At 35.2% G+C, this 68,500-nt stretch overlaps 8 protein-coding genes and 2 pseudogenes across 16 annotated transcripts; 6 read left to right on the top strand and 4 right to left on the bottom strand.

The window, feature by feature from the left end:
• The first annotated feature begins 1,178 nt into the window (after nt 1-1,178).
• LOC111274196 (kinesin-like protein KIN-4A) lies at nt 1,179-12,466 on the top strand. Of its 4 annotated transcripts, none has more exons than XM_089758182.1 (27): nt 1,179-1,328; nt 2,414-2,548; nt 3,305-3,451; nt 3,532-3,681; nt 4,082-4,335; nt 5,011-5,195; nt 5,286-5,410; nt 6,000-6,036; nt 6,188-6,279; nt 6,408-6,509; nt 6,729-6,842; nt 6,968-7,061; nt 7,215-7,330; nt 7,526-7,621; nt 7,712-7,825; nt 7,924-8,040; nt 8,181-8,261; nt 8,437-8,508; nt 8,599-8,692; nt 8,890-8,921; nt 9,024-9,121; nt 9,213-9,311; nt 9,617-9,838; nt 9,990-10,152; nt 10,991-11,146; nt 11,232-11,541; nt 11,969-12,466. In XM_089758182.1, the coding sequence occupies exons 1-26, from the start codon at nt 1,290-1,292 to the stop codon at nt 11,448-11,450; spliced, it is 3,153 nt and encodes a 1,050-aa protein (XP_089614308.1). In that variant the 5' UTR covers nt 1,179-1,289; the 3' UTR covers nt 11,451-11,541; nt 11,969-12,466. The 4 variants fall into 4 exon arrangements, with proteins under 4 accessions (XP_089614308.1, XP_089614309.1, XP_089614306.1 ...); XM_089758183.1 differs by having other exon boundaries at nt 1,295-1,328; nt 7,218-7,330; XM_089758180.1 differs by lacking the exon at nt 1,179-1,328 and adding an exon at nt 1,817-2,201.
• A 523-nt stretch (nt 12,467-12,989) lies between these two features.
• LOC111274349 (uncharacterized) lies at nt 12,990-14,947 on the bottom strand. Of its 2 annotated transcripts, none has more exons than XM_022858982.2 (2): nt 14,721-14,947; nt 12,990-13,489 (listed from the first exon to the last, which is right to left on the bottom strand). In XM_022858982.2, the coding sequence occupies exons 1-2, from the start codon at nt 14,868-14,870 to the stop codon at nt 13,124-13,126; spliced, it is 516 nt and encodes a 171-aa protein (XP_022714717.1). In that variant the 5' UTR covers nt 14,871-14,947; the 3' UTR covers nt 12,990-13,123. The 2 variants fall into 2 exon arrangements, with proteins under 2 accessions (XP_022714717.1, XP_022714794.1); XM_022859059.2 differs by lacking the exon at nt 14,721-14,947 and adding an exon at nt 13,679-13,819.
• A 4,062-nt stretch (nt 14,948-19,009) lies between these two features.
• On the bottom strand, nt 19,010-21,030 carry LOC111301178 (putative WRKY transcription factor 7). Its single transcript, XM_022896660.2, has 3 exons — nt 20,094-21,030; nt 19,870-19,995; nt 19,010-19,550 (listed from the first exon to the last, which is right to left on the bottom strand). Exons 1-3 carry the CDS (start codon nt 20,882-20,884, stop codon nt 19,388-19,390), a joined length of 1,080 nt encoding a protein of 359 aa, XP_022752395.1. The 5' UTR covers nt 20,885-21,030; the 3' UTR covers nt 19,010-19,387.
• Nucleotides 21,031-26,003: 4,973 nt separating this feature from the next.
• On the top strand, nt 26,004-29,724 carry LOC111274469 (cysteine proteinase mucunain-like). The gene is made up of 6 exons (XM_022859250.2): nt 26,004-26,168; nt 26,387-26,863; nt 27,745-27,980; nt 28,090-28,230; nt 28,639-29,091; nt 29,318-29,724. Exons 1-6 carry the CDS (start codon nt 26,135-26,137, stop codon nt 29,411-29,413), a joined length of 1,437 nt encoding a protein of 478 aa, XP_022714985.2. The 5' UTR covers nt 26,004-26,134; the 3' UTR covers nt 29,414-29,724.
• A 1,943-nt stretch (nt 29,725-31,667) lies between these two features.
• On the bottom strand, nt 31,668-33,543 carry LOC111301185 (uncharacterized). The gene is made up of 7 exons (XM_022896673.2): nt 33,339-33,543; nt 33,154-33,207; nt 32,943-33,074; nt 32,760-32,868; nt 32,607-32,648; nt 32,447-32,503; nt 31,668-32,351 (listed from the first exon to the last, which is right to left on the bottom strand). The coding sequence occupies exons 1-7, from the start codon at nt 33,479-33,481 to the stop codon at nt 31,743-31,745; spliced, it is 1,146 nt and encodes a 381-aa protein (XP_022752408.2). The 5' UTR covers nt 33,482-33,543; the 3' UTR covers nt 31,668-31,742.
• A 4,145-nt stretch (nt 33,544-37,688) lies between these two features.
• Nucleotides 37,689-39,974, top strand: LOC111301192 (uncharacterized). Its single transcript, XM_022896700.2, has 7 exons — nt 37,689-38,301; nt 38,384-38,488; nt 38,601-38,727; nt 38,822-38,893; nt 38,983-39,028; nt 39,138-39,450; nt 39,654-39,974. The coding sequence occupies exons 1-7, from the start codon at nt 38,259-38,261 to the stop codon at nt 39,686-39,688; spliced, it is 741 nt and encodes a 246-aa protein (XP_022752435.1). The 5' UTR covers nt 37,689-38,258; the 3' UTR covers nt 39,689-39,974.
• Nucleotides 39,975-41,197: 1,223 nt separating this feature from the next.
• Nucleotides 41,198-45,852, top strand: LOC111274713 (mannose-P-dolichol utilization defect 1 protein homolog 2-like; annotated as a pseudogene). The gene is made up of 7 exons (XR_016340810.1): nt 41,198-41,409; nt 41,727-41,880; nt 42,645-42,717; nt 42,845-42,911; nt 43,978-44,038; nt 44,159-44,200; nt 45,349-45,852. The product of XR_016340810.1 is annotated as a mannose-P-dolichol utilization defect 1 protein homolog 2-like (transcript).
• A 1,981-nt stretch (nt 45,853-47,833) lies between these two features.
• On the bottom strand, nt 47,834-49,632 carry LOC111274581 (F-box protein At1g47056 pseudogene; annotated as a pseudogene). The gene has a single exon (XR_016340809.1). The product of XR_016340809.1 is annotated as an F-box protein At1g47056 pseudogene (transcript).
• Nucleotides 49,633-49,985: 353 nt separating this feature from the next.
• On the top strand, nt 49,986-53,748 carry LOC111299585 (protein DCL homolog, chloroplastic-like). Of its 3 annotated transcripts, none has more exons than XM_089758186.1 (4): nt 49,986-50,479; nt 51,966-52,080; nt 52,176-52,270; nt 53,352-53,492. In XM_089758186.1, exons 2-4 carry the CDS (start codon nt 51,970-51,972, stop codon nt 53,419-53,421), a joined length of 276 nt encoding a protein of 91 aa, XP_089614312.1. In that variant the 5' UTR covers nt 49,986-50,479; nt 51,966-51,969; the 3' UTR covers nt 53,422-53,492. The 3 variants fall into 3 exon arrangements, with proteins under 3 accessions (XP_089614312.1, XP_089614310.1, XP_089614311.1); XM_089758185.1 differs by having other exon boundaries at nt 50,340-50,479; nt 51,962-52,080; XM_089758184.1 differs by lacking the exon at nt 52,176-52,270 and having other exon boundaries at nt 51,962-52,080; nt 53,352-53,748.
• A 6,374-nt stretch (nt 53,749-60,122) lies between these two features.
• Nucleotides 60,123-61,797, top strand: LOC111301208 (cyclin-D3-3-like). Its single transcript, XM_022896713.2, has 4 exons — nt 60,123-60,736; nt 60,826-61,027; nt 61,194-61,324; nt 61,440-61,797. The coding sequence occupies exons 1-4, from the start codon at nt 60,257-60,259 to the stop codon at nt 61,716-61,718; spliced, it is 1,092 nt and encodes a 363-aa protein (XP_022752448.2). The 5' UTR covers nt 60,123-60,256; the 3' UTR covers nt 61,719-61,797.
• The last annotated feature ends 6,703 nt before the right edge of the window (nt 61,798-68,500 follow it).

Genomic DNA, 68,500 nt, shown 5'->3' on the forward strand with positions numbered 1-68,500 from the left:
TTAAAACTTTTTGAAAAACTATTTTCGGAATGTTTAAAATGCATCAAAACATTTTAATAAGAAATCTTACGAAATTAAATACAAGATCAAATGAAAAAGTAAAAAGAACAAATGATTTAAAGTTCTTAAAGGTAAAATTTTTTTTTTTAAATTTCACTCATTTGAAGTTAAAAAAAAAAGTATAAAATCAAATGTAAATCATTTAATTTTTTTATTTTTTTGTTTAATTTCATTTATAATTTTGTAAAATTTCATGTTAAAAAGTTTTGATACAATTTAAAATTTTTTGAAAATTTCAAAAGTTTTAAAGGTTTTCAAAATTTTATTTTTAAAAGTTTTTAAAAATTTAAAAAAATTCATTTTCGAAAACTTGTTTAAAAGAGAAAATTTAATTAAATATAAGTTATAAAAAAAATAAGAAACGAAAAGAAAAAGGTGAGATGCATTTAACAGTACTCTTTGACTTTCAATTTGAAGTTCCTTGCTATACTCATAATGCCAATGTCACTTCTGTAAATATATTCACTATGAATGTAAAGCAAATATGGAATTCAGAAGCCATGCAAAAATCATGTTTAAATCTAACATAAATTTAATTAATGGGGACAAATCATATCCAATAAATTTCTATACTATATGAAATAAAAATATTACAATTTGTTTTTTGGGTGTTTTGGGGGGACCCAAACTAAAATTGATCATTCTAAAAGCACAACTTTGAACATGCTGGGTCTTGATTTTATATCCCAAATGAGCTGGCTTATTTCATTTACCAACTCCTTCACCTGTCTTTAGAGTAAAAAAAAAAAATTTTTGATGGAACCCTTCTCCCTTCTCCCTTCAGCTTTCCATTTTCTTTTCACTAAAGGCATCACATAAATGATAAACTAGATACAAAGCATTGCCATTTATGAAATTCTGATATCATCCCATGAAATGAAACCTTTTTTATATAGTTTTCATTAAGAAAAGCATTGGTAAGTAGTAAGTCTAATCTACCTCAAGTGGAACACAACAAAAGCAAAATCCTTCCCAACCCCAAGTAGTTTTATTTGCAAAACAAAAACACCCAAAACAGAAGAATTTATTAACTGCCACAGATTCAGTGAAAGGTGGGACCAAAGAAGTCTGACAATCAACTCATTTAGGTACTAAAAAGGGCCATGTGAGTGTGGGAGACCACCGCATGCCTATTGTCTATATTGTGGTTTTTCTTTTTTTTTTTTCTCTCACCTTCCCTGCCTTATTTCCTTCTAAGAAAGAGACTCGCTTTTTGTTTCTTTTTGCTCATGGTCAGGTTTATTTCTTCACTTAATTTAATTATTGAGGTACGTTTAGTTTGATTTCATCTGTCTTTGCATTTATACAGTTATAAAGTGTTGGGGCCTATGCACATTATTTCTTTAGTAATTTTATAACATGATCTGTTAAAACCAAAACTAGACAAAAAGTTTGGTAAGAAAAAAGTATGTGAATTGTTAGCGTATAAATATGCATGATGCAAAGTGTTTTTTTGTTTTTTTTTTTTAAGAAATCGTATATGATTCGTAATCACGTGGCTTATGTGTTGTGCCATTCTTCTTTTATACCATATTCTGGGCACAATCATGAAATCTTCAACATCAGAATACGTGGTTCTAGGAGCACTTATCTATCGTCTTTTCTTTTTTTCTTTTTTCTTTAATCTGTTGGGGTTTTTTGGGTTATAGATAAAAAAAAAAAAAAAAAAAGTAAAACCCAGAAAAAGGGTGGAGCTGAGAAGGGTAGAACTGTAAAAATAAGGACAAAACTTGGAGAGGGGTCAAAGACAAACTCCATGAAAAAGAAAGTGAGAAACAGAGGAACACAGATGTTGCTGTAAGGAAAATGGTAAAAAAGGGGAAAGAGTGTTACGAAAGTTTGGTTCTTTCTTTTACATGACGATTCTGTAGTGAAGGCTAAGGAAAATGATTGGCGGCTGTTGTCACTGCAGTTAATTTACTGCTCTGCGTTCCTCTATGCCACCCCACAGCCTCTTATTCCTCAACTACCCTTCCCTCTTTTACATTCTCTCTCTCTCTCTCTCTCTCTCTCTCTCTCTCTCTCTCTCTTCTTCTTCTTCTTCTTCTTCTTCTTCTTCTTCTTTTTCTTACTCTTCCCAACACGAGCAGCAACTCATTGTCCGGAACGAACTGAGTTTTTTTTTTTTTTCCTGTCCTTTGGTTAGTTGTTGCATCACTTACATTGTACTAACATTTCTGTATTTTCAGACAATGAGAACAGTTTTTTATTAGAAAAAAGAAAATAAAGATTTGATCTTTTAACTCTTTAACATAAACAAACTTACAAAAAAAAAAATTCATTCTCTCTCTTTTTTGGGTTTTTCTCCTTTCTTTCTCTCTCTTTGTGCTTTTTTTTCCTTTTCTTTCTTTAGCTGCTTCCTATGGAAGCTGCTGCAGCTTCTGAGGATTGTTGTGTTAAGGTTGCGGTTCATGTAAGACCACTTATCGGTGATGAGAAGCTTCAAGGTTGTAAAGATTGTGTAACTGTCATCCCAGGAAAGCCTCAGGTACTGTCACTCTAGAGAATGCCGGTGTTCACTGTTAAGTGCTTGTTCAATGGATGATTAATTGGGAGTGCCTTGGTTTTCTGAGTATGGAGTTGTGGGTTAATTTTAAGTATATGAGGATCTGGATCTTTGGATGCTTGAATGGTTGATCAGTGAGAATTCACTGTCTGGTTTTGGTTCAGAATTTTTGTCATCACTTATTATTTCTATAATTAGGATGCCTGTGAATTGGATTCTTTTACGATGGAAGTTAAAAGTATGTTGACTTAAGTTGAATGCAGTTAGTTTCTATGATGGTTCTGTTGATTGTTATTTCCATTTTCAAGTTATAACTTTATGACCCTGTTATTGTATTAAGTTATAAATACTTTAAAGTATGGTTCTTTACATGAATTTTAGGTTGAATAGTTGATGAAATTGTTCTTAAACTTTTGTTTAGGCTAAGTAATCCATTTAAAGGAAGTAGAAACTTAAAAAAAAAAAAAAAACTTCCATTTTTTGGTTGGTAAGACCTGGGTATAATTGGGTTGTTTCCTGAATCGAATGCTCTCATATTGTTGATAGCCTGTTTCAATCAGATAAGAAATGTCGAATTCTTCTGCTAATTTCTTGGATTAAGGCCAGGCCCGAATTTTTTGTAAATTCTAATGTCTTTACACAGCGGAACATTTTTCTTTTCCTTCTTTTAAATAGTTTTGTGGATTTTTTTTTTTTTTTTGGTTATGAAGTTTCATGTTGGTTTTGACTATGCTGCAGGTACAAATTGGGATACATTCCTTTACATTTGATCATGTCTATGGGAGCACTGGTTCTCCCCCTTCTTCCATGTTTGAGGAATGCATTGTTCCCCTTGTTGATGGCTTATTCCAAGGATATAATGCTACCGTTCTTGCTTATGGTCAGGTACAGCTGATTCTCCCACAAGACACTGCTAAGTATTGCAGTTTCATTTTCTTGTGATTGAAGTTCCAAAAAATTTGCAGACTGGATCAGGTAAAACGTATACTATGGGCACAGGCTTCAAAGATGGTTGCCAAACAGGAATCATTCCTCAAGTAATGAATGCTTTGTTCAGCAAGATTGAAAGCCTAAAACATCAAATCGAATTTCAATTGCACGTTTCCTTCATTGAGGTTTGTTGAAGAACCAAGCATTTCTTTTTGTTCTAATTTCCAGTTATGCTATTAGCAATGTACTAGGTTGGTCACTCTGTTTGCAAACTTAATTTTGTGAATGCATCTCCTGTAGGTCCCGTTGTCCTACAAGCTTTTCCATTAGTCTGGTCTTTAACTTTCTTCTTTTTGGTTTTGGTTAAATTACTCTTTAGCATTAAATGCCAGAATCTCAAACACCATTTCAGAAAAATGTAAAATGCTTGCCAAATAATTCTAATTCCCTGATTGTATATCCTTTTTATCAATATATCTTCTGGTTTATTTTATCCTGAATTCTCTTTTGCATTAATATACATATCACATCTAGTTTGAGTGTCTCTTCATAATTTATACTTCTGATCTAATTTTGATGTGAAAGATTCTGAAAGAAGAAGTGCGAGATTTGCTGGACCCTACTTCTTTGAACAAATCAGATACTGCAAGCATGAATGTGGGGAAAGTAAATATCCCTGGAAAACCACCAATACAGATTCGTGAATCATCAAATGGTGTTATTACACTGGCAGGATCTACAGAAGTTAGTGTCATTACATTAAAAGAAATGGCTGCTTGCCTAGAACAGGGATCATTGAGTCGGGCAACAGGAAGTACAAACATGAACAACCAGTCAAGGTTAATTCATGTTCTTTTCTTGTTAAATTAATTTTCTTTAGTATTTACATGTTTTCAATTCTTCAAAACTGTGGAGCACATGTTATCTGTTGGTTCTTTGTTCTTTAAAAGGGGAAAACAGTTTCTCTCTATGATCATTATTTGTTAAACCTGAAAATAATTGATGCAATGCAGTGCTAAATGTAATGTCTTTAACTTAGTTTATGTGGAAAATTGGGCAATCTTTGGCCATAGATGAGCTTAGGATGGGAAATAGCAAAATATGGAAAAAGGTCATATATTTCAATGATGGAAATATTGCTCATGCTGGTAGAAGTTTTTCCACAAAAATTTTCAAATTTATATGTATTTTTAAACAAGGTTCATTCTAAATTTATTTTTTGAAGTTCTTTATTTGATGTTTCGAGTTAATATTCTTTCAAAAGAAAGAAAAAAACCTTAGAATGTTACAAGGCTTTGGGTTTCCAGAGCGTCTGTTGCTTTTGATATATCCCAATCATGTATACCAACCAATGCTTTCTTAGCTTTTCTTAGTTTTACCTTTTCTTGGTTTTAAATGATTTGCTCAATTAAAATTTTGATAATTTATTTGTGTACCAATCTTTCAGGTAAAATATGCTCCAATAATAATTTGCTATAATGACATTTTTTGCATTCTGTTATGTGGTTGTATAGTCGCTCACATGCAATCTTCACCATCACCTTAGAGCAAATGCGTAAACTCAATCCTATTTCTGGAGATGGAAGTCCTAATGATATTTTGAATGAAGAATATCTTTGTGCCAAGTTACATTTGGTAGATCTTGCTGGATCAGAGCGAGCAAAAAGAACAGGTTCTGATGGTATGCGTTTCAAAGAAGGTTAGTGGTACTGCTTATCCTTGTCTTTGTATCATGAAAGTATTCTTCTCCATCCAAAAATAATAATTACCATCTTCATCATCTAAACAGGAGTTCATATCAACAAGGGCCTACTTGCGCTTGGTAATGTCATCAGTGCACTTGGTGATGAAAAAAAGCGCAAAGAAGGTGTTCATGTCCCATATCGAGATAGTAAACTTACTCGGCTTTTGCAGGTATGAGTAGTTTAAGAGGTCTGCAACTCCCATGTTGCTAGGCCTTTTTTATCTTGTATTGTTGTACAGAAAAGTAGTAAGAATGTGAAGTTGAACTGCTTATTTTCTTGGAAATTGTCTTTTTAGGCTTAATTATCAATTCTTATATCTGCCTAAAGCTTGTTTGCATTGAAAATTGAGATAAATTCAGCATTTCGCAAAATATTTGAGGATTATAAGTAGCTACCTAAGAGAAGATACATGCTATTCCTCCTAATCGTAATACGTTGCATATATTCATGCCTTTTTTTTTTTTTTATCTCAAAGCTCAACTAAGACTAGTTACTGAGACAATTATCTCATCCATTGGCCAAGGACTGTTCCTGCATTTAGTTGTTTGATCTTAGTTGTTTCAGGGTTTAACATATTACCTGTGTGGCATATAAATTGGCCATGATAAATGAAGAGGATGATGAAATCTGGTAGGAAGATTATAATTTAGATATGGTTTAAGAAATTAAACTTCATCCTCTTTTAATTTTCAATATCTTTAGTTTCTCTCAGTTTTTTTTTTGCCTAGTCATAAAAACATTGTCATTTCTTTGGGCAGGATTCACTTGGTGGCAACAGCAGAACCGTCATGATAGGTACTGCCATTTCATCTAATTATTTAACCTGCTCAGTTGTTTTGTTTTTTATAATTTGATACATTCATGTTCTAATTCCTTCCCACTTTTGCGCATTAATGCAATTTGAATTTTTTTAATCATTTTCCTTAACTAATTTCTTTCTGAGCAGCGTGCATAAGTCCTGCTGACATCAATGCTGAGGAAACTCTTAATACTTTAAAGTATGCAAATCGTGCTCGCAATATCCAAAACAAGCCTGTCGTAAGTTCAAGAGAATAACTTTCCTTCAAAAGTTTCCTTTTTCTTTGCCCCCTTTGCCTAGTCAGATATAGGTGAAATTCAAGCTAGTTTCTATACAGAATTTTCGTTCTTGTTTTGACTTTAAATAGGTTAACCGAGACCCTATGTCCAATGAGATGCTAAAGATGCGTCAACAATTAGAGTATCTGCAGGCAGAACTTTGTGCTCGCGGGGGTTCTGATGAAGTACAGGTAACATGGTACTCTTAACTAAAATAAACTTAATAATCGAATTTTAATCTTTTCCTGAGGACAAATTATATTTGGATCTTCAGTTAGTATCACTTGTTATGTATGTCTCAAAGACTGGGTTGCTTTTCTTAAATAACTCATTTAGTCCTGAACTCTTTCTTGGAGATAACTTATATAGGATTAGTCCTACAAGTTTTTTAATTGGACTTGTTTTTGTAGGTTCTCAGGGAAAGGATTGCTTGGCTTGAAGCTGCTAATGAGGATCTTTGCCGAGAACTTCATAAGTACCGCAGCAGAAGCACCATTTTAGAGCCGTGTGAAACAGATGCTCAAGTATGTTAAGGAAAAGCTTATCGAGTTCATCTGAATTTTAAAATATCATGGTTGATTTACATGCAAGTTTTTATCATATATATTGTGGTTTCAAATGTATATGAATGCAAAACTTCCTATTTCAGGATGGCATTCCTTGTTCTGTCAAAAGTGATAGGCTGAAAAGGAACTTGCACAGTATAGAGTCATCTGACTATCAAATGGGTGAAACCATGATAGGTACTGACTTACCTGATCTATGCAAGATGTATAGGTTTCTTCTTTATTAGTAATACCAGCTCATCTGGTTTGTTATATTATTCATTATATCCATGCTTTCTCCAATTTATATTTTTCTCAAGGTGTTTCGACTTGAACATGATGGCCATTTAGCAGGTGATTCCAGAGAAATTGATGAAGAAGCAGCTAAAGAGTGGGAGCACACACTTCTACAAAATACCATGGACAAAGAGTTGCATGAGTTGAATAGACGTTTAGAGGAGAAAGAGGTATACTTTTATATCTTCAACACTTCTCAATGGCCTTCAATAGTTGTTATTCAGAAGTCATATTCTTAGGGGTCTTTATCTTTGATAATTAGATAGTATGTCTGTCTGCATCTATTATTAGCCTAGTTGGCAACTTTTCCAACACTAGCTAATTCTTCTATTTTATGTTAATGCTCATCTTTTATGTCTGAGCAGTCCGAGATGAAACTTTTTGGAGGGGATACAGTTGCACTCAAGCAGCATTTTGGGAAGAAAATTCAGGAAGTAGAGGATGAGAAACGAGCTGTGCAGGTTTAAAAATACTTTTTTTTTAATTCTTACAGCTTTACTCAAAGAAAATTTGTGCCTGCCAAAATTTTTTAACCTATTTCCTCACTGCAGCAAGAGAGGGATCACTTATTGGCTGAAATTGAAAATCTTTCTGCTGGTTCTGATGGACAAAAACAAAAAGTGCAAGATATCCATGCTCAGAAACTAAAATCCCTTGAAGCACAGGTGACAAAAACTTTTAGCTGAAATTGCATTGATCATTGGATTGAAGAAAAGGGGCTGATGATGATTTCATTTAAATTGTAAAAACTTATTTGCTCCAGATTCTGGATCTTAAGAAAAAACAAGAGAACCAGGTTCAACTTTTAAAGCAGAAACAGAAGAGCGATGAAGCAGCAAAACGACTGCAAGAAGAAATTCAATTCATAAAGGCACAAAAGGTTAAATCTTATTTTGGTCCTTATATCTTTTATTGTTTTTGGTATATCATTTATTATAGCGTATGCTTTGCTAAACCATCCCACCACAATTCCCCCCTGCCCCTTTTTCTTTTCTTCCCTTGCCTATTCTGTTTTTGTAGGTTCAGTTGCAACATAGGATAAAACAAGAGGCAGAACAATTCCGTCAGTGGAAAGCCTCTCGAGAAAAGGAACTGTTGCAGGTGTCTTGCTTCTTTACTTTCTATCAACTTAAGCAATTTATAATAATGTGTCAGAGAACATGAGAACAAAGATAGTCACTTACTGCAGGAATTATATCTTGGATTTATTACTTGTATTTGCAATTTTGTTTGTATTATATACTTAACTGGGTTAATAATATGTATGCAAAATCAGTTAAGGAAAGAGGGCAGGAGAAATGAGTATGAAAGGCATAAGCTGCAAGCTTTAAATCAACGCCAGAAAATGGTAAGCATATTTTTATTTCTTGTGTAGGAGATGAGTACCTACCACTGATTTGTTTGTAGAGTAATAATTTGCAGCTATTCTTGCTTTCAGGTTCTCCAAAGAAAAACAGAGGAGGCGGCCATGGCCACCAAGAGGCTAAAAGAGTTGCTCGAAGCTCGTAAATCTTCAGCCCGTGATAACTCAGGTACGCTTTTTCTTTTTAAGGTTGCTGTGCTGGACAATCCATGTCTTGGATAAAATAATGCTCTTCATAGAAGCACGTACAATTCAACTGTATAAAATAGAAATTCTAGTTTCTTATTGAGGGAAACTTAAGGTATTCATATTCATGCCCTGGGTCCTTTTCTTTGTCCAAATTTCTAATGTTTTGGTATCATCCAGCCATTGTCAACGGGAATGGAACAAATGGGCAGGTAATGATCTCTGTTTCTCTTCTGTTTTTTTTTTTTTTTTTTTTGGGGGGTAGTTTCAATATCCACGCTTTTAAAACCAATTAACTTAAGTTCCTTCTGTAGACCAATGAGAAAGCATTACAACGTTGGCTAGATCATGAGTTAGAGGTCATGGTGAATGTGCATGAAGTTCGTTTTGAATATGAGAAGCAAAGCCAAGTGTATGTAACAAATCTTATTTGTATAATAAAACCGATGTGGGACATACAAACTATTCTTGTATTACTTTCAATTATTATGCACAATCTACAGGAGAGCTGCACTGGCAGAAGAGTTGGCTGTCTTGAAGCAAATAGATGAGTTTGCTTCAAAGGGGCTGAGCCCTCCAAGAGGGAAAAATGGATTTGCCAGGTATCAGTTGTCCAAAAGCATTTTATTTATTACTGGCAATTTACTCCTCTTACCTTGCCATTGTATGGGTTCTATGATCTGGTATCAGTAAAAAAGATTGCATAAAGAAAGTTTAGCATATAGCCAATATTTGTATACAACATGTTTATAGTCTTCTCTTGTCCTACACTCGTGAGTCATCCATGATTTGATCCAGCATGAGTTTGAGGAGATCAGTTAAATGCGGCTGTAGATATGACACTTTTCCTCTGTAGAAGTGCTTCAACCTCTCCTAACATTCCTTGATGTATTTTCCCGCTCTACAGGGCATCCTCCATGTCACCAAATGCAAGAGTGGCTAGAATATCTTCACTTGAGAATATGCTCAGCATTTCATCTAATTCACTTGTAGCAATGGCTTCACAACTTTCGGAGGCAGAAGAGCGGGAGCGTGCCTTCACTAACCGTGGACGTTGGAATCAGTTGCGCTCCATGGGAGATGCAAAGAACTTGCTTCAATATATGTTCAATTCTCTTGGAGATACAAGGTGCTTTCTCTCACCTTTTGATATATGTACATAAACATGAAAGTATATCAAATATAATAGCCTAGTCCTGGAGTTTGACAAGAAAAAAAAAAGAAAGACAAATAAATTATGGTTCAAGCGTCTCTAAGTGGTGCTTATATGTTATCAACAGGTGCCAATTATGGGAAAAAGACATGGAAATCAAGGAAATGAAAGAACAACTTAAAGAACTTGTAGGTCTGTTGCGGCAGAGCGAGCTACAAAGAAAAGAAGTAGAGAATGAGCTAAAATTAAGAGAGCAAGCTGTTGCCATTGCATTGGCTACATCAGCTACGGTTAGTTTTATTTAACTTTATTCAGGTTTTAAACATCTGAGGCTTTGTTTAGTTTTTCATCTAAGGCATATTATAACAGTCTAACCATGTTGAAGGGCATTCAACTAATCAACTAATGATTCTAAAGTTGTTTTCACATCAACACAGAGGTGAAGTTGAATTTTGGTACATATATAACATCCAAAAGAGGTTCAGGAAGATTGATTTGGTCAAATGACTTCTAGCTCTAAGAATGTGTTAGATCTCTACATATAAATCATACACTATCCATACATTCTTCCAATGTGGGATTGGGGGCGTTACATTGTTAGTTCAAAAGAATGATGCTGATAAGATACTTTGAATAAACTTCAAATTCTAAATTTTATGATAAAATATCCTTTTTTCTCAAAAAGGCAACCTGACCAAAACCACATTTGGTATAGACTACAGTACGTGAAACCCCTTTTTCCTTTCAACCAAAAGTCCCTTAGAACAGCAGCATAGAGAATCTCTTACTGTTTGCTTGAATGACAAACTTCCCTCTTCAAAGGTCCTCATTGTGGGATACTTTCCTTTGTTACAATCGAATTCACATTTCTCATCCCTCATAAAATCCGAAACCTCTGTTCTGCTGAATAGCAAGTGCTGCAACCTGTAATGCATCAAGGAATCTCTAGAAAAGAATTGCAACTAAAGTAGGATTTTCTTTTGTAGCAAGACAGATAATTTTAAGGTCATATGTACAGGATCATCTGTCATTGCCACTGTTGTCATAAGTTTTTTGGCCTTCTAACGAATTGTCTGATCAATATCATTGCTACTCCTAGCCTGCTTTTTGACAAGTGTCCATGGGCAGGGGAACTCACCAAATTCATTGAAACACATTGCTGATGACATGAACGGTTCATTATCTCCAATGTCTGTGCCAGCGCAGAAACAGCTGAAGTATAGCCCAGGTATTGTTAATGGTCCAGTCAGGGAGTCAGCAGCATTCATAGATCAAACACGAAAGGTAACTTCATTCTCCAACTTTAATCATAGTGTTGCAATCTGCTTTCATACTTGGCTAAGAAAATTTGGATTTGCTGCTTGTGCAGATGGTGCCTCTTGGGCAGTTACCAATGAAAAAGTTAATAGCTATAGGACAAGCTGGCAATGGAAAACTGTGGAGGTGGAAAAGAAGCCATCACCAATGGCTCGCACAATTCAAATGGAAATGGCAGAAGCCATGGAGACTTTCAGAATGGATTAGACACAGTGATGAAACACTAACAAAGGCAAGGCCTCGATCACAAGCTCTGCCAAATAGAGTCTGATATATGATGGTCACTAGATTATATTGGCCATATTAATCTTTGAGTATAGCTCCTAGGCCAAGGTGCAGGGTGGAGCCTTGAAAGAGTGCAGGTAATTTTTTCTACCGTAGTTTTTTCATGTTGACATTACCTCTGATCATGTGCTATTGAATGCCCTTACTACAATTTCTCTTAATTAGCATGATTCTCAGTAGTTGAGGACATTATTTGTTATTGGCTAAAAATGTGGCAGCATTTCTGATTTGCTAATCTCTTGACTTGGAAAAAAATGAGTTTTGACTATACTTCAAAGAACAATTACCAAAGAAAATTGATGAACTGCCAATTACATGAACTTAAAATTTACTGCTTGTCCACAGGGTAGCCAACTCTAACACAAAATGTCCTAGAGGGAGTAAATAGCTTATAAGAATCATGATCTGCTTGGTTGAACCATAATTTAATCTGATTTAATGGAATTGACTTAGCAAAACCCTGATTGCCATACATCAATGAACCTTATATTATCTTTTTCTCAGTTGATGCAGTGTGCTGGAACTGGCTGTTGAAACCTGCCTAAACCGTGTAGGTTTAGTTGATTTTGAAAATATCAATACTATAGGTTTGTGTAATCTTCAAATTTTTTTGCTGTGATTACTGCCTACGGAGCATCTTGTAAAGAAGTGTTGATGCTGCCAATGGTGTGCCAAATTCGTTGAAGACGTTAGCATGAGATGGTTTCGATGGTGATACTTTAGCAAAAGTATAACAGATCTCGCTGGAACTATCTCTAAGGTTTTGGTGTATTTTCCATCAATAAAAAGCTTTGAGGGAAGAAATTGTTCCCAAATCATAGAAATTTGTATGAAAGGTGCCGTCTAATTGTATTTTTCTTTTCTAGTTTTTCATTTTTTTACCCAACTTGTAATTTCTTGGTTCATATGTTTCAGCTTGTGTGTAAGCTCGTCATTAATTTTGTTGAAAGATTGAACTGTGTAGCATTTTCATTTGTTATACAAGGAAATTTCTTTAGCTCATCATGTCTCTTCCTGGATACCGGTTCGAGTTAAAAACAAGTTGATCTTATTTTGAGATACCAAAGACTGAAGCGTGAGGCATGTGGAGATTCCCCTCCAACACTCGAGAAAAGGAAAGCATTCGTTTATAATCCACATCAAAAGTTGAGATAAGGAACTGACAACGTGGAAACCTCAGCAAATCCATTATGAAGAAATTAGTAGGCATAGCAGATGAAATTGAAATAAATGTTAACAAAAACCACCACTGGGGAATAATGGAAAGAGTAAGAACTAAATTATTAATAGAAAAAGGCAACAATTTTCAAACTTCAGAACAGTAAGACATATGATACACTGATTTGGTACATCATTGTTCACTCAATCAAATTTTAACTTATTTTGTTCTGTTGAAAAAAAACATCATCACAGGAGGAGTACAGTATTCTAACTCATAGGAAAGGAACAGATTTGCTCACTTTTGATTGATGCATGACTATAAAACCCTATATATCGGGCAATGAAGAATTGGCTTGGTACTGATTGTCATTGGTACACCAACAGCAGTTGTCCCCATATCCAGAATGCAGACAGAGTGATAGGAGAAGTATGAGTCTCATTACATGCATTGGAAGAAGTATATAAAGTGAGCAAATATGGACTCCATGTACCAGCACATCACATATTGCCGCACCAGTATGCATAGTGCTCGTCTTTGCGATGATTACTAACAAGACCACCACAATGTAAACAGATAAAGCTGCTTCCATCAGAGAATGCATCCAATACAATTTGCATTCTGCCTGTTTCAGCAAGTATAGAAGTCCCATGAGCATCTGATGCAATGGACGGACAGTTAAGGTTGCATGGTAATGGTTCAGCTTTTAAAGGCTGGGCTTCAGCTATTGCACACTCGGCAAACAAAGAAGCCAGCTGATCAACTGCAGTGTTTTCTTGCATTCTAGTTCTGTAGACTTCACGAGCACGGTATAACGACTGAAATACAGCTTCATCACCACCTCTAGTTCTCATGGCCATCACAATCTGTTCCATCACAGATAAGCAGAGATTAAAAGGAGAAACAAGAAGGTCCAGGATACATGTCTAAATTAAGGAAAACTTTGATATCCTTCCTGTAACTGTTTCCACAGTTCAAAAGAGAATCAATTATACCTCAAACTAACGCATAAAAAAAGATATGTCTATGCTCAGACAGGAAGAACTGATTCATACCATAAAATGACTGAGGGACACTTAAGTGCAGGTAAAATCTTGAAAAAATATTAGCCCCAATAGAGGGTGTTTTCAATCAGATGTGGCTCTAGGTGAGGATTGATGCTGAAAAATCATTAGTCTAGTTGACCCAAGTTAAACTAGTAGCGTGTGTATTGAATGGTTCTATTGCTGGCTGCCTAACAAGGGCAAGGCTACTTTGGTCCTCCTTGTGTCAACAAACACCCAATGAACAAAGAAGCGATATTTTAGTTTGATCCACGATGGCCAACTCAGATGCCAGCTGTTTACCACCAATACTTGTACCATCAATACCATCTTCAGAAGCCTACAGTGAGAAGTGGCGGGAACAATATTTAATTACAATAGAAACTCGAGTTGATAAAATATAATAGCTATTAAAGCGAATACATCTGAAAAGAGACAATTCAAAATTGTAAAAAGAGAAGAGATCCAAATAGTTGTTAGTTTCAAAGAGTGAGTAATGAAAGTTTAAAGAATCACCAGTAACTGAACTAATCATATAGAAGCAACACAATAGTCAAGTCCACATAATTAAAAAAAGCAAGGTTGAAAGAACAAGATTTTCAACCCCGTTGTTCTAGAAGGAATTACAGAATGAATAAAAGCTTCTTAGATGAACAATCCCTCGTCCCTTTTTTTTTTCTCACCTGTGTTTCCATCTTTCCCACAGAGAAAGAGAAAGAACAGCAAAAAGGCCAACCAAATATTATTTTTCATTCCAAAACCAAAATGCTTCACTCTTTATTTACTTGTACGCTGCCTCACTATTTGGGGTTCTCAACTGAATGCCAAGATATAAAAGCATTTATTTTCAACCTCAAAATTCCATTTTGATAACATTTTCTTCTGAAAAACACCTCCTTTGGCCCTCACTCCTAACTAAAGTAATCCCCTTTACTCTTTAGACATATTCACAGTTACCCAATTCCCAGTGTCCTTTTTTTCTTAATATTTCTATCTATAAAGTGCGAACGATGTATCTTAAATTACTACCATTAGGGAAAAGAAGTTTGGTTACCGCTTGAAGAGCCTGAGAAGGCTTGCCTTGATCGATAAGGTTGCGAGCCATTGTGAGCAGCTCCATCCCGACTTCTTTTTGACCATGCTGGTGCGGCGCCGTCGCGGCGGTTTCCTCCGTCTGCATCATATCGGCGTCCATACGGTCCATGGCATCTAGTCTCCTCTTTTCCGTTCTTCGCCGACACAATGAACCCTTCTCTCCAATTCGGACTGCGCTTTTCAGCTAGCATTTCGGCTTTTTCTATTGCGCCCATCACTCGTGGGTTTCAATGACTTCTAGGCTCAGTCTTAGGCCTGATTTAAGATTTCTAGCCTAATTGAGCCCATGAATTTGGATGGGCTTTCAATAATTTTTTTATTATAAATGGCCTATGTAGGTTAGTTGATGTAAACTTGGAACCACTGCCTTTGTCGATTTGAGAATTACGTTGGTTAAATTAATTTTGAATTGAACTATTTAAAATTAAATTAATTAAATTACTTTCATTAGTAGAATTAAATTTATTAATTTTAAAAATTGATTAATAAAATTTAATTCTGTCGGTTTAATTAATTTCTTTGATTAATTGAATAATAAAAATATTTAAGTTAAATTATATTTTAAACTTTTAATTTCTTATATTTTAAACAAATTAAATAAAATTATCTAATAAAATATTCAAATATCAAAGTATTATATTAAAAATTTTGACAACTTATGAAATAAAACGATCAATTTCATATATTTTATTTTATATTTGAATTATATTATATTTGGGTTAATTTTATTTTCAAACTAAATTAACCTAAAATTAAAATTCTTTTAAAATTATTTTAATTAACAAAACGAGTTAATTTGACTGATTAATTAAATTAAATCATTTTGATAAGTTAATTTAATTAAAATCAAATTATGAATCCTCCTAAACTTTGATGCATTAATTATTACATCAACAATGGTTTCTTCTTTTTGTAATCCTGCCATGTTGTTTCTGAATTGAGATTGGATTGCATTGTCGATGACTGCTGCAACTGGTAGATGATGGCTCATGCTTCTTCAACGATGCTCTGCTCGCTTTCACTACCACTTGGCCCATGTACATCATCTGTTTCACAGCTCACTGGGTCTTTTTATTTTGTTTGGTGCTAGAAGGATTCCAGCAGTCTATTTTGCTTTGTAATTCCTGGATTGATAACCTAACCTACTATATTTTACAGTGTAAAGCAAACTCAAGATTAGTACTTTGCTTCTTTTTTCAGGACAGAAAAGGGTGCAATTTTTTTAACCAAAGATTGGCTAAAATAGTAAAAGAGATGCAGTTTTGTGCCATAGAAGGCCAAAGCTGGACACAACATAAAAATTGGCTCAAATCATTCCTGAAGTTGAAGGCAGGTTTAACCCATTGAGGTCAAATTTTTGCATTTGAACAATAATATATATATATATATATATATATTATATCTCCTTAAAAATTTATTTGAAATCATAATAGAATGAAAATGATGAATAAATATATTGATAACATTGTATTTCAAAAATTTTTTGTCACAACGTAATGCGAGATTTTATAAGAGACGTATGAGTGAAATTGATGCACTTTTGTTTGAATCATAACATTTTGATTTTGTTAAAAAAATTTATCTATATTCTTTTTTCAGAAACAAAAAAGATAAAATTAGAATGTTGGATAGCAATATCGCTGAAATACTTAAGGCATCTGGTCTAATATGATCAAAGTCCAATAAAAGTGGGTTCAAGTGGGCAATGATCTGGATAACTATCACCCATAACTTTTGATAGAGGATAAAAGCCGATCAAACAACATAAGCTTATTGGCAATGCTGAAAAAGGAGATGGAGAGGTAAACCTGCCACCAGGCACGAGCTTCCAATGAATGACTCTGAATTTTAATCATGAAAAGCAAAGAAAACCCTCCACTGAAGTGTCAGCAGCTCTCCATTAACACTAGAAACATAATACAACCAATGATGGCGACCAGTGACAAAGCTGCTTGATCTTCATGATGCCTTTTTAGTCATGTTTTAGTCTTTAATGGCAACTTTTTTGAGCCGGACCACTGAGTTGAGTTAGGAACTTAATAATGCTGTGGGTTAGTTGAGACTTCTGTCATCACTTTTCTTCTCAAGATTTAAGGAAACTTGGCTGTGTAGGTGAGCCAGTTTGCAATCAAAAGTGAGTGTGTAGTGGCAAGCGGGTTGGCAGTAGAGAGAAGGTAGACATATGCCCTATAGAACAGATTGGTGGTTATTGTTCATTGAAGATCCCTGAAAACTGTTTACAGCATACAAGTTAGCAATGATCCCTCTTCCCAATTCCCACCATTGAACCATTATAAGCAATCGGTCAAGTGAAAAGATGTCACACTACCCCAATTTTAACACTGCGGGATTTAGTATTGAAACTGATGACTAGTTCTCGCACAAAAAGAATGTTATATGCTACATGCCTGGGTCTGTGAACAACTAAACTAGGGTTAATCTTGGCGAGTAATGGCCTGCTCCATAACAATACACCAAACTCCAAATGCTAATGATGGAATGGGCTCTTGGATGAGCGTGGGAGCCTAGAAACAGAAGATAAGCTGAAAGGCATTGGCCCACCAAGGGCTTGCCTGCTTGATGATGTTGGGAATTCTGATTGAATCAGGATCACTTGATGAGGTTAACTTGTTCGATGTATTGGGACATTAACTCTACCCAATCTGTTTGATGTATTAAGAACAAAGGGGTTGGAAGTTCATGTGACCATGTAGCACAATGCTCTTTTCCCTTTTCTTCGTTTCAAATTAAAGTTTGTCTTTGAGATTCATCCTGCCACTTTTCCGATTTCCTACTCTGGAAAAAAGCTTTGATTGACCAAATTCAATCAGCTATAATCTAACAACAAAAAATGAACAGAGCTCAAAGCATGAACAACTAGCATTTTGTTTGGAGTTGTCCGCAAAACCATATCATAACCTGCAACGAGGATGAATCAAGTTTATTACGTCTTGCCGTCATAATTGAATTTATGAAAACTGATTTGAATTGCCAATGTAATGTCAAATGGGTTTGAAATTTAAAATTCGAAGAACTCTACTTTGAGTTTAACTCTTGACCAAATCATAGTTTACGGTTTAACAGATCAAATTGTAATGGCAAACCTAAGCCTTTGTATATGTGTACTATTGCCTGAAGTTGATTTTGAACTTATCTAAATCTTTTGGGTTTTAACTTGTGACAAACTACATGATTCTAACCTTTTGTTGTTGATGAATGGAGATTTTCGATAAGAAAAATGTAATTGTTCCTTGTATAGTTTAGGTTACATTTGGACGTGTAGTGAGAAGATGCCAAACGCATCTTGGATACTATTTTATAATTAGATCTGTATTATAAGAAAATTTTTACTAAACATTAAAACATTTTGCCATTAATCAAGAAAAATCTTTCGAAAGTAATAAAAAAATTTGAAGAAATTCAAAAGTACGTTTATAATATTGACTAAACTCTTCAAAAGTAGGAAAAAAAATCTTTTTAATTAAAATTTCCAAATTCAAGGTTTAGTTGAAAAATTGAAACTCGATCCCTCCTTGAGGTATCGGTAATCAAATGGTACTTTTCTTTTGAAAAATGGTAGAGACGAAATTCAAATGCAATGAAGAACAGTAGAAAAAGATTAGTAAATTACGGTTTAACTTTGACCTAAACACTGGAAGTTTTGTGAAGCAACGTCTAACGCTACCATAGAAAAACAAGAAGAGAAGAAATGCTATTCCAGATTCCTAATCTTTAAAAAACATGGAAAAGCTAAGAAAATAAACAGCAGGTGTGGAAATTGGAAACAAAAAAGTGAGTGGGGGAACAATACATCAACACGCCAGACCGTCCAGTTTGACTCACTATTATTCTCCAATTTGAAATGGGGCTGAAGCTCTCAAAAATCCAACCCTCCCCAACACTCTAGATTCTCTACCACTACCAAATCTGACCATAAATCCATGATCGCAACTTCAGTCCACAAAATTCACGGAATTGGGAAACTTTCAGAAGCTGACAAAAAAACCTCCACGCCCATCTTTGTTTCTTTATCATACTCCACTCAACACTATCAAATTTGGTCAAACTTCACATACAAGACACTATCCGTCGCTAAAAGGAAATGAAAATTTCTTATCTTTGCTCATTGAATTTTCCATCAAATTAAGATAAACATTTAAAATATGGGGAAACAAGTATAAAATAATGGAGAATTCAGAGCTTTAGTGGATATCGGAACAAAATAAAGTGAGAGCATCCTCAGCAAGATCCACACCATATTATACTGTATATTAAAGGGAGAAAATTCCGGTAATTGAGTATAAGAACATTAAAAAATAGAAAGAAACCCCCACTACTTGCATGATTCAACTCCCACCAAATCCACAATCTCCTGCTCCATGACTATTTTTTCCTAAACAAAGTCTTGTGCTGAGCCAAAACCAAAAACAGGGAATCCTATATTTTCTTTTTTCAAAGAGCTAGTGTACCCGCTAATCAATCTTTTTGTCTTCTTGGAGACAGAGCCCGGGCTCTAAGTTGACTATCTGAAAACCCTATTGATAGCCTGATCTTTCAGGAGTTGCTTTGACGAGTCAGATTCAATTTTTATGACCATTTTCAGGGCCGTTGGATGGGTGGTGGGACTTAAGACGATTCCAGGACCAAAGCTGCTGGTACATCCGTGACGTTGTGGCTATGATTGTGATCCCCTTCATATGTTACAATCAGCATACTTGGATCGTCTTGAGCTCGCTCTACATGTTTCCTTGCGGGGCAGCCTCTGACACTGCTACATTTGTAATAGCCCCTGAAATTACCAAAGAAACAGGTTAGGGAAACTCGGGTCTTAGTCAGGTGGACTCACACACGCCAACCAAATGAACTTTAATTCAATGTGCAATACAAAAAAGTCAATTACAACTAATTGCCACGCACAATATGACCAAAAAAAAAAATCAATGAGAACTTTAATTATTGTTTGGAGGCTTCTGTCAAACCGTAACGGGTGAAAAAGTAGTAAAGAGACCAAACAACAAAAACAAGGAAACGTGATAGGTCCAAGATTGAGAGCAAACGAAAGATTTTTGATTGATTAAAGAGTGCAAAAACAATCAATTTTTACACACCTTGGATGAGGAGAACCCTTGATTGGTTTCTGGCCATATTTTCTCCACGAATAATCATCAGGAGGAACATCAGCCATCTTGTTGCTAATAGCTGGAACTCTAATGACTCTCTTCACTCTTGATTTCCTACAGAATATATATTCAATGAAAAGGTTTAGACTTCAGAACCAAATCAATCAAAACAATCAAATTGTATGTATTACCCAAAAAGATGAGAAGCCAACCTTTTCTTGGAGCAGTGGCAACTTCCAGAGGACGATCTACACTTGACAGCAGCATCATCCATCGAATTGCACTTCCTTTTCAAAGGGAAAGATAAAGGAGGTTTACCAGAAGTAGGAACATGGGAAGGACTAGTAAATTGGAAGCCAGAGGAGAGAGATGGCTGCATGCTATCATTATCCCCTGTCAATGAAGACATAAAAGAATTCCCACCAGACAGAGTAGGCGAAGATGAGAAATTGATATTGCTAGTTGCTTCATTTCTCTCCAAAAGACCAGTCTTTGCCACCAAAAGAGGACTGCTTTTACTCTGCTGGTGATTATGAGGCAAAGGAGGCAACCTATGGCATGGGGTTGAACAAAAAGGCTTAAAAGCAGACACCTGATCTTTGCTTACTTGAACAGAAGAAGTCCCTGACTCTTGAATCTTCTTCCGAGGTTGTTGTGAATCTTGTTGCCGTTGTTTCTCTTCTCGTCGGAGAGGGCTAAGAGGGGCGCGTCTAAATCGAGCATGGCCAGTTCTCGGTCGACCCAGTAAAGATATGACCTTCTTGAAGGAGTTAACAGTCTTATCTGTAACAGCTTGGATTTCCATGGTTGGCTCTGAACCTGAAGGGGAAGAAGTTTTAAAAGAAGCATCGCGATTGTAAAGCTGTTGACTTTTAGACATCAATCTTATCAATTCTTCAACACCTTGAATCCCAGCAGTTGCCGCTTCTTTCAAAGCAGTTTCCTCCATTTTCCCTACAAAACTATTACCACGACCGTATCCCATCACTAATTCCACAGCCATCTCTGTTCATCCAGGAAAACCAATTCCCTCACACCCGCAATTTTGATAACTCGGAGCGAAAGCAGTTTTATAGATATAAAGAAAAGAAAGACTACATACACAAGAAGAGGGAAAATGAACTGAAATAATGATGAAAAAAGAAAAGCAAAGATAGAATGTGGAAGATGATTATGATAAAAGGGAAGAACCGAAAGATTCGAGTCAAACCGATGCCTTCTCAATGCAAGGCATTGGGTCACTGACCTGTCCTTCTGTTACATATTGCCGTCAAACTCACCTCTCAATGAAATTATTCCACGTATTCAAAAATTTGACCAACTCAATTTAAAAGTGGGGTCCCTTGGAAACGGGATAAACCGGTTCGGAGACCGTGTCGAAATGATGAGAGAAAGTGGGGATAAGGTCAAAAGGTAGTTATTAGCCGTTGGATTGATGACTCGGTAAAATCGTTGGGTTTTCTTTTTTTTGGGTTGGAGACAGTGAGGTGGAGTTGACCTTTAACAGCTTTTAAAAGTCATTGGTGGGACCCCTGAGAAGGGACCCACCCTCTTTTACCGGAAACTGGAAGCATGGCAGAGTCTCGTCCCACAGGTCACATTGGATTCTTTCCCCAGTACATAAAAGAGTGGGTCCCGCAAAGCCGTTTGATTTAAATTAAATATATTATAAGATTTGTTCTGTACCGTTTGGTTGTTCTCTTTTTCATCATTTGATGTGATATCATCCGTTGAAATTTTGATCAGACTGTTGAAGGCTTTAGACCCTAGCTTTAGCTTTTGATTCTTACAAGCTGGACGTTGAAAAACATTTTCTGTTTTTCTTTAATAAAATAAAAAACATCTTCAACTATAATTATATTTTTTAAATAATTATTTAATTTTAAAAACTTTAAATTAATCATTAAAATTTAAATATTACACTATTTATTAAACGTTAATGATATTAACATGATACTTAATATATCACATGATATTATTAATATGATATTATAAATTTTTATAAAATAAATTTTATTGATATAATATATAATTTAAAAATTAATGTGTTATTATCATATTAAGACTTCATTAAGAATTAATGATTAGTAAAAAATATATTTATTTAAAATTAAATTAAAAATATTAATAATTTTATGATTATTTTAAAAATATGATTTTAATTGAATGATTAATATAATTTTTAAAAAAAGCAAAAATAAGCCTGCTATTAATCTGAAATATGAAATTAACAGAATAATTTATAATATCAAAATTCCGCTCTTTTAGGCTGAAATTAGTATATGGATGAAGAAAATTTTTTTTATTGTCCTCTTTTCGCATATATTTGTCAAATCAAATCAAATTTGATTAATATCGTCAAACCAAATCTTTAATATCGGGCTTAGCAATTAAATCAAGTCAACGTGACAGGCACACCCATTAGTGACCTATGTCTATGGAATAATTGAAATGCTAAGATTTTCAAATATAAAAAATTAAATTAATAACATTAAATATATAAAAATAAAAATAAATTAATATGCATAAAAATTAAAAAAATACTTAAAATGAGAAACAATATTATTTAAAACAAAACAAACATATTATATCAAATTGAGTAAAAAATTTATAATTAATTTATAAAATTAGCCTTTCACATCCTCCAATAAAAATGTGACAACTCATTCTTTTTCATTTTTAAAATAGAATAATTCACATCCATAATCGCTCCATCACTTTTGTTTTTTTTTGTTTTCGGCTCAATCAATAGTAGGCTCCATCACTTTTTTTTTTTTTATATAAAGATGATATAATTTATAATTTTAATAAAAATTTATATAAATTTAATTAAAATAAAAAAATATATTTCATATTTTTCGTATCAATATAAATTATAACATATATTTTTTATATAAAATATAATATAAATATATAAATTATTAATATTTTATATAATATAAATATACAAATTTGGATAAAAATAAGACTACTTTATTAATATTGATTGAATGCAGATAGTAACAAGAAAAAAAAATGGTGGAAGTGACAAAAAGCATTTAAGTTAAAAATGAGAAAACCCCATTACCGTAGTAGATTTGGGTGCTCAAAAGGCCGAAGGGAAACTGTATAAGTATAGTATATATTCATAGAAGTATTGCTAAGAGCCACATCAATTTGCACCCACCAAATAAGGCAGCCCAAATTCGAGACTGTCGAAAGCAACCCGTTAAGAAACATAAGAAGCATCCATAATACTCCTAAAGTCACCAGAAAAACAGCAAAAGGCCCAAGATATGTGAATTGTGCAATTACACCGAACACTTTTCCTGGGTTTGACACTTATGAACGTGAGTTTCGTTAGATGTGAGTGTGATTTAATTTTATATTATTTCATTTATATTAATATTATAATTTCTTGTTTATTAAAGTTTTTTTTTTTTTTTTTGGTTCAAGAAAGGATGTAATGAGAAAGAATCTTGACTCGAAATTAAGATCTTTATATCCTTATAAAACTTTTTTAGTCACTAAATTAAGAGTTGGAAGATAAAGATTATTTAATTATATATAATTATAATTTGTATTTATACACATAATCTCATTAAAAAAAATAATTAGGAGATGAGAGCAGGCCCAATGTAGGGTGAGGTCCGAAACAGCCGATAAACCTGCAAGCCCATGGCTGATGGCTCCACCTTTTATGTGGTCTGGGTGGCCTGTAAGAAATTTTCATTATCTACGCCGCATGTTTGAAATTTGTCGGTATGATTCGGTGGGGTTAAGATACGTAATTGAAATGCCAAATTGCATGGAATATTATAAATTATATATGTTGAGGCTTCAACATCATGAATGTCAGCTTAAAAGACGTAACGGCGACGGATTCTTCGGATAATGACAAATGGGAAAGAGATTCCCAATAAGATTAAAGGTAGATTCTCTCATCTGTCTTGTAAGAGGGTAGTTTTAGTTTTGTTATAATCCTCAATTTCGGACATCATCTTGTTGTCTGGATATTTCTAAGTATTAAATTATTAAAATTTCAATTTTAATTACGAACATTAATTTTTTTTTTTTTGTAAAGATCGTATTTTATGAACAAATCACATGATTTTCGACTATTATTTTAAATTTATCTAGCATAATTTAACAAATTATACAAGCGACTTCAAAAATTAGAAAATCTTCAATTCCCCCGACATGGTCAAGAGAAATCTTCAAAATTTTCTGGCAAAGCCTTACAAGTAATTGGAGAAAAGAGTTGAAACTAGGGAGATAGTGTCATGTCAGCACTATGGTAGTTGGATTCAGTAATTTTGCAGTAGAAATTTGCAGAAGAGAGGGTAGGCATTTGGCTGGCAAAAATCAAAGACTGAGGCTTGCGTATTATTATAGATAGAGAATTTCCGAATCTGCAACAGGTGAACGTTATAGTACACCTGTTTTTTTTGGATTTTTCAAGTGTCCTTTATTAGGGGCCATAAGTTTCAGCATCATGGGGCTTATTCTGGGCGATGAAGTGATGATCCGGATCAAAATATCTTCTGCTCGAATACATGAGATTCAACTGTCCATCCCATTATTAGTTTTATATGAACTTTTTTAGAATAAGTAATTGGACCACCTTTGCATCCGCTTGGAATCTTTGGTTTCCTATATTAATGTATCTTTACTTTCACTTTTTCAAATTGAAATTATTAAGATGGATACATTATAAAATGTGGGATAGAGACTCATTAATCTTTCATTCAAATGGCCTTCTCAAAGATTCTCCATCAACTCTAGTTTTAAATTGCTAAGATATTATGAACTTGATTTAAATGATTCGTCAATTTTTTAAGAGATAAATCCAACAAGATTGGAATTCCATTTCAATACTTGCTATTTTTTTTAAAATTTTCTCTTAATTTTGGTTTCTTTTGTAAAAAAGATGTCTAATTTGGCCATAAGTATTTGAATGTTAAGATGCAATCCTTTTGACCATTTTTAACATTTGCATTTTTTTAACTCTCACCATGTTTTGCATGATAGTACTACATCTTTTGGGGTTTTTATCTCAAAAAAAAAAAAAAAAGAAGTTGTAAGTCATCATGATAATAAGTAATTGATAGAACCTTTTCCCATTTCTTGCATTGAAATCAACATGCCACCAGCTAAAATTGGCTATGCAACCTTTCAAATATTCAAGGAACGTTAAGTCAATTGCACTTTTCCATTTTCCAAAGCTATATATAATTGTTTTCTCTAATATTTAAAAATGACTAACATAGATATTATTAACATTGCAAACGTAATATTTGATAGGAAATTATTGAATCAAATTGGAATTTTTTAAATTTCTTCTTTAAGCTATTCAACCAAAAACAATTGAAGTTTTTTTTGTCAAGAATCTCACCAGAAATGGTTTATTAATAAAAATGATTTTTATTCACTGAACTTCCTCAACAATTGGACAAGAAAACGAACTTGTTCAACAAAAGCAAAAGAGGAGCCGTGAGGGACTCAACAAGTGGGCAAATGAATGATCAGGTATTGAAAGCGAAGATGGGGCGAAATTATTGATGTAAGGACGAAAGTCATTACTCCAACTTTCCATTGGGTCCTACTCCAAAACAAAAGAATCGGTCGCAGTCTCCCACTCACCCAAGAAACGCTGATGATGTCCACAGTTCAAAGTTCAAACTAGGTGGCCCATCCTAAATCACTCGTATTTTTTAAATGATATTTATTTAAAGTATTTTTGATAAAAACGTTTTAAATAATTTTTTTAAATAAAATTTTTTTAAAATATTTTTTAAAAAACATTTTAAACAATTTTAAATAATTTTTATTAATAATATTTTATTAATAATATTTTATAAATAAAAATAATAATTAAATAAAATATTTATTTTTTTACTGTTAAAAAATATCATTTATTGTTAAAAAAATTATTATTAATAAAAATTAATAAAAATTATCATCATATATATATCAAAAAAATTATAATAATTATTCAAAAATAATATATATAAATTTTTTCAATCAAATAAATAAATTTAAATACAAAATATCTTAAAAATAAAAAAAATAATCTAAAATATCACATTTTTAGAATCATACTCTCTTAAAATTCGAAATTCTACGAATGAAACGTCCGTTCGTGTATTTAGATAATTTTCATTTAGTTTTACGACGCGAATCACGCCCAGGTAGAAACATGTTTTAACTGTGGTCAATCAAAGCAGCTGTCTGAATTCTTACAAGAGCACCCTAACCATCACATGTCATCCGCATGCTTCCCGGTTGTGCTGTGCTGTTCCCTTCTCGTCAGTGTCCTTTTATCTTCATTTTTCAAGATCATCTAGATGTAGATATAGAATAATAATTAAAAAAATACTACACATTTATTTGTTTTCCATTTATATTTCTTTTCCAGCTAGTAATAATATATTGAATTTATCAAGTTCATTCCTTTATAAAACCACCTTCACTGCCCATTCTTCTCCCCCATACATTCAAAATCCTATTCCTTTTCTCTTTTCAGACATGGCTTTACATCGATCAACCATGGCGATGCTCTTGCTGATGATGTTCAATTTATCATCAGCTCTGGACATGTCGATCATATCATACGATGAAGGCCATCCCGACAAGACAAAGTCTAGTTGGAGAACCGACGACGAGGTTTTGGCCATTTACGAGGAGTGGCTTGTAAAGCATGGGAAAGCGTACAACGGGTTGGGAGAGAAAGAGAGGAGGTTTGAGATTTTTAAGGATAATCTTAGGTTCATCGATGAACATAACGCGGATGAGAGCCACAGTTATAAGGTTGGCTTGAACCGATTCGCTGATCTGACCAACGAGGAGTACCGAGCGATGTTCTTGGGAACTAAGAAAGCCAACAGGAAGGTTTCCAAGGCGAGTGATCGTTACGCCCCTCGTTTGGGTGAGGAGTTGCCTGATTCCATTGATTGGAGGGAGAAGGGGGCTGTGGTTGCGGTCAAAGATCAGGGAAGTTGCGGTAAGTATTTTTAACACATATCGGTTATTGTCTTTTGATTGTTAACTTAGTTTTAATTTTCTGATCTGAATTTTACTTGGGTCAATTTTTTCTTAGTACCTGTCTTTGATGGATGTTCGTCTGTTTGAAGAGTAACACTAATTCTACTTATCTGCTTTAACTGCTATTTGTCAAATGGTAATTATTTGTGCCAATTATATTTGATCAGACGATTTTGTCCATGTTAACAAGAAACTGTTTCGGGGCTATGGCTTTTCTGTTCTTTTCTCACAGACCCTGGGAGTTCAATAGTAATCTTGGACCAACAGTGAAAACTGGTAAAACGCACTATGAAACAATTAACTTCATTTTTTTTCTTAGATCTTTAAAGGACAAAGAAAACATTTCAGAGGACTTCGAGGAAGGATCCTGGGGTTTGTCCTCGTCTGAGGGAATCTTTGCTTGAGTGGTTTTGGTTTGGGGTGGATAAGTCATGATGTGCTTTGCAGTTTCATGAATTCTGGTTTTGTTAGGTTGGTTAGATAGACCAATCAACTACTGACACGATTAATCATTAAAAATATAAATTGCCCTACAGTTCCTTGGAGGGTTCCACAGCTTGGCAATAGACATGTTGAGCTGATGTGTCATGTTTCGAGTTGGCAGCTTTCGGTGGGGTAAGGAGTAAGGTTGCTGGCGCGAAGTTTCAGCGCCTACTCCGTTCATGGGAAAGCACACGTGTTAAGATGTCAGCTGGGAGTTTGTAGTTTGTACATAAATACTGCTTAATTAATCGATAGAATCCAATATGTTCGAATTCACAAGATTAAGAATTGCTTTTGTATATGTTAAATTGTTTATTCATGTTTTGCTATGATGATTTTAGTGACTATTCAATATAGGGAGTTGCTGGGCTTTCTCAACTATTGCTGCGGTGGAGGGGATAAACCAAATTGTTACAGGCGAACTCCTCTCACTCTCTGAGCAGGAGTTGGTGGATTGTGATACATCCTATAATGAAGGATGCAATGGGGGCCTTATGGATTATGCCTTTGAGTTCATTATCGACAATGGGGGCATTGACTCTGAAGAAGATTACCCTTATAAAGGTCGTGATGGCAGATGTGACCCCAACCGAGTAGGTGTTTAGTTCCAAGTTAAAAGGGAACTAAAATTTTATTTCATCCAGAAAGGTTTATAATAAAAGAGAATTTCTTTTCCTTAATTGGGTGTTTTTTCACCTGCAGAAAAATGCCAAAGTTGTTTCCATTGACAACTATGAAGATGTTCCAGAAAATGATGAGAAAGCATTGAAAAAGGCAGTTGCAAATCAGCCAGTGAGCATTGCCATTGAAGCAGGAGGCAGGGCTTTCCAGTTATATCAATCAGTAAGATTCTAGATCCATCAAAGTTGATAGTTATTGTAAAGCCATAAGGTTTAGATTAATGATGATCCTGGGATTACATACGATTATGCTTAGTGGAATCTGGAAAATCTGGAAATGATATCGTGGAGTTGTTGTTGCTATTTGTCGTTTACTTGTCATTTCTTTAGTTATAGCCTTTTACCATAGAAAGAAAGGATTATAATATTGGTATGATTGCCTAGGCGTTCAGAATTCAATAAAATCTTTTGCCAACCAACAAAATTAGTTCTCCATAGGTTGAATGCTTTGTTGCTACCGGCTTATAAAGTTTTAAAACCATTTAATAAATGTCATATTTGATCATGACGCAATAATGTCTTCTTAAAACTGGAGTTAGAATAATGTATGTCTATCGATCTTCCAATTTAGGGTATATTTGATGGAAGATGTGGGACACAACTGGACCATGGTGTGACTGCTGTTGGATATGGCACGGAGAATGGTAAAGACTACTGGATTGTAAAGAACTCATGGGGTCGCTACTGGGGAGAGGCAGGCTATATTAGGATGGCAAGAAATGTGGTCAATACCGTAACAGGCAAATGTGGAATTGCAATGGAAGCCTCTTATCCTATTAAAAAGGGTCAAAATCCCCCCAATCCTGGTCCCTCTCCCCCATCTCCGATAAAGCCTCCAACTGTTTGTGATAATTATTACACCTGTCCCGAGAGCAATACCTGCTGCTGTGTCTACGAGTACTATAGCTACTGCTTTGCTTGGGGATGCTGCCCACTTGAGGCTGCCAGTTGCTGTGAAGACCACTACAGCTGCTGCCCGCATGACTACCCTATCTGCAACGTAAATGAAGGAACCTGCTTGATGGTACGACCAAAAGATCGTTTTGCGTTCGTATGTTCTTGATTATGCTAGTAACATTTTTAGTTTTGTTCCCCCACATTTTTATCTTTTGCAAATGCGTGATCATTGATCATTTGTCAAATTCAACATTTTTTTCAATTCTAATAAACAAGTGTTCTATCTTTTCCCTTCTCCTTATTTTTCTAGAAGTTACTAACTTTCTGGTTGCTTGCTTGAATTCGTTTTGCAGAGCAAGGGCAATCCACTGGCAGTGAAGGCACTGAGGCGCACTCCTGCTAAACCTTTCTGGGCTCATGGAAGTGTAGGCAAAAAGAACAGTGCTTAAGTAGAAGCCTGGTATTTTATGCAGTAGGTGATGCTAAAGGGAGGATGAAAGAAGCTTGACAGTGCTTAATATTCTCCTTGGTTTTATCATGCTGCAATGCTCCTTTATTTCATTCTCATACCGCGATGGATGGTTTATAAAAAACTACTCAGATGCTAATTATGTATATAGCTTCCCGTTTATCCATGTTGCATTTCGGAAACAGACAGAAACATTGTCAATTTCTGTTGTCCTCAGTGTATCATATCATCATTTAGCAATGACTTTTAAGAATTGATGATTTCTTAATCCTATTCTACTTTATAGTTCAATTGTATAATTTTTCTTTTCGCAAATTCGACAAGTTTTTCATGATTTTAAAATAGAGGTGGAAGATCCAACTGCATTTAAAATCTTGATTGCACGGGGATGCTCAACAATTTGCTGAGTCCGTATGTTATCCTTATTCACATGGCATAATTGTATGGATGGATAAGCTAGGGTACTTAAGCGGTCGGGCACGATAAAGTGCCTTTAATCATACGAGAAAGCGTATGACTTTGTGCTCAAACTGCTTATTACATTCAAATAATTTCTTCCTTTAATGCGGGTTCGTTAACGATACCAGTAGGTGATTCTAGTTTTTCTGGTTTTCATTTGAGAAAGTGACTGGCAATTGTTATAATTGCTTCATTCCCAAGAGAAAATTGCTTCATTACGATTTCTGTGCTATATTAAGTTTGAAAACAACAAACCTAAACTGTCTTGCACCATCTATAAGAAACAGTGATGGCTTCTTTTTTTTCAACCCAATGTCAGCTGTGAAGGAATATCAAGATGCAGAGTTATACAGTGGCTAGTTATGAAGCTCAGTCCAAAATACAAAATGATATAAAAGACAATTAATTATAAGGACATGGACACATATTAAACATCAAAATTAGAGTTTTTTTTATAATTATTTGGAATTGAAAATTCTGAATAGGAGTATGAAACTAATACAAATTTAATAGGTGATCATAACTTATGCAAGTATGAATAAAGGGATGGCAGCATGAAGAGCAAAACAGGGAAAAAGAAAGGAGAAAAATTTTTCTAACCCGTGAGGATTTGCCAATTTATTATTAGGAGAGAGACGCATCTTTTCATTCTGGCGTATGAAAGAGGATAAACCTTAGCTGCCACAATTAATCTGGGCATTTGATTCCTGCTTTGCCTATCTCTCCATACTCTCAAAAATGAGTGCCTAGATAACTAGTATGCAGTAGTCCAAGATCATGGCAAATGGCAATAATACTTCTAGTATGAGCAGAAAAAAAAATAAAAAGAAAAATTATTAATCAATCTAATTCAACTGTTACAAGTTTAAAGCTCTCACAAGAGGTAGATATATAGACTTAATGGTGTCACATTAAGTTAGAGCTGCTGTCAAATTGTAAGCTGTAAGTAGGGGAGGCAATTGACTCAAAAAACTGTTGTTTTAGACCGATGTTACTATCTTGCCTTCCAACATAAGGGACCCTTTGCCCAAATGCCATGTCTCACAAGTAGGGACCCAAAATGTTGAAAAGTTGAGAGTTGGGGACCAATATCCTCTGTTTCGGGTGGAGGAGGAGGGGGGGAGGGGCTAGATTCCAACTGTAGTACACAACAATTCAATCCCATCCCCAACTCTATTATCCATCATCATTCTTCTTCATTTTCATTTGGTTTTTCCGGGGGACCATTGCTCCAAGGGACAAGGATAGACCATTCAGGCTGAACGCCACTCTTGCCCTTATTAAGGAGATTGCCTTCGGCAATTGACATAACCATAACATCTGTCTTGATTATGAAAGCACAAAAAAAAAAAAAGGCACGTTGGCAATTATATTAAGTTATAAGCTTGCATTTTTAAATCTAAAAGCACAATTTTGTTCTGTTTAAGTTCTTTCATGTCACCCCCTTGCTTTTTATTTCCTTCTCCTTTTTTCCTTTTTTCCCCACCCCATCAAATACGAGAAATGGTCTCAGTTTGCATGGATAAATACCATTATCATCAGTTTCATCACCTTGCAACTGCACATTATTGATGTTCCAATCCGGAGCTTTTGACCGCACCGAACCTCTGCTGGTGTAGGGTTTGTTTTTAGTATTAAAAACTAATGGAAAAGCATGCTGAATTGCACTGATAAGTTGATTATACAATATAATCAGCCAGCTAATTACATTTTTTAAAAATAATGCTCATATTTTATAGACAGAGAGACGAGATAGGGGTGCAAAGACAACTGAGTGAGCTAAAGAAGGCAAATCATATCTTTTGATGATAAATACACTTGATTATCCAATTAGTAATACTTCCTGATCATCAGTCTCTGCGAGGTCCAAATCCTAGTTGTACTATTGCACCATCTTCTTGTGGTAAATTAGCATTTACAGGGTTTGGCTTCTCCTTTTGAGCTGCTTCCAGTTGACTTGAAGGTTCTGCTTTTGTCTTGGCAATTTGAACTTCACTTAGTGGACCTCCGCTATCAGCCTTCACTCTTTGGCTTGTGTTATTGTTGTTGTTGATCAGAGCTATGCCAGGAGCTTCAATATCATTATAAGATGGGATGAAAGAAGGTAGCTTGGATAATAAAGCACCAAGACTGCAAGGGATAGTAGGAAGATGGGGTGGAATTGACCAAAAGGGTGATCCTATAATGCCATTTTGTGGGCTGTTCCAACCTAAGTTGATGGACTTGATTGAAGAATCCACCGGTCTTTCGCCGATCAATCTTTTTGTTCCTCCTAACTGGCGTTTGTCATCAAGACAGAATGTTGTTTCATGGTTTTCAAGTATCTGGTTATTTGGTTTGAGGACGTATGGATGTTGGATTGGCAAGTCTGATCTTTGAATGGCAAAGACGCCAGGTAGGCTCTGGAGATAGCTGAATTTCCTCTGTATGCTGATCACTAGATTAAGATCTTCCGCAATCTGAAAAATCCATTATTCTTTGACTGACTTAAAGCCAAAAGAATTTTGTTTAACAAAAAAAAAAAAAAAACAGAGAGAGAGAGAGAGAGAGAAACCTTGTCCAATGAACCAAGTTGAATGATTCCTTCTCTGACAGAAATGATGGCAATTGTCTGCAAATCAAGAGAAACTGTAATGAGCATTTTTTAATGGGCTATAGCAGCGGTTACAGTTGGAATTCTCTTTTCACATTTTTTACATTGTGTAGTTACCAACCTGAATGCCTGAATTGAATTGAAATTCCCACGCCCTTGGTTGCTGGTTATAGGATCAGAAAACTGGAAACTCAGGTTACAAGAAAAAAAGTACATTCGCTTATGCATTGAATTCTGTTGAGGATAAAAGAAAATGCTATACAGGTTATCTTACAGGCTCAATAGACATATTCCAAGAGGAGATGAAACTAGGATCATTGTCATTTGGGGTTTCTTTATACACCCATTTGTGACTGTTATCTGCTGCAATTTTACCTATCAATCTGTAATCAACGTGCCATTAACTTCACCATTCAGCTCATGAAATCATTATTTTACTTAGGTAAGGAATTCTCACCCTTCTCCATAGTTGTAGACTTCATGAGACATTTTGAAGAAAATATCAGCTCCAAACCTCCCCTTTACATAGCCACTTCCAGCACGCTCACATTCATGGAAGTCACAAAACCCATCTTCCCAGACAAGAATCCTAAAACACAAAGCCATCAAGAGCTTACAAATTGAACAAAATGAAACATGGTTTTGCCACAAAAATTTAACTGAATTACCAGTTCCTTATGTTTCCTTTGGAACGATCAAGAGCACTGCCACCATAATCCCACCTGCAAGAGAGCAATTTGATCTACAGACATTAAGTGGACATGACATTAGACAAATTCATTATCACTTGGTTTTGACATTAAACTCTCCTGAACCTATCAAGCTTGTTGGCCTTGACAATTTTTCTTCTTACTTTGGTGGTGGATAATTTCGAGGCAGGATCCGCCAAAACACAGCATAAACCCACTTTGTAGAAGTAGAAGAATCTGAATATGAACACAGGCTGCGCAGGGTGTGCTGCAGGAGACAGTTAAGCATGGGAAGTCCAGCTTCCATTTTCACTCAAACTAGAGCAATAGAGTGAGAGAAAAAGAGAGCTGTCACCGGACAAAGAGTCCAAGTTTAAAGTCGCACATATAAAAGGCAAGCGCAAGAAAAGCATAGCCACGTTTCCAACCGCTGACAGTTCAGTGTAAGAAACACGCTCCAATTAAATTCATTTGTACAAATGTACACTTCGCCCTCTTATTTGTTTTTCATGGTGGGACCAGCTCTTTAGTGGTTGATTCAAATGCAAGACAAACGACCGGTTTAACACTCCAAATGAAATTGTTGGCGAGTTTGATACACTCTCCCTGCTAAGGACTTGGGGGTGGCATTTCTTGATCGGACAGCTTCCCCACGGAAGCTTCTTTAATTTTGTGTCTTTGCTTAAGAGAGCAGGATGGACAAATACGAACAGTTGGTTTCAATAATTCTGTTTGATTAGGATATGATAATGTGAGAGTTTTGATGGGATTATCTCACCATGCAGATTGTAGTGTCTCACTTGCATTTCAGCAGCAAAGTTTGCAATTGATTATAAGAGGACAAAAGGATGTATGAAAATTGAGGTTTTCTTTCTTTATTTATTTCCCCAAATCAAACACTAATTTCTTTTCTTTAGGACCTCTTTAATCTTTATTCAAGTGAATACAAGAGAATTTGATTAGATGGATATCTCATGTTGAACCAATGCTACCATTTATCAACGTCTGAGGTGCCAACAAGGCCAGACAGACAGTCACATGGAGATTCTGATTCTTGCCTTTAACAAAGAAAAAGATCTCCTATTGTTGTTACTGAATAATCTGAATTGCTAGATGACTTAAAGTTCAGTTCAAAAATGTTTTATTCCGAATATATAAGATGTAATGAGCCCTTCCTGACAAATCTTTTGATTCTGAAAACTAAAAATGTTTTACATAGCTATAAATTATAATAGAAATTCTTGATCATTTTCAAAATAACAGGTGGAAAAAAAATCCACTATTCAAAAGGAAATATGCTACAGAACAACTAGACAGTTTTAACATCTGTTCTTAGAAATTGATAGTATTTGTTTTTCAGTAAAAATCACTTGATTTTGTTGTAACAATATTTGATGTCAATATATACGTTTGTCTATTGATGTAGTGGCAGTGGTCCTGAAAGGCTGATGGGTCTTATAAATCAATTATGCTAAGTTATAGGATTATTGACTTATCAACTCTGTAATGTTATAGCTGGCTCAGTTAAAATGGTCATGAATCTGAGCCTGGTTCAACGTCCCTGGGATGGAGAATGATAACAATTTTATAGCTCTTCAAGCGATAAATATCAATGTACTGAGATATGGAATCCAGTTTATCATATATCATAGCTAAAGTATTTCTCTTGTTCCAAGAGATGGAAAAGGTTTCAGGCTTTATCTTCAAGGTCATCCAAAGGGGGCATCTTCTGAGACTGTATCTTGATAAATATTGCAGGCTTCAATGTCAGAACGTTGTATACTCAGGAAGCTTTGGTCAATCTGATAAAGGAATAGCTAAAGTGGGTTGCAATCCCGGGGAAGAATCATATGCAGGTCCTGTTGCCCTTCAATATAACTAGAAAAGCAGTCAAGAAGCCACTTTATCTGCCCAAGCTCTTGACTAAGAGAGCGGTCCAAGGGTGGTTAATATATCGGTGGATTCAACATTTCAATTCTGTAGTAGTTGATTGAAGACATGCATTTTCTTAAACTCTGACAAGTGGCAAATTACAGACGATCTAAAGGCTAACAAAGCTTCAATTTTAAGTCTCTAAAAAGTAAGAAAAAGAAATCTGAATGAAATCTTATTTACTTTTTGTAAAAAGAGAAATGTGGTCCTCTAGCAATCCTTATAATTACTGAGAGTGCAGCACCATGCTTCCTGAACAAGATCAATAGGTCCTACTCACTTTTTTCCATGTCCTGGGGTTAACTGGATTCCATTTACATAGCAGCACTTCCCTTCAGATAGAAAGTTCTCCAGAGACCAATCAAATTGCATCTTCCTCTGCTAAATTTGCATGGAAGTTTTATAATTTTTTGACAGCTCAAATGTAAATGGATCTAATCATGATAAATACAACTTAGTCTGTCAAATGTAAATGGAAAATGCAGGAAAGGTGCCATTTGAAGGAGTCATAAATTCATTTCTTATGTACTTAACCCAAATCAAGAGTAATTAAAGAATGTAATTTACATATAGCTAGAGTACGGTTTCTGAAGATAAGAGTTACCCATTCCAAGTAACATGACACAGTGCAGTTAATATTTTTCCTGAGAATTTGATATAATAATTGAAGAAGATATAGGTCCAAGCTGAACGCCGTGATTGGGACGGGGCTTGCATGGGTGGGGCAGGTAAAAAGATTGACAGCTACAATTAGTAAGGCAAAAGAGCATCCCAACTCTTTCTAGAAGGACATCCATGGCATGGCCCTCTCCACCCCTACAATAATCTCTTTTCCTTGCCTTTCCTTATCTCTTTGGATTGAACAGTCCAACAACCACCTCTCATTGGTGCAAACCACGGACCTAAATCTCATCAGAAATATCAGTCCACAAAATTTTTATTAGCCAACCTCTTTTGCTGTTTTCCTATGCAGCTACACAGCCTACACTGACCTCAAATGCTGAGTCTTTGCTCTTTTTCCACTTTAATGACACTGCCTCATGCTTCAGTGAAATTTTTGCTTGGCTTTAACATCATTAATAATTACCAAAATTGAAGATCCAACAGGTTTTATGGTGCCAGCAGGGATCTAAGAGGATACCAAGCTTAGGTAATTAGAACAAAAATAATCTTTCCTGCAGAAATGGTGGTGATTTCCAGCAGCAAGAAGATTGAAGGCTACTGTCCATATTTTCTATGGCCTTAGAAATGTATGGATCAGGACCCAGGTTTCTTTTAATGATACTCAAATCTGCAAAATAATTACAAAGTTAAAGCAAGTTTTCCAAAGTCATGAAAGCTTGGATTCCAACCTAGGTCCACTTCTGCATATGATCAAATGGAGCCAAAATAAAAAACTCACAAGCACCAGACAAAGTTGTGCTTGTACCCACTGCTAAACAGCATTCGGTACCTACAAAAGCGACAATACATTAAAGCAAAGAAGAAGAAACGTAGAATTAAATGTTGGGGAAGTTCCAAATTTGCAATTTCATGGTATCCAAAATACTTCACAGAGTATTTCAACAGACAAATATATCAAGAACAAGTCAACTACTCAAGCTGGGTCTAGAATGCTTAACTTTCTTTTACATACAACAGTTTTCTTCAAACAATTATCCATAGCGGGCCTAGAAAATCTTTCATAAACTCCAGAAAGGAGGGTTTTTCTTGTCAGAGAAAATCCAAGTAGAAAAAAATGTCCCGTCACGTAGTTAGAAAAGCTGCTCATCTCATGGAGAAATTACATTGAAAAAAGTAATAGAACTTTTAAAAAAGGCAATAGCATGGAACATCTCAACATTCAATGGTTTAACCTACCTGGAGCCTCCTGTTTGGGTCGTAGGTAAGAGCCATTGTCTCTCCAATGTACAGCTCAAAACTGAGAAAGAACCTACAAATGACTTAAAACTATATATGAACGATGCAATTATATCAGCTAGCAGTACTTCAAAATATCTCAGAGGGAAGATAAGAGTATTAACATCAGCCAGTAAGTGTGCGTAACAGGGCTGCGAGAGGTCAAACCCGATGAAAATTCCGTACAAAATTGGTGCTTGTTGTCTGGCAGAGGTTTAGTTTGAGTTCTTTTTCGTTATTAACTCGGCACAGTCAATGGACAAGGATTTCCTCTCCTTGGGGCCTCGGAAATCTGCTGAGCAGAAGCTAACTTTGGGCTTCCTAATTTTTACTCAGTCCAGACCAGAATAGCAGAAGTCCAAACTATTCCCAGCCCCCGCCTTCGCTTCATCAGATAAAAGTTGGGCCACGTAGCCAACTTTTGGCCCAGACTTGATTTTGTGATTCGTGCAGTTGCAACTCCGGAGCCAGGAACAGGAAGGAGTCAGGACTCATAGGCGATTCTGGAAATTAAAGAACATAAATGATATATTTTTTTAATTTGCTCAATTGTCTTAAAACAGTATAAACTAACAATCATAAATGTCGTTTATCACCTAGATTTGGTATCATAAATAGTGGTAGTTATTAAAATTGATGAGAAGTGCGATCAGCAAAGCTCCTATTGATAGTTACTTAGTTGGGACATCCCTCCTGGAATAAGCTCTTTCCATGCCCAATGAGGCCAATTTGATTTGAAATAATCATAATGCCTACAAACATCACTGAAGTCAACAATCAACCGCAAAAATCGGCAGACAAAACTGAGTTGGCATGTTGACAATGGGGCCATTGACTTTCCTGGATTGGATTGAGTTTACTGGAAACGCTTCATAGTCAACGTCGACGGAATACTTCTTTTGAATCCTGCTCAAAGGGTTTGTTATCCTGCTTTCTTTTGATGGTTAATTCATAAAATTTACTGCGTTAAGCATTGGAGATTCTTCTTCTTAGTTGACTCCCAATGGCATGTCTATCAAATTAGAGCGTACAGCCGATATTCTTTGGCAAGTTGATGGTTTTCCACCATAAATAATTCAAAGCGCCCCATGATTAATGCAGCTATCGGGGTGACTAAAACAGTTCTGTCAACTCTCATCAAGGAAGATTATTTCCCCCAGCCCTATAAATACTAGTGGTAGTAGTTTTATATTTCATAGTAAGACAGCTTTTTGTTCAGGCATCAGGATAAAGGTAGTTGCCTACTTGCATCCATGTCGATCTCTGGAATCCAAGGCCTGCCTTTCGAGGTTACAGGTATGAACACGAGCACCTTATTCCTGATTGCCAACGTTATCTTCTTACACATATCCCAATCTGGGTTTAATTTCTTTTGCAGTTGTTGGATGTTACAACCTGGAGGACAAGGAATGGATATCAAGACAGGATCCTTATGTCTGTCTGGAATATGGAAGTGCCAAGTACAGAACCAAAACCTGCACAGGTAATTGGTCTGTCCTTGGCATTTAATTTGCTAATATGACATCAAACAGAACTTTATGTTTTAAGCAAAGCTCCGCTATTAACAAATCTCATTTCCAAATAATTTTGTTTAGATGGAGGGAAGAATCCTACCTTCCAAGAGAAGTTCATTTTCACACTTATTGAAGGCCTCAGGGAGTTGCATGTAATGGTTTGGAACAGCAACACTCTCGTTGCTGATGATCTTATTGGCAGTGGAAGGTAAATGATCTCATTCTATACTTTCATTTGAAAAGAACAAAAACTCCCTTAACTCTGTAGTTTGAATGATCAGTTGTTCTAGCTTATGTTACAGGATTCAACTCCACAAAGTCCTTACCCAAGGTTTTGACGATTGCACCTGGCCACTGCAAAGCAAATCTGGCAGGTTGGTTAAAAAGAAGCTTGTATAATCTCTTGTAACCATGACCTAGCCATTGTTAAATTTACGTCTCTGATAGATTTCTTTCGGTGCAGACATTCAGGAGAGGTAAGACTCATATTGCACTACCCTAATGCAATGGTAAGTTAATTTACCAAGTTCCATGTATTTGCAGAACTCCATAAATCCTTACTGGAGGATTCATACTTAAATATAAACCTCACCAAGTAACCATGGTTTCGAATTGTAGCAACCGCAAAAATTCAAGACAAAATTAGCTTCCTCAGTTCCAGAATATGCACCATCTGCCCCCTTCAACCCGGTCTCACCATATGGTCACCCACCAGCGGCACCCCCAGCTGCTTACCCGACTCCGATGCCATATGCAGCTCCATCTCATTACAAGTCATATCCTACTAGTACAGCAACATATCCGCCGTCTCCATACGCTGCCTATCCTCCGCAGGCCCCTGCTGCAGGTTACCCTCCACATGTCCCTCCTGCTGGTTATCCTCCACAAACATACCCACCTCCCCCTCATGCCTCAACCTATTATCCACCAGGTACATTTTGTTTCTTCATTTGTGTTTTCTTTCGTTTTTGTTAGCTAGTAATTGTGCACTTCTTTTTTTAAGCTGCTGTCCGATTGATGCATGCTATAAATTCCTAAAAGTAAAAAATTCAAGATCTTTAAACTCATCCCAGTCTCTCTCCAAATTTCCGTGTTTGTCAGTTGCTTTATCTGAATTTCTAATTATTGCTGCAGCACCAACCGGAATCTATCCTCCACCACCCTATTGAGCTCGTTTGCAATGTCATACAAGCAGAGAAAATACTACATCAACAGAAGCTAAAAGAATTCATGCTTTGAGCCACAATGGCTTTGTATTTTGTAACTATTCTGATCTATGCAGAAAATTTCACTGCATTGGAAGAATATATTTCCCTTTTTTTACTCTTTATTTCAAGCATTCCTGTATGTTTTTATTAAACAATGGTTTCTTGTAATAAAAAAGTGGTTTTTCTCTCAAGTTGGTGGTATTTGTATTCAGCTTCCTGTTTTGTTTAGTATTTTGACAAAGAAATTGATAAAGTATTAAAGAATGGAAAATCATATTTTAGAACACTGCTGACCAATTAGTTGTGTGAGATCAATGGTGGACCAACAATTTTGTTCTTTCCATCTTTGACTGAATTTAGCCTTAGCTAAATGATCATTGCATACTCATTTAGACTGGCCACAGTACAAATCTATAAGCAATATGACCAAGATGACTAAAGATTTCCTTGGAATGTTATTGGCTATTGATCATAAGCCTTTTTATTAGCTTAATTATTTTTTTATACAAAAATTTTTAGATAAGGAAAGATTATTTATTTCATAATTAAAGTTTCAATAAAAATTTATATTGAATTTACATTAATAAATTATCGACAACGAAAATCAAATTTAAACCTTAAATTCAATTTTGTACAAACCATATAGTTCCATGGCCTAATGTGATAGTTGCAAACTTGAAATTACAATACATTTTCATCACAAGACCAGGAAGATTTGAAGCAAAATCAAGAAATGAAATCTGTTATACTCAAAGGCACCAATCTTGAATCTCATTTAACCCTATAAAGATCTACTAAAATTATAATAATAATAATAATAATAATAATAATAAAACTTCATTCAAGAAAAAAAATGTGCTATTTATAAATGTAGCACTTAAAAAAAATAGACCCAAATTTTATCCTTCCCCAACGTAATAAATTGAATATTGAAGCACTTAAAAAAAAAAAACCATTGGTTTTCACAGCTGCTCTGTTTCCTTATCAATTGAAAAGCTAGGCCTTTGTCAAATCTTATAATAATTAAGTAAATAATATATTAGTATTTATAAGATATTAAAATTCATTAATAATAAAATTTAAATTTAATTTAATTATTATCAAATAAAATTTAAATTTGAATAATTTAATTTATCAATCGAGTTAAATTTAAATATTTTTATATTTAATTTAAATTATTTATGAATTTAATTTAATTATTATATTTTAATATATTTTAATTAATAAAATATATTAAATTTAAATATAAATATAAATAATTAAATTTTTATTAAATATAAAAATTAAATTTATTTTTACATGTTAATCGAACTTAATTTAAAAATTTTAAATAATTTAATTTTAACTTGAATCAAACTAAAATTAAAATAATAAAATTCAATTGAATTGAGTCAAATTTCAAAATTTTAATTTAAAATTAAATTTAAATTCAAATTTAATATAGTATCGTTTCAAACTATATCTATTACACCCTATCCTAAACGAAGAAACAGGGAGCACAGAAAGCAGAACAACAAAGAAGAAGTAAACAAGGGATGGATTACATAGGAATAGATCTTAACTGCGCAATTGGATCTCTCAAAAATGGTAATTTCCCTCCAAAGGACTATTTGCTTCCACTCATATCTAAGTTCCTCGGATACGCCATCGTCGCCGCTTCCACCACCGTCAAACTCCCTCAGGTCTCCCTCCCTCTCTTTCTTTACCAAACCCATATTTAATTGGCCTTTTGGGTTTTTTGAGTTCTTCTCTAATAAAAAAAATCATTATTTAATCTATCGACACTGATCCCAGAAGTTAAAGATCTCATTCCACGGTTTTTGATTGTTAAAATTATTGGGATCGTTTGGTTTCCTAGTAAAGCTATGAGTTTTAATGTAGAAATGAGATCAATTTATAAACTTCTTTGTAATTTCTCTACTGAGATCATTTAATGTCCATTCTTATAAATGATCTTTTCAACCATGTAATAATGCTTTTATTGTTGTAACCATTGCAGATATTAAAAATATTGAAACATAGAAGTATTAAAGGGCTTAGTATTGTTGCCTTTGAGCTTGAAGTAGTTGGTTATACCATTGCTTTGATATACTGCCTCCATAAAGGGCTACCCTTTTCAGCTTAGGGAGAGTTGGCATTTCTTTTGATCCAAGGTAAGTCTAGCAGGGTTTTTATTTTTATTTATTTTTTCTATGATTTTGCATGTTGCTGAGAAGTTCTTTCTTGTGTCGTATGAGAATCCTGGAAATCATACTGACCTCTCCAAAATTATATTGCAAGTAGAGTGCACGTGTATTTGTTTGACTGTCAACTATGTTTGATAATTGATATTGCCATTGATCCATGCTGGGGGAAATTGTTTGTCAGACTTGCCATGCGCTAGGCATCCGGATCTTGGAACTAAACTGTTTATAGGTTGGACCATAAGTAGGATTAAGAACAAGCATTCTGATGCAATCCTGAATTTTGGACTGAACCCAATTTATAAACATTTAGGCTAATGAAAGCTTGATTTCTTTTGTGTAATATGCATCTTCATAACTTACAATCACAAACCTGTTTTGTGTTTCCTTGCTCCTTTCCCCTTTCCTCTGTTGTATGGTGCATGTGCACAAATGCATGGTTCTATATGTGCATGCATGCGTGTGTAGTTGCGTGTTTAGTTGATAAATTAGAACTAGAATTGAGAGACTAATAAACTATGAATACATGGTAATCGAAACCAACCACTATAGTTTCCAGTACTGGTTAAGCTTTCTAGTTGTGAATATGATGCAAACTTTATATCTTTACAAAGCAAGTAACCTGTTCATCTTTTGGTTGGTTTATTTTTTTCCTTCATTCAGTTATTGGTTTACATTTTCAGAAACTGATACTGCATCCTTATATGTTTCACCTGATTTTTATTCTGTTACAGCACTAATCTTAGTTGCAATAATTTACTACTTTTCATGACCTGCCGGCATCTCAACATGGATCAGGGCACTACTGTATCCTGCTTGCTTTCTCTGTTGTAATTTCCCTTTTTCTTTCTGTTTTTTGCAGTTTCCTTTTGTAACTTTTTATTTGTAGGAATGAAAAACATATATATGTTTCCTTAATGTGATGGTCTTTCAGATATTGTGCTATAGCACCAACAGTCTTAGCTGGTCAAATTGATCCTATTGTTTTTGAAGCTCTATATGTGAGTAGAAACTTTCACTGCCCATACTTTGTGTGGAAAATATTGTTGAATGCATACTGGCTTGCACTCCTTGTTCCTTTACCTTGTATCTCTCGTCCACTTATGGTTATGTGGATAATATTACAAACAGATATCTGATTCCTAATATTCAGTAGCTTTATTTTTTTCAATTAGAGAGCTTTTGTATCCAGAGTTATGGGATACAAGGCTTAGTTTGTTGTTGTTGTTGAGAGCTTTTGTATGCCTAACACAATTTTTACATGGAAATAACCTGCTACAGGCATCCCAGCATGCAATATTTTTCTTTGCCAGGGTGCCTTAAATATGGAACAACTTTTCTGTAATTATAACTCGAATTCCATATTGAATTTTTCATTCTATTCTTAAACTGTACAATTTTATAATTTATTAACCATTGGTTTTTGAAATTGCTACAGTTTCAGCAATTCTTTTATTAATTAAAGGGAAAGAAGTTGTAAACCTTTCTGAGATCTATATATTTTACAACCATCCATAGATCTGTATAAGGCTCTGATTCTTGTCATGCCTGTTATCACATGTCCATGCATGTGGGCTGTTATTTCATAATCCTTAAATGCTGTTAAAGCTATAACCTGTAAAAACTCATAGTTTCAAGCTGTGTTTTGCCTGCAAGTGATCTACTGCTGTTATGTTGAAAATGTAGTGTGTAGGATGGTGGGAAATCATCAATACTCCGTGCTTGTTGCATAGTTGCATCATCAGGTGGTAAATATTTTTTTCCTTTGGTAAAAGGAGAAGACAGCCTAGTTATTTTTACACCAATTAAAATAAAAAGGCTTCTTTTTTGGTAGATTCAGTTAACTTCTATAACTCAGTGGATCTATTTAGTAAATTGCTAATCTATTTAACTAGCTATATAACTAATTCCAGGTAAGTTTCCATGAAATGATAATGATTAATTCTGTTTGTTCTGCTTACTTTCTTATCAAATGTCCTTCTTTTGTGACTTTTTTATTTATATACAATCTATATATGCTTTTAGGTAATTCTCTAATGTTGTCAATGAATAATTATTTTTGAGCAGAACAAAAGCACTGGGGAGCTTAGCTTCTTAACATGCTTAATGAATTCCAGTGGCTCTCTTGGTAAGTTCATATTGTTAATGGAGCTACTGGAGTATCAATGTTGATACAGCCATAGAGGTAGTTTTATTATCTGCCAATAACGAGGTAGAAGCTAAGTTCATTGATGTTTTTCTCTTGCAGTGAGAGTATTTACCAGCATCCAGGAAAAAGCACCAACAAGTGGTATCCTTTATTATTGTATATATTTTCATATAGATTTATTTATTAAAAAATTTACACGTATTCTATTCTCTGTGTTTCTTTAGAATCTGTTTACTACCAAAGCATTTTCTCTACCTTTTTCTAGGAAAACATAAGATAGATTACAACACTTATAAAATTTCTTTACAATGTAAACTCATAACTACACATGCTACATTATGAAAAGCTGCATGTACACAGTTTTTCTCCGAACCGTTCCTATTTCCCTTCTGAGCTTTTATAAGTTATTATGGGCTCTGTACTCTGTATCCTGACAAATGGCACAATCCTGAGTCAAATCATCATATATCAAAAGCCACAAGTCCAGAAGGAGAAGAAAGTAAAGTAAAAGGATTACCATGTTATAGTTAGACTATGGTTCAGTAGCAAGGTTCAGATGCCGCAGTCAATGAGCAGAGTGTTGCAAGGGCAAGTTATTTATCCCTCCATTTTGTGACCATTGGATCTATTGAATTTTCCATTGATGTTACCAAGCATACAATAGCTATCAACACATAGTTGATACTATGAATTCGATAGTCTTGAAGACCATGCATTTTAGATTTTAGTGAAATCAATTAACATAGATCTTTTATTAAAATAAAAAATAAGATTCATTATCTTTAATCTGCTTCTCTTTATGCTTCATTAGGCTTATATGAATCATGTTGCATTTAGGCTTGGTCCTGTTTGGCATTCATTTATATTGAATTATTGAGGAATATGGTCCTGAGTCTGCCTTCAAGTTTTATGCGTTGATCTCTAAGAACATCCAAAAGTAATATCTTTTTATCTTTTGCTCTTTCCAAAAATATGTAACTTGGATTTAAGTAAATAGTACATTTATGTTATATTCTTCACTCCTCTCGAGTCAGATCTTATATTGCATTGCATCAAGTCCTGCACATACATTTCCTTGTACTCAAATGTATTTGGCAGTAAAGGTTGTAGTCAATGAATAAACCACAACGAGTCAATCTTTTAGGATGTAATTTAGAATTTTATGAATTGAAGACTTGTGAGCGGTTCACCATGAATCTTCATTGTTGGTCCCGATGCCTGTGTCTGTTCGTTAACGATCAACTATACAGTCTACAATGGCTTTTTCTTACTCTTTCATCTTTTTTCAGGATTCTAATAAACAAAGATATTGATGGTTTACTGCGGCCCAAGCTTTCCAGCCTCGCTAGATAATATGCCTGAAGCCATGGTTTTTCAGCTTGCAAGAGTTAGCATCCGAATGTCTTGTTACGAACAGAACAAAACCCAAGTGCCGGTTCCAAGGGATAGAAAGCATTTCTATCAGCTGAAGGATATTTGCTGCCTCAGATCCAGTCTAACCCACAGACATGAAAAAGTAGAAAAAGTAAGGAGAAAAGCGTACATAATTCATTAGAAAGAAAATTGATTAGACTAGCTACCAATTGAGGTGAAAAAATGAAAGCGTGAAAGGCAGGCAATGGTAGAAGCAAGCGTGAATTCTGTGATTAGATAAAGATGACGCCTTTAAAAATGTTTGGAATTGGACAATGGCCTCGAAATTTCCATCAAATTGCACTATTCTATTTCCAAATATCATTATCATTCAACCCAAACATTAAAATATCACAATGTCAAGTTTAGAAAAATTAGCACCAAGCATTGCAAATGTGAAAGTTTTACTATTGTAATGGACCAATTGCTTTCAAAAGCAAAAGCACAAATCTCAAGCATTTCAGGGAAGTCTCGAATTTAATTTCAGAGGTGGGAATGTGAGAGTTGACAAAAGACTTTCACCACCAAGGGGCTGCAATTGAAGAAAACTGGCCGTCAATCCTGACTGGCAAGTTTTGAATTTTGTTTGTTTTTACTGATACATATAAATTAAAAAAATTAACAAATCAAAGATTTAGAATGCACCAGCAAAATCTCCATAGGTTTCAGAAATTCCAACCCAATCTATGTTTATGGATAGTTCAACATTGGAAATCCATAACAAAATCAAAACTCAATTCTGACTCGGATTCAGACGAATGCCAAGTTTCTATTGACAACACATCAACACTTACAAGCAATATATTACATGCTTAACTAAAGGATGTATATAACATGTAAAACAGCTTAGCACACATGCACTCAGAGATTCATATACCCTTAAAGATATGTAATTAGTTTGCAACTGAATACATCATGTTATTAGCTGCTGCAATGTTAAGGATAATCTATACCATCCCTTTGTGAAAACCAACTTTCCTGGCAATACTAAAACACCATTCACAAAACAAGCTAGTTATCAGGCAAAATGTTAAAGTAACATACTAATAATAACTAAGCAAAACAAATGGATGACTTAGCTAAATGTACCTCACTTTCGGTTGTGTAGATAAAGGAGCACCATGTAAAGAGTTGCAGTCAGTTGCGAGGCAATCATCCAATCAGTTTGTCCAAAAATCATTGCCCTCCCACCTGATTCAATTGGAACTTTCTGATAGCATCTGAATAATATACCTAATTTCATTTTTCACATTGATCTTGATTTTTTTTTTTTTTTTTGCTGTACCTCGTCAGATAACAATATAAAATGATATCCCAAACAAGTTGATAATCATTGCAATATATCCAGGCTAGATTTATAAGAGCACAGCCAAAACCAGAAATTGTCAAAAATTTCAGAAACCTGTGCCTCTGTAATAATTAAGAGAACATTGAAAAATGCTACTATCTAGACAAACATTAAGATGATGCAAATGTAATATGATAACAGTTCCTCACTTTTAACTACTTATCCATATGCATATACTTACATGTGAGATGAAATTAATTAACCCCCCAATTAGGTGTTAGATAATAAGTGAATGAGTAAAGTTAACTACATGCTAGCTAACTTTCCGTTTTCAAAGCAAAAAATGAGATGACACGTGACAGCATATAATGTCTCACAATGAATTTCCTAATGCAGTTTCTAACCAATAAAATCACTTAATATCGCATATCAGTAACTCATGGTAAAATAAAATCAACCAGAAGCATCACAAACCATTAAAAAATGGCTTGGAAAACAACAAAGCAATAACTAATAATAATTCAAATAGAGATTAAAAAAAAAATAGTTCATAAGAGAATTTACTAATGTCATGCAACAGTAGCATTCATAATATCTACCTATCAAACCTTTTCTCATCAAACCAAAAATAACATAAAAGAACTACACTTTCCAAAGAATCAAAATGTTCATGTTTCAAACTCAGTTTTCACTTGCATAGAAATGCAAATTGCAAATCAAAAGGTCTAATTTGGTTCGAGGTTCTAACTCCTGACCTGTACCTTTGATCATGTTTGAAACAATTCAGCAACAGACAATAGACATATCTGTATTCAATTGATATATTAATTGACCATAAAGCAGAAAACTTCTATCATTATTTTACTGATATTCAACAATTTGATGCTGAAAATCATGAAGTCAAGTAGTTTAAATACAAATACACCTATCTAATGAGCTTTGTAACATACTCAATAATGCATTAGGGTGCTGCTTTTTCAAATTCCATACAGGATAATTATATTTGTGACCAAAAAATAAAAAAGGTAGCTAAATAAAGAAACTCATAGCAAAAAGCTAAGACCCAACAGAAATATGGGAAAATAAAAGAGAAACTATCACTTTTGAAGATGTAGATTCAATTCAAAAGGCAATCAACAGCACACAGCATTGAATTAAATACTTAAACAAGGGAATCGGATACCATAACACAAAATAAAGTATATAGTTAAAGATCAAGAGTGCTTTTTTTCCCCCTCTTTTTACATTGCAACTTCGCCTCCTCCAATCCATATTAACTGCGAGAACTACCACTACTACTTGCCAACCTCCTCAAAGTGCTAGCCACAAAACTCCTCCCACTCAAAAGCCCTAACAACTTAAATGATGTTGATCGACCCGTGCTGCTCGAAGCAATAGTAGGAGCTCCAATTTGACCAGCCACCCCCGGCGGAAATTCAACTCCATTATCTTGTGCCCCACCATCACTGGCACTTGCATCTAAATGTTCCCCTGTATCCAAATAAACCGCAAGTGATCCTCTAATTGCTCTTAACCAATCGGCCCCCTCCGAAGTTACTCTACATTTCTTCAGTTTCACTTTAACCAAATTCGGGCAACCACTAGCAAGCGCTTCCATTCCATGATCTGAAACAGGGCAACTCTTAATACAAAGCTTCTTTAAAGCTATACATTTCACAGCAATACATGAAATCTCCGCATCACCAACCGTATCACTACCGCATAAAGCTAACCGTTCCAAATTCTGACAATTCGAAGCTAACATTTCCAAACTCAGTTTCGTCGGATTAACACTAAAAAGAACTAACTCTTGTAAATTAGGGCAAGATAGGGCAACAGCGATTAATCCTTGGTCACCTATTCGATTCGCTTTCCATCCATCAATGTGAAGCTTCCTTAACAATTTACATTTCTCAGCAACAGCTCCGAGTCCGAAGTTGGTACACTCAGGAGTCTTAACGAGGTGAAGAATTTCTAGATTTAAACAGTTGGCTATGGCCGCGAGACCGACATCACTGACTTGGATCCGCTCCATATGGATCTCTACCATACCCGTGACCCGGTCCACTATAAGAGGGAAAATCTTATCCCAATCACCAGAGCATCTAAAAAGTTTTAAAGATTTCAGATTCTTTGCACCAATAATAAGCGGACCAAAGCACTGTCCATTGTAAAGCTCTTTTAAGGAAATCGTTTTCAACGCCTTCGCCGCCACCCCTGGCCCTATCGGCTCCACTGCAAGCCCGTCGGTGAGACCCCGAAGTCGTTTCACGGAGAGTTCCTCAAGAGCTGGACAGTTGTCGAGCACGGCGTTCATGCCTTTTGCTCCAAAAGTGCAAGATCCACACGAGAGCTTCTTTAGACCCCTGCAGTTTTTAGCGAAAGCCGACATGCCTGTATCGGTCAATTCACGGCAAGCCCGGAGCTTAAGGCGAGTCAAGTTCCGGCAACGCTCGGAGATTTGAACAAGCGCTTCGTCGCCGATGCTAACAGATCTACGGTCACATTTCAGAGCCAGTTTCGTGACAGCGTCGAAGCGAGAGAATATTGAAGGAATCAGAGGGTGCAGATCTGATTGAGCGTTGAGGGAGAGTCGATGACGGCTCTGTCCTTCAATCCTCAACCACCGCCAGCAAACAAGAGAGCATTTTTTCCTGTCACCGGGACTAAGACACTGAAAAATGAAAGCCAAACACTCGTCGGGTAGATCCGAGATAAAATCCGATAATCCATTTATGTTTCTTCGGTCAAGCTCTTCAGCTTCCTCAACTTGCATCGGGCAGATTATGGCCGTTGATTTCGATTTTGACCGTTGGCTATGGTTACAATCTCGACGGCTAGTGAGTTTCGCCGTCGAAAATGACTGGCCCATCCACGACCACTAACTAAATCTATAAAAAAAAGAAAAAAAAAAACAGCCACAGGGTTATTATCCTGGGCGAAACCGCAGAGGAATACTTAAGGAAAGGTTTAACTGAGTAGCATGTTTACACGGCCGTCTTCTTCTGTTTTGTTTTTGTTGGAAATTTGCAGACGACGGACTTCAAAATCGGATTTCAATTTGGCTTTTTTGAACTTTGTTTGCTTTCGTCTTTCATTTTGAACAAAAGTCTTCGGTCTTTCTCATGTTTTTATACTCCGTTCCCGTCCTCATAATACTTTTCTTGAGCCCACCCCCGATTTCCGTTGTTTCTGGAGTCAAAGTCAAAGAAAATGAAAATTAAAATGGGTAAAAATAAATTGGGAGACGAGTTGCGCACAGAGGATGGTTTCTTCTCATATTATTATGTTTAATTTTGTTCTGTTAATTTAAGTCGGTCCCACCTGGCCCACATCCTTAAAACGTCGCCGCTTCGAATCGATCCCTTCGAAAAAAAAAGCGACCAGTGTAGTGATCCTCAGTTCCTCGACAACACTTCACTCGCAAAAGCTTGGTGGTTTTTTCTCCTCCGGCTTCGACTGCAACGGTACGACCGTCTCGCCTCCGGACTCCTATCGGCTCCAGGGCGTCCTTGGTGCGCCGCCGCAGATTCGGCTGGGCTCGAAGAGGAGGCATCCTCTGCGGAGAAGAGTAGTGCGGTTCTGAGCGTAAGGGACCCACCAAAGTACCATAGGTGGGATGATCCTGATTACAGGAAATGGAAGGAAAAGGAGGAAGAAATTCTTCAAGACATCGAGCCTATCATTTCGCTTACTAAAGAGATTCTTCACTCTGATCGGTCAGTCTCGTAGCCCTATTCCTTTTACTATACTATTTATTTAGGCTCCATTTACGTAATGTTTTTGAGAATTAGATTATACATTTAAATAGTTACTATTATAATTTGATTTATGTACGGAACAATATGTTTAAATAAAACAAAAAGCCAGTAATAAAAAAATTTTGAATTTCTAAAGTCCTAAAGTGGAGTGTAGTTCCATATCCATGTCAGTATTAAACTTGAATTTCCAAAAAAGTTAGATCATGCGATTTTCGGATTCTTCGATTCTTGATCGTGATAATTCAAATATGTTATCTATGTTTGTTGATTTAGTCCTTTGTCACTGACTGGGAGTTCCAAATATTGAGTTCTGGCATTGTTCAAAGGCTTTTAGGTTAGGATTGCATCATTAACTCATGTTAGTCTAGAGAAGATAACATATTGCACTTTAAGTTGAAAGGTTTTTACTAGTATCGAATGTTGGACTTCTGACTTCTGAGTCCTTTGCTGGTATGAGAGGAATGAGAAGCCACATTTTTCCTTTTGCATGATCAAGAACGTCATGGTTGCACTGCTGTTTCTTTCCTTTCCAATTACTAAAAGAACTTGTTTAATCTTGTGTGATAAAATCTTTTAATGCTTTCAAAATATGGTCTTTTATTGCTTCAATGAAAATTATGCTTCTTGATCATATTTAAAAGAAATTGTTTTAGTAGGAATGTGGAGTCTATTTGTGTCACTAAAATAGCACTTTAATGTTGCCTCGTCATCTTGTATGTCCCTTCAAAACTCTGACAATAAGTTCCCATCAGTATCCCACATTATCTTCTGTTATCAAGGACAGAAGATGATGAAAGCAGAATGGGGACATGGTATTGGTTGGATATAGAGGCATTATGTCAAATTTTGTATTTATGAATTTCCATCATTGTTAATTGCTCATGTGTATGTTAAACACAAAAATAGAAATAGGGGATACATGGAATTCCTCTATTTACTCAAATTAGTAATAGAGAGAAAGAACAACATAAAAAGAAATAAAAGAGTTGTGGTTTTCTTACCAATTTGCTAGAACTGAGTAGATAGACTGGAGGAGCAGATATTTTACATCTTGTGACAAATTCGAAACCAAGTAAATAAGCAACAATAGAACTCTCTAAATGTACTTCTAGTTAAAATTTCAATGTGTTGCTGACTCTTAAGAAAGGAAAATGTTGCTATCTATGTTATCCATCTCCTGTGGTTCTAGTGAAAAATATTTTCCACAATAGTCAGCTAGCTATGTTTTTTTTAAATTACTAATAAAATTAAGTTTCGATCATAGAACCTGTGATTTACACCACTGATAGAGAATCAAGCTAACAGAAAATTTTTGAGATACTTTTTTTTTTTTAAATGTATCAGCTAATATGTTGAGTCAATCATCTTGGCAGTGCAACAATGTTAAGTTTTAGTCAACTTCGTCATTATGATTCTTCCTTCTATTTATTTTTCCTAAAGTTAGGTATATGGATGGGGAACATTTAACTGTTGCAGACGAGGAAGCTGCGGTAGAGAAGCTTCTTTGTCATCATCCACGTTCTGGAGACAAAATTGGATGTGGACTTGATTCTATTATGGTGAGTTTCTGTTGGGCATTATCTTTTATGGGGTTTTTCAGTGTTTTGATTGAATTGCTATAGAATCCAACATGTGTTCTGGGTTAACTTCACAGTGTTTCCATAGTCAGTTTGCTTTGAAGGCCAATATCGAGGCTGCATATTTGAAGAATATCTACTATAAACTTAAAAGAGCGAAGTTGAGTGTTTTGTATGTCCTACCAAAATTTTTCTCCTATCTGCATTTGCTATAAATTTACTCATATGACTAAATCATGTGCAAATATAAGCAATCTTTTCTGTTCCTTGCTGTCAATTGTTGTTTTCTACTTTGAGTCTCATTGATCCATTAATGATCTTGTTTCGCTTAATCCTTTTTTTTTAATTGGTGCAACATTTGACAAATTGTGTGATGTATGTGGAGAACTTGACTTTTTACGTGATGCATTTGATTCTACCATTTTTTGGGTCTGAGTAATCTCAAATAAATTATGAGATTTTTGTTTGGTAAGCCTTGGTTTAGAAGAATAAATTACCAGTAAATGTAAAGTCATATTCTGATTTTCAAACATTGTTGTATCTTGTTTTGGACCTGAGTTATCTCAAATAAGTTATGAAATTTTTTGTTTGGTTAACCTTGATTTGGAAGAATAAATTCCCACTAAATGTAAAGTACTGCTCTGAGTTTCAAACATGGTTCTACCGTGTTCTGGGCCTGAGTTTCATTTGCTATGAATTCATTATTATTTGTTCCTTAGTTCGTGCTGATATGATCTCCAGTTCTCTCCTATGTAAAGCAGCCTTTTTGTGCTTGTCCTATATTTTTTTTCTTAACACTTTATATAGTTTTAGTCTGATTCTTATCTCAAGATTTGTAATTTGCTCACCTAAATTTTCATTTAAAAATTTCATTTTCCTCTTTTCTTTATTCTTGTGGTGTTAAAGTCTTCCTAAAGATGCATGTATGCATGTCTCTGTTTATGTTTTGTATGCAATTGTTGGCACATAGATCAACAGGTGGAACCTTTTGACTGAGGCCATTCTTTTCTCTATTATTGTGACCTAAAATTTGCTTTTTTTCCGTATTTTAATCTGCCTGCTAATTAGGTTTTTCTTACCGATGAGGGTGAATACTGTTTTATTATCCAGTAGCTATTGTGGTTGGATGCAACTAAGCTAGCAGCGTGGCCTTCCATATGTAGATCATTATATTTTCTATGCATGTCTTTGGCATAAACTTGTATTTTCTTTTTAGAACAAGCTAATATTGTGCTTAATCTCCTTATTTGAAGGTTGATCGACATCCTCAATTTAGACACTCGAGGTGTCTCTTTGTTGTTAGAACTGATGGTGGATGGATAGATTTCTCATACCAAAAGTGTCTCCTAACATATATTCAAGATAAGTACCCATCCTTTGCAGAAAGATTTATTAGAGAACATTTTAAACGTGGTAGTAGTGGCTAAAATGTGAAAACTTAATGGTAATATCAGTGTTCAACTACGATTTTGGTGTCACTGGAGATGTTTAAATAATTCTTTTTGGAAGAGAGATTGTCAATTTGTGGCAGTGACCTATATATAGCCTTGATCTATAATTGTCAATGTAGTAGATGATTCTTGACTGGCGCTTCACGTTTGTTATAAATGAGGACAAAGAAAATGATTGAATTGAATCTCACTTTGTTGACTTGTATCTATCTCTTTTGTTGGTGGCTTTGTGCATGTTTGTTATGGTTTAGGAACAAGCTTTTTCTTGAGGTCCTCAGGTCGGAGCTTTAATATCAAGTTACTAGGATTTTCAAGGCACCTTTATTATAGGTCCGGAACTTGTCTTCAGAGCTTGTTAGACAACAAGATGATTTAATTGCTCTCCAAGAACTTTCTGGTCTCTTGAAGCTTAAACACCTAAGTCCTAGAGTACATGTTAGGAGAAAAGGAGTGTGAACATGCATGAGAATTACACAGTTCTGCCCACAGTTATATCTGATATTCAAAATGCCATAATAGCAGTCAACACTTAACGCGCATAGTTGATCATAGCCTATTAGAAAATTGCTTCAATAATCCTGCAATTTTTTGTGCTGATGAGAATACAACAAGAAGAACCAACTTCTCCATCTTTGGAGGTTGAGGAATGATGAATTTGTTTCGACTTTCACCATATGATCTAGCAATTCTTTCCTTTTATGAGTCACGTCAAATGGTAACAAATGGTATACGGTGCATAATACATTTGGCGTAAAAGAAGGGATAGTTGAAACCCAGTGCACCACCTCAGTGGTGGTGGATAAATGGACTGTGTGTTGGACCACTGAGCGCAAGTGGGCTTGACCAAGGTGTCTTCCACCTTCCTACAATGTAATAATTTAGAAGTTTGGTCTTTCTTACTGGTGATGATGGCACATCCACCAAAAATTCTTTAGTGGTTGAAGGCTTGAAACTGGATTTATGCCAGTCAAAGCAGTCAAGGTCGGTTTGTCCATTGTTATTAGTCAAAATGGTAGATAAGTCTATTGGCCTACTCTGAATATTTGTCTGCATGAATGTGGTCATTTTAGAAGATAAATAGGCATTTTTTTCTTTATGTAGGTGTTTTGAGTGGTCAAATCAGGCATTGTTGAAACAAGAATATAAAATCCCTCAAGTCAAGTATAGCATGTGTTATAGCTTTTGAAGGAGCTGAGGTTTTTTATATAGAAAAATATACTAGTATTTTGTTCAATGGTCTCATGTCTCAAGCTGCTTTTCGGGTTGATACTTAACTAGTTATGCATTTGTAGATCAGTCTTGGAAGGAACTGAGATCCAACCTCTTTTAACTGGAGCTGGGTCCTAATCAGTTATATGATTCTAGAATCAGTCCATTGAAACGAGGCTGCTTCGAATCCTCTGCCTAACAAAACTGGAAAATTAGTTTAAGGTTCTCAATTTCGTATTGGAAGGTGACTGATTTTTTTTTTTTTTTGGTTTCAAAGGAGGAGGGGGGCAAAATCCTATTGCAAGAGAGAGTATTGCAAGAGAGAGAGGCTTGGTTCGAAACTAAGCCTTTTATGTCTTTCTAATGGCATCTATGGCCACTAGACCACAAAGTGGAAGACTCTAAATAAATCTGCCATAGATTCCCATTGATGGCTTATCTCATCAAGCTATGCATGTTTTGGACCTTTAAAGCCTATGAGACTCTAAATGAAAAGAGATTGGGATTTCTTGATTGGCTTTGCTGCAATGCCCTCCGTGGAAAACGACCTTTTTATAAGGTTGATCATCAAATTGTGTTGATTGACCAATAATCCAATTTAGAAAAAGAATAAGGGAGATCATGAGAAATACAAATTTAGACGCACGTTTTTGAACTTCTACTGATTGTAAATGTACAGTCGTTTTAGTCAAGCTCTCAATAACTTGAGAGTTGTAGCTAATTGCCATTTTGCTGATAAGAAACGTAGTATGTCATTGGCGTGGGAAACCACAGTTTTCTTTTACATATTGTTACATAAGACCATTGTTTGCCGCTTGGTTTCTAATATCGGTTGAAAATGCAAGAGCATGATCAAATCAAATACTAATATCGATTTAGGAATTTGTTTTCTTGATTTATTATAATAACTAGCAGTAAGTGGTGAGTGGTTGGCTGGCAAGAAAGTTTGTTATCATGATATCAACACTAAAATGATCAAAGGAGCGGCATATCTTTGGCAATGGAGGTCAATTCTTGCAACCAAAAAACGTTTCCGCCTCTTTGGACTTGGAGTTACCAATTAGTCAATTACCATGAATAATCAAAAGCTTGTGCATGCTAAGCCGTGAATCATGATTATGGGACAAGCATGATGATTAGACTCAGACTACCCTGTGGGCTGTGGGTGGACCCCCAGAGAACTGAGAGGTCCACCACACAGCTGGAATGAAGAAAATCCATGTGGGCCCTTGCTCCCGATTATGGTGGTTTCATGGTACAAATGGGAGCGCAATAATTTGCTGAACACTCAAGGAAGGTGATCGAAGAAAGTGTCTTGTTTCTTTTCTGTTAAAGAGCCATGAATTTTGTGATCCTCAGCCCTGCTCCTATCAGCTGGCCTGGCCTTTAACAGTATGGTTGAGTCTAGTGATGCATAGGTCTAAGGGTGCAAGCTAATTGGTTCATGAGTTCCAATAAAGGGAGGACTTTCCTTTCTGTTGTGTTTGATTTGAAATGGAGGAAAGAAACGAGCCATACTCTCTGAATTCTGAGTGTGGGCATGTCCGACTTTGACCACGCTGGTGAAAATGGAACGATTAAATTGATGCATCACTCTGTTTTCCTTTCTAGGAAACCTGAGAAAAAATAAGAAGAAAAAAAAAAGAGACAACAAATTCGAGATGATCATCTAAAAAGGAAAACAGAAGAGGAGATTGCTGTCAACAGAGGACAACACACCATAAATATAAATATAAATACTACTGCTACATAACATAAAAGTGGTGAGTATTGGCAATAACACCATTTGCTCAGTTTTATGGGTAACCAACGCAACCAGCCGTATCTAACCCGCCTTTCCATCCTCTGTTGATTTCTGTCTCACTCTCACCTGCTCGCACTAGCCCACTCCCATCCTTTTTTTTTCTTGATGTCCTCTCAATAGCTTCATTTCTTGGGGATCGAGCCCTTTTAAAGAAGGATGTTGGAGTAAGAGAAAAGCAAAGAAAAGAAAGCAACGTATCAGGGTGTAGACCCCTGCACGCGTCGTCTCCAAGTTTAAACAATAACACCTACCCCAATGATTTCCATAGAATGAGAAACGGGAACAGGCATTTTCGTTTATCCCATGGCTAGAAACGAAGAATTTTTGAGAATCCTGTAGACAGAATCGCAACAGGGTTCTCTCTCTACAACACCAGTTTGCGCATAAAAAAACAGGAATTGAGTTGTCCTGCCTCTAGAGCAGTAAATTACACAGGGAGCCGCTTTTATATTTCCATTTCTTTCATGTGATCCTTTCGATTTTTCTTTAAATCTGAAAAAAAAAAACAAAAGAAATGTAAAAGAATACCTAAATATAATGGCAGTGGCCTCCTAATGTGCTTTTGGACGTTGGCATTGAATTCCTGAGTCCAAAAGAAGTGTGCTAGTAGTAGATTAGAGTCCAGAGGCATACAATGCTTTTGTTACTTTTCGTTGAGACTCTTTTATCCATTTAGTAAAAGGATGGGATTCATATCACATGTAACGTTAAACAGAGCATTGTCTTCGGCTTCTTCTTGGCTCACTGGTTAAAAAGCTTAATAACATATATAAGATGTAATTCGAATCCAAGACCTTTCACACTCCGATGAAAAGAATGGTTTTTTACTTATAAAAAACTTGTTTTTTTGACAGTTTTCTTCCATTTTGATAAAATGGACCAAAGGGCAGTCTGGGTTGTATTCAAATTTAACATTAACAGAGTAATAGAGCTTATAACATTGTATCCTCACCGGATGTTCACTGGTACTTTGAGCTAGCCAAGGAAAAACAGTCGGATGGATGAAAAGAGTGACCAAACAGTAGAAACTTCGTAATTGTGACTAATGTTGACAGTTTTTTTGTGGCTAGTTTCTTCTCCTGGTTTAAAATGATGATATGAAGTTAAAATTATACTCACATGTAACACCAGAAACGTGGAAATTAGATATTTTGGTATCCACCAGACTACATCTACCAGTTTGAAGAATGTCGACTGTTGAAGTACAGCACTTATCATCTAAATTCTAATGTATTAGAGTACTTTTAAAACAAAAGATTTCAAGTAAAATTTAGGTTTGATACTCAAATAAAACCTCCAATTTTATTTTAAAATACAAATAAGCTATCAATTTTTTATTGCATTAAATTAAGACTACAAATTTTTTTTTTTTTTTGTAATTCTATTCATTAAATCTTAAAATTAGAACAATAATGTTTAATTGATAGAATTTTTAAAATAATATTCTCTTAATATTTATCATTTAACTCATGCAAATGAATTTAAGTAAACATTTTTTACAAATTAAATTATCTAATTAAAATTTTTAAATAAAAAATTAAATATTTTATATGGTCAATGTTCTAGTTATAATAAAATAGAAATTTATAGTTTTAATTTCTTGCAATAAAAAATTGAGGATTTATTTATATTTTAGATAAAATTTTGAGGGTTTATTTGGGAATTAGACCTAAAATTTATCCCTCTAACTATCAGGGAAAACAAAAAATAATGTTTTATGAATGAACATGCAGATGTTCCATTGTATTTGGAGTGTTGAATAAATGAAAAAGCATATGTATCATTTTTTTTATAATTATTCTCTTGACATGAATAATGGCCTCCATCATCATCATCAGGATTCACATTAATTGAATCTTCTGGCTCTCTCCTACCCGTATTTCTCTGTATAGCAAATTTCTCTTTATATTTAAGGCTATGGTGGCCGCATTTATAAGCACAACAAAGGAACAGATATGGACATGTATTGGGTAAAAACAGGAGAGAAATTACATTCATATGTCAGAATTCAGAAGCTTGTAAAGTGTAAATAAATCGTTGAAGAACCTAAGATATGTAGCCAATGAAAAAAAATTCAGTGGATCAGTGGCCTGGAACCCGTCATTGAACCTTTGGAATAGGGAAGTTATTTGTTTTTCTGATAGAATTTGTTTCTCCCCAGATGTCAATTTCAATGAATTTTCTTCTGCAGCACAAAAACAGTGTGACAGCCTTTTGCCATGGAAACCATAATAAATGATATTCCTCTATCTTCCCTAGAGCAATTAAAAAAAAAAGAATAAAAGTAAAATTTACTACTGCTCCTGATGGTTCATAAGTCATATCCCTTGTGGATGTAAACCAGTGAGAGTTCCAAAACACGAATGAAATCCAGCTCATCATAAAGATTTCCAATAACTCAGTCAGTAAACTATTATGCTTTTATTGAGTACTTAATCCTTGAGGTGAAAAAGCTCTCATCAGTTCTTTTGCTTTCTGCTTCAGATGTTATTTTCATGTCTTGGGTTCTTTTGCCATCTTTCCCTTTTCCATCATTCACCCCTTTCTTCTTTCTCAAATATAATATCAAAAAACTGAAACTCCTTATACTGCATTTTACAAAAATAAGTTACTAAAAAGCAAAATATTTCAAAGTGCTTTTGTTCGAATATTTTGACTCAATAATTAAATTAATATATTCGTTTTTTTAACTTGAAAATCTGAATTTCAGTCACCCTTCTCAATAGATAAAAGAGAAAAACAATAACTATCCTGTGGCCAATTCACAGCTGTATACAAAGGCACTGCACAGCACAATACGAATTCTGATGCATGGCTGATATCAGAATTCAGAAGGGAAAAGGAAAAAGAAGATCCATTGGTAGGGGTGGAATTGTTAAATGGCGTCCAGAGAGACAAGGTACAAAATGTCACGTGTCCAGTAAGTGTGTTGCATGGCCCATGATTCAGGTTTGGTTCAATAGACACGAGACTTCCCCTGGTTAAAAAAAAAAATCCCCCCTAAAAGTTACTAGAATTATTCCTTGTTGGCTGCAGCAGAGCAAACGCACATAATCCTTTGGCTACTGGCTGTTAGTAGTTTATAGTAGAAAGAAGATTTATATGTATTTTAAATAAATAAAATTATTTATGTTGTTTAAGTAATTGAATTTAATGTTGGAATAAATCAAGTTATTTAAGTTCGTTAAGAATTTTTTTAATGAATCAAATAATTTAAAAAGCAAAAAATTGAGGATTTGGGTTTATTTTAAATAAGTATGTTTAAATAAAAAAATATAATTATTTAAATAATTTTATTTAAATAAAAAATATAATTATTCGTATCTTCATGACTTTTTTAATAAAAATTTTATAACTATTCATTTATTATAAATAAATGTTTATACTTTTCTAATTTCATTAACTCTACTAATTTCATTAATTCTATTAAAAAATTTTAAAATTTTAGTATATCTTACAGATATAATTACCATTAAGATATATTCTATACCCCTCAATACCACATTTCTTTCTTTCCTATTATTTCTATTTTATCAAATTTTCTAGCACTGGTCCCTTCCTCCAATCCATTATTCTTTCAGAGAGAGAGAGAGAGAGATGCCTCAAGCTTAGTCTTTTGGCCTCTCTTTCTTTATGTTCTTCTCTGTTCTATGATGTAAACAAGATCTGAAAAACTATTCTTTGGTGGATAAAAATGGCTTTGAATTATCAAGACTCAACATTTATTTCTCTTTATTGTTCAGAAGATAATTGGGAGGAAGAAGTCAGAGAAGACTACTTTGTAGAAGTAGAAGAAGAAAGTTCTTATAATAATGGGATTAATAAATCAAACCCTTTTCCAATCTTGTTAGAACAAGACTTATTCTGGGGAGATGATGAATTGTCTTCTTTGCTCTTAAAGGAAGAGAAAAATCAACTTTACGATAGTCTTCAAACCAATGCGAATCTAGCAGGGGTTCGCCATGAAGCTGTGGTATGGATGTTAAAAGTCAATGCTCACTATTCCTTCTCTGCTCTCACTGCGGTTCTTGCTGTCAACTATCTTGATAGATTCTTGTTTAGCTTCGGGTTCCAAGGTGAGAAGCCATGGATGACTCAACTAGTTGCTGTAGCTTGTCTTTCTCTTGCAGCCAAAGTGGAAGAAACCCAAGTGCCTCTCCTACTGGACTTACAAGTATGTTACTCTGTTATCTAAGTTTGCTGTAGTCTTGTTTATTTCTCATATTCGGCTTATCGATTTTGTGTTTTTGTTGATCTGTTTAGGTGGAGGAGAGCAGGTATGTGTTTGAGGCCAAAACTATCCAAAGCATGGAGATTTTGGTACTCTCCACCCTTCAATGGAAGATGAACCCTGTAACCCCACTTTCATTTCTTGATTACATTGCAAGGAGGCTTGGACTAAAGGACCATCTTTGTTGTGAATTTCTTAGGAGATGTGACCGCTTTCTGTTCTCTGTCATTTCAGGTTCGCACCAAAACAAAAGCCTTTCCTGTATGTATCAAATTATTATTAATTGGACTTGAATTGGATACTCTGAAATCTGTATAGAAGAAATAAGATCAATTCTATTGTTGTTTCTGTATTCTCAAATTCTCATATGTTTCTCAATTCCTGTTAAATTCATTGGCAGATTCTAGGTTTATGTGCTTCCTTCCTTCCATAACGGCCACCGCTACAATGCTGCACGTTTTGGATAGTGTAGAACCTAATCTTAGAGTAGAATACCAAAACCAGCTTTTAGGCATCCTGGGAATTGACAAGGTATTATTTATCTTCATTTTCTTTGTTATGACGAATTCTAATTCTCTAGCTTTCGCCAATGTTAAATGTACAAGTTTCATCCTGGTTCTTAAATCTGGATTCATCTTTCGAACAGGACAAGGTAGATGAATGCTGTAAGTTGATAACAGAATTGGCAACAACAAGAGTTGAAGGCAACCAATCAAAGAAGCGCCGGTTTAGCTCCATTCCAGGAAGCCCAAATGACGTAATGGATGCGTCTTTTAGTTCTGATAGCGTAAACGATTTCTGGCCAGTTGCATCATCTCTTTCTTCCTCACCTGAGCCACTATCCAAGAAGAACAGAACTCAACAAGACCAGCTTCTGCAAAGGCTAAACCATTCTCCTTCGGACTTTCTCAGCATTCCTCGCTAAATTCCCTTTTCAATTCCTCTATTTGTCTTTGTAATAATATTGCTTTTCTTTTTTATGATGAAAGTTAAATTGCTTACCATCTTCGCATTTTCCAACCAAGACCCCAACTTAGACGGATCTTCAGTTTCTGATTCTTAATCGTCTCTTTAGGTTGATTGGTGTGGAAATTTGGAAGCAGAGATGGTTTGCATTTTATCCGGAAAAAGTAAAAAACAAATATGAACATAGCAATGCAGAGTCCTTGCATTAATGATTTGGCCTTTTTGTTTTATGAACATAATGTTAATTTCTGTAGTTCATTATAAATTTTTTAAAAAATCACATTTATAATATACTATGTCGTCTGGCGAAATCAAAGGGGTCGAGTGGAGAGCAGAAGCCAAAGAGCGGAAGAATTGAAAGTATACATAAGAAGAGTTTTTGTTTGCATGTGAAGGGAGGAACATGTCGTCGGCCACTGGCAATTTTTGGAGTAAATTTTGTGACTATAATTTTGGGGTTTGACCTCCTTGGAAGAGCTCATTTTCATTTGAAACTTAGACCTGGTGACCACTTGACCGAGGCAGGACCGCAGGAGTGAGCCAACAGCTGTAAGACATAAAACACCGTCCATTCTGATATTCTGTAAAACACCCTCAGCCATGAATTTTAATATCCTTTTCCATTTCCTTTCCTGGGTTCATGATCAAGACTATAACTATTGCATTGAAAAAGTAACAATAAGCTTCTCCTAGTTTGCAATGGAGTAGAATTGTAGAAGCTAGAAAGTCTGAAGCCCTTGCATAAAAGTGATTCTAATCCAGCTTTTGGTCAGCAAATGGGGATGGTGGGAACTTGGGGATATCGACCGCACACCTAAAGCATAAGCTTTCAAATGCCAAATTTGAATGCAAAGGCAGATGGGGACTCCTACACTCCAAGGCAAAGTGAATGAGAGCTACCCTTTTGACAAGGAAAGGCAAGGACGAGACTCCGTCAATAATCAATGTGCAAATATATATGATATATCTCTTACCTTGAAAAAGAAATGACTAAACTACTAGAATATTTCCATAATCAAATTATAATGACAATTCATGATAAAATATCCATTAGTTTAAGATTTTCCCCACCTAAAGTCTCGCTTCTGGTAGTTAAGAATTCCCTCCATCTTTCTCAGTCAAAAACCATTGGGCTAAAACGATCATAGTTCAAAGTTTTTGAAGATGCAGAAAAGACAGTAGCAAGAAGGTTTTGCATGTGCTTTCTACCACTTTAAACTAAAGGGGGAATCATGACTTGGCTTTATATTCTCAAACTTACTACAATATTCACAGCTCTCTAGATTTCTTACTAATTGCTTAATCTGCTAAAACTTAGCATATTATTAGGTCTAATAAACTACAATTATCGTGGATCATCAAAAAGGGTATTGTCTACTTCATATTGGTTATTGAAACAAGTAATTATATAGGAGTAATGTGCTACTATTTGAGAGATTCCCTGAAAATTGAATGATGACTATTTTCAGGGTGCATTCTCCAATAATTTGAGGAGGGGAAGGCTGTGTAGGAGGAATTAGGAAATGAAGGAAAACTAGAAAGAAAGTACAGGGATTTAAGAGAAGATTAAAAGGTGTTTAGATATGTTTCATAAAAAAAAAGGTGTTTAGATACAGAATTAGATCCACCAAAACACACTAAAAAAGGGGCAAAAAGGTGAAAGGTGGAGAATGTTGAAATTGGGGGACAATATCTTTTGATTTTGTTTGTTATGTCTTTGTTGATCTTTTGTTCTTTGCTTTTGGTAGTTAGCAGTGTAGACAGTATAGTAGCATTTCAACCCAAAAAGAAAAAGGGGTTTAAAAAAAATAAAGAAAAAAAGAAAAGAAAAGAAAAGAAGACAATGATAAGATATTGTTTAGTGATCATGAAAAAGAGGGAGAAAATTGGTGCCAGGCTGCCAGTGAACATCTTTTCTTCTTTTATGGACAACTGCCATTCACTGTATCTTTAAAACTCCTTAAAACTCAACTTATCCTTTTGACCTATTTGAGCATTAATGAGTTAATTTCTAAAACCTTAAACAAACCGGGCTTTATTCACTGCTGAAGCTGCTCCATTTTCATGTTAGGTAAACTGATCATCCCCTTCAATCAAAGCATAGACACTGACTCATCACTCTCCTCTTCGTTTGCCTGTCTAAAGATTATGGTCATTTCCAGGCCATGCATATCAGTGGTAGTGGGGCTATCCTGCACAAGCATTTTTTTTTTCAATTTTCATATTATATTATATATATGTGACATGTGATGTTGTTTTGGTCATGTGAGCTTCCCTAGCTAATAAATAAAAAGACCCAAGTCTTCAAAATTAGTTGGAAATGTACTAAAAGAAAATTTCAAGTATCAAGATTGTCAAAGTTTGGATGAAAGTTGGATGGATAAGGCATTTTCAAGTCTGGAAACCAAAAAACGTTACTTAAAAAGAAACAATTTGTTGTTGGACTTATTGGATTTCTGACGTCGATGGCTTCAACAACGCTGGAAGAAACTGCAAATCTGCAAACACATGCAGCCAGCATCCACTGTTCTTATCAGTCTCTCAAAAGGGCTTGTCAATTCTAGACTTGGCACTATATTTTTTGCAATTAATTTTTGCCTTTTTTTTTTCGTTTATTTCATTGCTAGTCAATAATTCACTATATATGTCAATTTGTAACAGAACAAACACTTAAAAGTGGACGGCTCATTATTTCGTTATTTGCAGAAATCAATGTAAATAAAGGTCACAATGATTTGAACCAGTATAAATAGTGACCTTTAGAGTGTTAAAAAGTTAATAGACGATCTAAATCTTTCGACCTTTTTATGCAAAATGTGCATTATTTTTCAGGGTATGGTTGAAATTGGTGGACCTCAAAACCTTGACCAAAAATTATTGAATGCACCAAGCCAAAGTCCTTGGATTCAAACGCTAATGTAGACAAGATGAAGAACGGACACATTAACTAACTGGCCCCAAAACTTAATGTTAAGTCATTATCATGCTGCAGCTGCTTTAGACAGCATTCAAAAATAATCAAAGAATTTGTATCAGAAATGGGGCAAAAATGTTTGAATATCAAGGCAAAATTTATATATAAATGTATATTTATAACCTACATTAAAAACCCAAGAAAAGAGAACAAAATTATAAGGGACCCTTTGCTGAGTAATGGTAGAGTATATATTGATGGAGAAGGCCCACTCTAGTTGGATTTGAGTTGATTTTCTGGTTTATGAACCAGCCCTGGGGAAACACATTCCATTCCATGCGTAAGTGGTATAGTTTTGGAGGATGCTTGACAATTCTATCATGAGCAAGAGACTTGGATTTTATTTTTTGAGGGAGAGGGGCAAGGTAGGCTGAAGAATGGTGAAAGAAAGTTGATAATGGCAATGGGGCACCACAAGAAGAGTATCCGATGGGCTGGTGGTCTCGGCTGTGGCTGTGGCTGTGGCTGTCTGATTTTTTGTGTCACCATCTCAGGTAATGCCAAACTTATTATTCATCAATCTCTGACGGGTAAAAGACAGCACTGCGTTTAGGCCATAAACCAACTATCTGTGCTGCATTTGGCCAGAAAGAGAAAAACTATCTCTGCAGTCTGCTGGATGCAGGGGACAAATATTATATGGTGAGACCATCTATATTATTTCTGGCCAATCCAGTAGGCCTTGCCCGTACACGTGTCCATTGGCAACATCTTTCCCATCATTCATTCTCCAAAATTCATGGACCTTTTTTTCTCTTTTTTTCTTTTTATGATATGAGAGGTTGGTTGGGGTAAGGAACTAAATGGTAAAAGAAAATATATATCAGAATTAGAAGACCTTTTTTTTTTTTACCTTTACTAGTGCTAGAAAAATGCATGCGCATTGAATCAATCAGCGTATGAAGCAACGAGGAAAACATCAAAAGAAAAGCCAATGGGAGACAACTAGTGTTAGACTTCGATTTTACGGTAATGGGGTACAGTGGTCCTGAGGTGGGGGTAGCGTGATAGGCTTCTACTACCTGCAAATTTCGTTCCCATTTTCTTCCCAATGGGCAGTGGGCTCTAATGAGATTACCTTACTGCTCATTCAAGCTCTATGTAAATGATTTGTACGCATAAGCTCCCCTTTATACGGGCAGAAAGAAAGGGACATTGATAGATTTTAAGGTCACCAGGCCTTAGCCATAAGGGGGACAGTGCCCCAAAATCATTTAATATTGGCGGCAAAACCAACCAATCACTACTCACTAGGGATACGCCAAGGTATAATCTCTGGGTCTATTTTGGCAAACCTACACTGTCCAACTATATCTTTTATTTACTGAGAGAAGTTTGGAATTGTTGTTGGAGTTCAGTGCGATGATAGGAAATGAACTTGATTGTATTTTGGTCGCATTTGAACCAGATGATAACAAGAAGTTCTAAGAATCCATCCAACTGATAGCATTATAACTTGGTTTAACTGCTGCCCCATTCATGTATCTCAGAATGTGGTACCTGTTTCAGGTTGCTTATTTTCGTTTGTTAGAGAATCATATGCATGTCCTTTCGAATTGTTATTGATTGAGTAATCAATCTTGTTACTGTAATGGGCTACAGTGGTCTATGACAACAGGGTTAAGGTTCTTTCTTTTTTTTCTTTGCACAAGCATAGAACATTAACAACCAAATTATTACTATAAATTATTTATTTTATATGCCGGCTTTATTTTTGTTTAAGATGCCAAACTCTGTAAAACTCTTCGGACCAATTGTGTGGGCTGGAAACCAGGTCCACGGGGTTTATGTCTATACACGGAGTGTGATAGTTGGGCCGAAACCAACCCTTTCTTTTCCATGTTAGGTTGAGACGTATGTGCCAATAACATAACTTTCCAGCTCAAGACTGGGAAAAAAATTGAACTTTCCAGCCCATCCCAAAATCAAGTCGGTGTTTGGTTTATTTTTTAATGGGATAAATCAAGTTGCATCTTTAGCTCCAAGCCATAGTTAATCTAGAACAAAAAAATTCGAAGTTTTAAGCGGATACGAAAAAAATACGAAAATGATATAATGGAGAGGGACAAAAGCTTAAATCAGATTGTGATGCCAAATTCAACGAAGTTGGTGGTCAGGTTATGAGAAAGGTAGTGCCAGACTCAACCTTAGTAATAGTAGTATATATATAGGGTGCGATTAACCTGTTTTACTTTGGATGCAACCGCTGTCCCCAAGGCTGCTTGGACAATGTTGAAGCCTCTCATTTCTCACCCAATTTTAAAAGTCCAAAATAACACGACATCTTGGGTCCTTTTCGATCGGATTTCAGATCATCATCAGATATGATTGGGATTAATTCATAAAATATTAATATATCTCTTTTTTTTTTCATTTAAAGTATTTTTCGTGTGAACGAAAATAAGACATATTAGGTTTCATTGTGATTTGCTTAAGGAAGAATCATGGGTAGTTTATTGATAATATAAACAATTTATCAAAACCAAAATCTTTTGATTGATAGTACAGAAGATATATATTTTATAAAAGTTTGACACGTTTAAATTAATGATTTGACACGTTTAACATTAATGATTTTTCATAAGAACAATAATTGAACAACTTGTCAAAATAACACTTCTAACCAAAAAAAAAAAAAATTAAAATCACACCATGTGACTTTACAGAAATATTTTGTAGAAATTTTAAAGTTTTAGAACTAATGATTTTCTATATCATTACAACAGGATTGATCAAGGCTTGGGCAAAATTTCTGATCAGAAATAGACTGATTAAATCCACAACTGCGACACCTAAAAGGTGGATTGATCTTAGCTCCCATACCATGGGACCATTTTTTTTTTTTTTGGGGGGGGAGGATTCCAACTCCAACATACAAGGCTCTATCATGGAGACAAAACGTGATCAAAGGACGACCAAGGAATTTTCTTCAGCTACACCTTAAAGCAACACTTTTAATGAATTTCATATTTTGCAATGAAAACTTGATTATTCCTGAAAATGAAACCATTTACCTTCTCCTGAGATGTTAAAGTGCTTATCCGACAATAATTGGTAGAAAGAAAAAAGGGGTTGCTAATGAGTGGTAATGGGCTAACTTTTCAGACGGCCTTTCTGATCCATCAATTTAATATCCACATTGGGTTCTCTGCAAAATATACAGAGAAGAGAACCAAGCCAGTTGTCATTTGTCAGTTTTTGTCTGTAAGAAGCTGTTACGAGATTCATGGAGGGCATGTTTAGTCCAATGAAAATTATGCTATACTTTACTTTTCATTGCACCAGATATTTATTTTGGTTTTCAGAGATCCGGTGATAGAATCTTTTAGAAGGGTTGAAAACACTTTTAATCACGACCATATCTTAATATGTCATTAATGAGATCATTGAGAAAAAAAAAAAAAACTAATGGAGTAGCTAGTTTACAGGAGTAAAAAACTGGTCCACAAGGACAGAAAGCTTTTATGCAGTCTGAGTCATTTTCCAGGCAATGTTCCAAAGGGCATAAGCGGGAGAAGTGGAGATCCCGACTGACAACCAACCCTTGGTGCGAATCTTTTGGAGCGCACAGTGCTGTGTCCTTTCTATTGGAGAGTAAAAGAAAGAGAGAGAAACAAGGTAAAAAGTATCTTGAAGATTCCAAGAGTTTGGGCAAGATGTGACAGCCACCAAACCCATCCCATTCGATGGGCTTACCCTCCTTGTTTATTTGGCCGCCACCATGCAGCACGCCTCTGATTAACATTGGCTCCTTATGAAACATGAAT

The sequence above is a fragment of the Durio zibethinus genome, chromosome 3, assembly GCF_047325235.1.
Source record: "Durio zibethinus cultivar Kanyao isolate XHJ-2024 chromosome 3, ASM4732523v1, whole genome shotgun sequence".
Lineage (NCBI taxonomy): Eukaryota > Viridiplantae > Streptophyta > Magnoliopsida > Malvales > Malvaceae > Durio > Durio zibethinus.

Bases quoted from the DNA above. Each gene is read 5' to 3' on its own strand.
- LOC111274469 (XM_022859250.2), top strand. From the start codon at position 26,135: ATGCTTCCCGGTTGTGCTGTGCTGTTCCCTTCTC. The intron at 26,169-26,386 runs GTCAGTGTCCTT...TTCTCTTTTCAG, and splicing joins TGCTGTGCTGTTCCCTTCTC to ACATGGCTTTACATCGATCA. The intron at 26,864-27,744 runs GTAAGTATTTTT...TATTCAATATAG, and splicing joins CAAAGATCAGGGAAGTTGCG to GGAGTTGCTGGGCTTTCTCA.
- LOC111301192 (XM_022896700.2), top strand. From the start codon at position 38,259: ATGTCGATCTCTGGAATCCAAGGCCTGCCTTTCGAGGTTACAG. The intron at 38,302-38,383 runs GTATGAACACGA...TTTCTTTTGCAG, and splicing joins CCTGCCTTTCGAGGTTACAG to TTGTTGGATGTTACAACCTG. The intron at 39,451-39,653 runs GTACATTTTGTT...TTATTGCTGCAG, and splicing joins CTCAACCTATTATCCACCAG to CACCAACCGGAATCTATCCT.
- LOC111301178 (XM_022896660.2), bottom strand. From the start codon at position 20,884: ATGGCTGTGGAATTAGTGATGGGATACGGTCGTGGTAATAGTTTTGTA. The intron at 19,996-20,093 runs GTTGGCTTCTCA...TATATTCTGTAG, and splicing joins TGCCACTGCTCCAAGAAAAG to GAAATCAAGAGTGAAGAGAG. The intron at 19,551-19,869 runs GTGTGTAAAAAT...TGGTAATTTCAG, and splicing joins AAGGGTTCTCCTCATCCAAG to GGGCTATTACAAATGTAGCA.
- LOC111301208 (XM_022896713.2), top strand. From the start codon at position 60,257: ATGGCTTTGAATTATCAAGACTCAACATTTATTTCTCTTTATTGTTCA. The intron at 61,028-61,193 runs GTTCGCACCAAA...ATTCATTGGCAG, and splicing joins TCTGTTCTCTGTCATTTCAG to ATTCTAGGTTTATGTGCTTC. The intron at 61,325-61,439 runs GTATTATTTATC...TCTTTCGAACAG, and splicing joins GCATCCTGGGAATTGACAAG to GACAAGGTAGATGAATGCTG.
- LOC111301185 (XM_022896673.2), bottom strand. From the start codon at position 33,481: ATGGAAGCTGGACTTCCCATGCTTAACTGTCTCCTGCAGCACACCCTG. The intron at 32,649-32,759 runs GTAAGATAACCT...TCCTATAACCAG, and splicing joins GGAATATGTCTATTGAGCCT to CAACCAAGGGCGTGGGAATT. The intron at 32,504-32,606 runs GTTGGTAACTAC...CTTGATTTGCAG, and splicing joins AATTCAATTCAGGCATTCAG to ACAATTGCCATCATTTCTGT.
- LOC111274196 (XM_089758180.1), top strand. From the start codon at position 1,998: ATGCCACCCCACAGCCTCTTATTCCTCAACTACCCTTCCCTCTTTTAC. The intron at 7,826-7,923 runs GTGACAAAAACT...TATTTGCTCCAG, and splicing joins TAAAATCCCTTGAAGCACAG to ATTCTGGATCTTAAGAAAAA. The intron at 8,693-8,889 runs GTACGCTTTTTC...GGTATCATCCAG, and splicing joins TTCAGCCCGTGATAACTCAG to CCATTGTCAACGGGAATGGA.
- LOC111274349 (XM_022858982.2), bottom strand. From the start codon at position 14,870: ATGGACCGTATGGACGCCGATATGATGCAGACGGAGGAAACCGCCGCG. The intron at 13,490-14,720 runs GTAACCAAACTT...GTGATGGAACAG, and splicing joins CTTCTCAGGCTCTTCAAGCG to ATTGTGATGGCCATGAGAAC.
- LOC111299585 (XM_089758184.1), top strand. From the start codon at position 50,380: ATGATCCTGATTACAGGAAATGGAAGGAAAAGGAGGAAGAAATTCTTC. The intron at 50,480-51,961 runs GTCAGTCTCGTA...TTTTTCCTAAAG, and splicing joins GAGATTCTTCACTCTGATCG to TTAGGTATATGGATGGGGAA. The intron at 52,081-53,351 runs GTGAGTTTCTGT...CCTTATTTGAAG, and splicing joins GTGGACTTGATTCTATTATG to GTTGATCGACATCCTCAATT.